This window comes from Lagopus leucura, unplaced genomic scaffold (assembly GCF_019238085.1).
Source record: "Lagopus leucura isolate 7727_CA_CO unplaced genomic scaffold, USGS_WTPT01 Super-Scaffold_73, whole genome shotgun sequence".
NCBI classification, from domain to species: Eukaryota; Metazoa; Chordata; class Aves; order Galliformes; family Phasianidae; genus Lagopus; species Lagopus leucura.
The window spans coordinates 20,082,893-20,154,981 of record NW_024962252.1 but is presented as its reverse complement, the minus strand read 5'-3'; positions in this window follow the sequence as shown (position 1 = coordinate 20,154,981).

Here is a 72,089-nt window from a genome sequence, read left to right as displayed (position 1 = left end):
AATCTCTAAGCTATTCATCTGTGCTTCCATGAAAACAGTAGAGATATTCAGGCTGGTGTAAGGGCAAGCTGTCCTCTGCAGTTGCTATCTTTCTATGCCAAGTAGAGAAAGAGTTTAGACAAATAAAGTTAGTTACTTTAGATAAATAAATTTTAGTGTCTACATTCAAGTGTTTCAATACACTGAGAATGCCACAGCATGCAGAATCTGATTTTTAGTTCATTAATTATGTTAATAAAACTCTGTACCCAAATATATCTGTGTTTGGACAGTGACAACTGTAAAAGTATTGTTTGATTAATTCCATTGAGATCCAGTGAGAGGATCTCATCTGAGGGGCAAATGCTTCTGTCCTGTCAAAGTCATGACAATATCCCTAATGGTGTCCTATTTGATAAATAAGAATTTGTCTGAGCAAGAAATTAATGTAATTAAGTAAAATCAGCATTAGTTTTGTAGACGTTAGAGGTGTAGGTGGTGTTTCCACAGCAAAATCTATCTTCTGAAATATAGTTCCCTAGTTCCCTAGAGTATCTTTAATACCTTTTAGATAAGTTGCTGATTCCTCTGTTTTCTTAGTTTTGCATTATTGTGTACATTTCTAAGAAAAAAGATTTTACGATTGAAAGACCATTAGTTTCTGCTTTTAAACTACGTCAGAAGACAGAATCTGAATGTGCTTTCACTTTCTAATTGGTTGGGATGTTTTTTCATGATTATTAATTTGGTTTCTCTAAATGTTAGGATGATGTCATAGACGTTGGATTGTGACTTCAGGCTGAAAATAAGCAGTGCTAGCAGATGGACTCTGGAAAAAAGAAGATCCTGATTTCGTGTAAATGTTCCTAATGATAAAGAACATAATATTGAGAAATACATAATATAGAAACAAAATGGCTTGTAAACAAAGCATTTTTTGGAGTCAGCTGCTCTTTAAGCAAAATAGAATAGCCTGACTCCAGAGACACATTACGTGGTTCAGAGTAATTGCTGGCTTTTTCAAGTAAGTGCATTTTATCTGATTCTGAGTCCATCAGTTCAGCTATATGGCTCAATTTTATACTCCGTATTTTGGAAAATCAGTATACAGAAACATGAACAACACATCCTCATGATATTATAAAATTTCAGATGATATGAAATAAAAGTAAAATACAAAAAATATTATCAGCACAGATATTATCCGTCAAAAGAGTGATGAGAAGAGTTCGGAGACATATAAAGTATATAACCATTTATCTAAATAAAATAATAATAATTTAAAAATCCATAACATAAATTTACTTTGTTACTCCTTGCTTTTATTTTTATTGCTTTCTTTTTATTATTTTTATTGCTTTCTTTGGAGCATTTCTTTCACAATGTTCCCAGAAAATAAACTTATGAATAGTTAGGCAAAATTGTGCTCATATGCCATTTTTAAAGTGTTTCTGCAGTGAAAATGTCCTAACTACTGAGATATACAACGTTCTTATCAGAGGCGTTACTCAATTCAATTTAAGCGTGGCATGTTAAGGAAAGATAGAATTAAAATTAATTATACCAGAGAAAGGAAACCACAGGAACAATGTATGTTACCCATGTTTTTTTATTTGTTGACATGTTTACTGGCTTAGTTTTGTCCATTGCTTTTCCCAGAGAGACAAGTTCTTTCCTAGACAATGCATAGAGTAATGTCTTTTTTTAGGATTACTGCATATTTCATTTATTAATTTTGCTCTAGTCCCAAAGAACAAGGATTCTGATTCTGCTCCAAGCCATCATATTTATAACAGTCCTTACATGTAAGACTGTACTTGAACATTAAATATTGCATTCAACTTTACCAGTTTTATCAGGGTTTCCCTCCCCATTATCATTTTTCTTTTGCTCTAGTGAGGCTGAAGGCAAGAGACATTAGTTAAGAATTGCAGCTTTCTGCTTCAGTTTGTTTGTATGAAATGAGGAGGATCAGATTTACTTCTCCATGCCTTTATCTATTCTCTTTGTGGTTTCTGGTTAAAATTGGCATTACATTTGTGCATAGCACTAAGAAACTGTTTTCAATGGAATATTTTATTACTGCCAGGAAAAAGTAATTCTAATTGGTAGAATAGTGAGTTATCATGGGTTATACTCTTATACTCTCCCTTGCCATGAAATAAAAGATTTTAAATAAACGTCTCTCAATCCTATCTTGCAGTTTTGATAGTTTTGAAGGGGCTTGAGTGACTACAAAGTGTACTGTGAAAATTACTTTAAAAATGAATCCATCTTTTCATTGCACTGTACAGTAACAGGTTACTTTTGCTATGTCTGTCTGCTAGCTATATAATAGAAATTGCTTTCTGTTGATGAGCTGCATGTAGAAACAGGCTTAAGTAGTTCTATCATTGTTCACTTAGTGATAGTCTTTATATAATTGCTATTCTATACAATCTGGTTACTTCCTTTCAAACTCTTACAAACCCCTATTGATCTTCTTTAAATCAGTTGACTGTGTTCTTAAAGAAAAACACAAACACTTGACAAACTAATGATAAATCCTGACCTCTTTCAATTGAATACTTGACCAGTCATTGTGAACGTTCAGCATACGTATAACTTCATCACTAGCAGTAATTACAATCAATAAAGTGGTAAACTTCTAATGTTGTTTGAAGGTTGGAGACTAGGCAGATTGCATAGGAGATACAAAGAAATAGAGACACCCACTCCACTTGCAGACTGGATGTTTATTTTTTACAGAAACCACTTGAATCACTTTTTTCTGTAAAAATACTCTTTCTGATATATAAACAAGAATGATTTTGCTTTGCTGATACTTCAAAACTACTACAAAACATTTATTTCATCCTAGAAGCTGAATTCTTTGTAATTCTGGTGTCACAAGGTATGATTATGAACTACTGACATCAGAACTCTTATACCTTTGTAGAAAATAATATATTTCAATAGGTTGATGTTCATTTCTTTCCTGCCCTTTCCCATTCTCCCAGCCTCTTTCTTTTCAAGGTTATTGTAAATGCTAAACAAAAACAGTGTACTTTCCACCAGAAGATATGAATGGCAAAAACTAAATCCATATAGCCATAGCAGGATGGAGATAAAATTGAAAAAGAAGAGAAAGAACTTTCTTGAATATATAAGAAAAAAAAAAATCAGCACAGAATTAGTTTCCGCATTTTTTAACTCTATAGTAGAGACGAAATGAAAAATGGATTATTATAGACTTTCTCAAAAGGGTAAGAAAGAGAACATGACTTTCAAATTTGTTTGCAGTAATTTATTTGATGTAATTAAATAGAAAATGCTTTTTTATGTTGTGGTGATTTACTTTTGTGGAAAGAGATTTGTGACGATATTTAAAGTATTACCTATAGGCATTAATATTAAGAGATTCATTTAATTTACTATAGTAAATTAAATCTATTTTTCACATATTTTTTTGAAGGAAAAAAAATATACAGTATTAACAATATTGTTAAAAAGGGATGAGGCAACATGAAATTACCCCCAGCACAGGCCATTTTTACATTAAAAACAAAGGCCACATTAAAAATTACGTATATGCCACAACTATGAGACTTTAACTTAAGGAAAGAAGGAGAATTTTACACTCAGAAGTAACCAATTAAGTATTTTTTGTATTCTGTTTCTAAGTATTTAAAAATTAGACTACCAATAATAACCAGGGACATTGTGTATTATTGTGCATTCTCTTGTAATAAAAATTTCTCTGAGCTGAATTTACATCATCTTAAATCGAATGACTCCCATTCTTTTCATTCTTATTCACAATTTCTCTTCTCTCTCATACTTGACATTAACATATATGCCTTTTTAACTTTTAGCTCTTTATTTTGTCAACACCTTTGACCATCTGCTCTTGAAATCTTTTTCACTACTCACTTTCTTTATCGGACTAATCCGCATTGTCTTCTGCTATGTGAATCATTCTGTTAGAATGCCCTTGGAGAAGATCTCTCCTTACGCTTTCCTTTTGCAAGATGAAAAGATAACGAACGTAGTTGCTTTTGTTTTGTTTGTATTATTACCAGCGGCCAAATTATATTTCCCTATACTTTTTTCTTTCATGAACAGTAGCTAATAATTTACAGCTCATACAGATCATATTGTAGGTGCAGCTGTTTTTTTTTCCTTCCACAATGTGATTTTTTTATATCAACTTTATTTCTTCTCCTCTTCCTAAAAAGATGTTTATATTTAGTAAGTGATGAAAACAATGGAACTGCAAGAACAACATCGACAAAATTATTTCTAATGGAGTGGAAAAAAGTGGATCTCCCACTAAAACCACCAAGCTTTTTTTTCGTAAAAGAATCACATACGCAGGGAAAAACAAACAAAAAACAAACTGCACACAAAAATGAAACCCAAGTCAAAACACAGCAGAACACTTATATTGCCAAAAAACCCAAGATAGTATTTGTCTTTCCTTCTTTAAAAATCATCCTTAAGCGTATCTCAGTGATATGGAAGGTATAGAGGAACTTCCAACCACACAATTTACATTTTATGAATTGTGATACATCAAGCGAAAATCATAGAACTGATGCCATAAGACGGTCAATTGGGGAACTCTCTAAGACTCAAGTTGGACTGTTAGGAAGCATTTTTTACTGTCAGCGCTGGATACACTGGGGTTAGCCCTTCCTATCATGCATGCCTTGCACATAAGTTCTTCAGTTTACATATGTTACTTGCGTTACATACGCAGTTTACTCATAGGTAGGTTTCATATTCTGTAATTGATTCCTAGCAGGACCTCCTATTTCCTTAATACTCTTTTATATAATTTCCTTTAATACTAAAAGACTCAGCAGAACTTCCTTATATTCATCCAGGGACAGAGCTCTTTCTGTTATCTTAACAAAAATTGCAAGGTAGGGATATCCATAAGTGAACACTAGCAAGTTTAACTATGTAGTTATTACTTGTAGCAGAATCATAGAATCTCTTGAGTTGGAAGGAATATTTAAAGACCATTTAGTCCAACTCCTCCATGATGAATGGAGATATCTACAGCTAGATCTACAGTTAGATACCACAGCCCCATCCAGACTGGTCTTGAATGTCCTCAAGTACTGGGCACCTGCAACCTCTTTGGGGAACTTGTTCCAATGGCTCACAATTCTTACTGTAAAAAACACCTTCTTTATTTTCAATCTAGAAAATGATTTTGGGTTTCTGCTCTGTTTGTCACTAAAATATTCAACTACATATACGGATATCATCTGTTTACTTTGCCAATCTTACCTAGTTCAAAATTTTTTAAGCAATTAGTTCTTCCATTTACCTATGTGATGTTTCTCCAAACACCACAGCTTTGCAGAAATTTTCTTTTAAAACAACCTCCATCTCCTGTGTAAATATGTAAAACACATTGATTTCATCTGGCTTGTGCTTTGGCATTTCATTTTCTGCTGAACATGACATTATAATCAGAGCTGGTGTGAACATCCAATAATAAAATGTTTGATGGAAAGGGCTCCACAGCCTTCTTATGACTTAGAACAACAAGTTTCATGCTGAATTATGCACACTAAGTGCTGAATACCAGCAGCATTCCCTGGGCCAAGTATGGGATAGAGTATTTTCTTTCTGTAGCATCTATTTCAGTGTTTCAAAACAACTGTTGTTTCTAGAGACAATGTACCTTTTTCTGCCTCCTCCATCATCAATCACAATACAGGATAGAGATTTGTCTCTTTCAAGTCTTCGTTTAAAGCAGATAAACCAGAAAAGAAAATGAAAAACTGAGCACTACAAATCAGCATAGCCTGTCATATTCTAAATGGCCATAAAGTTAAAGATTGAGCAGGGCCAAACATTGTAATGTTTTCTCTGGTCAGAAGAGGTCACCACCACTGCCTGTGGGGAGCAGTGCAAATGGCTCTCTGATCTGCACTTGGAAAGCAAGTATTCAAGACAAACTTTACCGAACCAAAGGAATCTGTGATTCATTTAATTCCTGTACCTCGGCAAGAGATAGTATTTCCAGTAGTAAATGTCATCTACATTTCAAAGTATATTCAAAATGTCTGCTATTTTTATACAGTTAATTTTCAGATCCTGCTGGAAATGACATGCTCTTGTAAAATGACTCTTCCTGCTTCTATAATGTCTGCATCAACTTTTCTCTGGTATGAATGGCAAAAGAGAATGCACACACAAGATACTGTGCATATAGCTTATGGAACAGATTTTATTATGAGAATTAGCCGTCCACTCTTTCCAAATCCATCAGAATTACACAGACTTTATTTAGAACGGAAGTGACCAACAGAGCATGTTTTAGAGTTGTGTGTAACAACCAGCTTAGAATCCTGATCCTACTGGGGGCAGTAAATCTGCCCACAGCTGTAAGGGCAGAGCAAATCTGAGACTGCCTCATGAGTCCGAATGCCAGATGGCATACATCTCAGAGTTCTGAAGGAGCTAGCTCAGGTAGTTGCTGAGCCGCTCTCCATCATATCTGAAAAGTTGTGGCTGTCAGGTGAGGTCCCGGATGACAGGAGGAAGGGTTACATCATTCCCATTTGTAAGAAAGGGAGCAAAGAAGACTCTGGGAACTATAGCCCAGTGAGTCTCACCTCTGTGCCTGGGAAAATCATGGAACAGATCCTCCTGGACGACGTGCTTGATCACATGAGGAATGAGTGTGTGGTCCAAGACAGACAGCATGGCTTCACCAGGGGAAGGTCATGCTTAACCAATCTGGTGACCTTCTATGATGGAGTGACAGCACTGGTGGACAAAGGGAAGGCAACTGATGCCGTTTTGAGCGTGCACAGGACTACATGCAGAAACAGCTTACCTGCTGTGGTTGGAATGGAGCAGAGGAGTGGGAAAAAAATAACATTATCAACAGAAGCTTGACTGCATATCCCTGCTCCTGCTCCAGTAGTCCCAAGGATGCTGAGGAAAATACAGGTTTCTGTAGTCTGGATGTTGGGGTGAATGGTACTGCAACATACGCTAACTGGCCTGTTCACAAGCAGGGTTGTGTGGATGGGGTACAGGATTGGTTGAAGGATAACCTTGGTATCATTCTTGGGGTCTGCACAGGTGTTGCTGTTGTAGAGTTGCTGGGGATGATACTGTCCATTTCACTCTGCAAGAACATACGCAGTGAAGACTACACCAAAGTGCCCAAGTCTTGAGTTTTTTGACTCCAGAACTATGGCACCACTGAGAAAGGAGCAAACAGAACATTCCTGCCTCGTACCCAGAATGTCCAACCATTGACCATTACTCCTGTGACATCCTATTTCTGATACCACTCTGCTAAGAACTATTAGAGTTACAATACAGCCTGATCTTCTGGCAATAGAGCCGTTGGGCTACCTGTACATCCTGCCTCTGGATTATTTCTTCTTCAAGAAGCAGAACTTAACTGTCTTGCATCATGAGACACCTTTTGCCACCTGCCCCACATCCTATTCATATCTCAGTTCTACAACCCATTTGGATTTGAGCAAGGCCTTTGACATGGCCCCCACCACATCCTTCTCTCCAAATTGGAGGGATGTGGATTCGATGGGTGGACCACTTGATGGATAAGAAATTGGGTGGCAAGTGGGCAGCAGGAGGCAGTCACAGAGCCAATCTGGGAGGAAGCAACAGGACTCAGGTAGCAGGCCCAGGAGAGTCCATCAGCATGCAGGAATTCCGTAGTGAGGAACCTGATGGCAGACACCTTTGTTCTTCAGCACGCTAGTAGATTGCAAAGGAAGTCCAGGAGGGAGAGAGGCAGGCTGTGAGGCTTCTCATGGCAGAAATCTCTTCTTCTTCATGAGGAATCTGTTGCCAGAAAACCTAAACCTCATGACCGTAGGTTCCCATTTTATCCTCCTTTTTAATGCCTACATGATATCCTGGGTGCTTGAGCAAGAGTCATGTGAGTACACCCTGAGATGGCCATCTTCCTTGAGATAAGTCCACACAAAAGACCACTTCACAGCCATTAAGCCGCAGCTTACCTCTCTCTCATTGCCCCTGGCCTTGTCCATCTGTGTTCCTCAGACAAAGGATTTCACAACCCTTGCCCAGGACTTGTCCATCAAAGTTCTCCAGACAAAGGATTTCTCAACACCTGCCCAGGACTTGCCTGGACTTGTTCATCTGTGTCCCCAGCAAGCTTTGTGACAATGATGTAACAGAATAATCTCTTACAGGGCACAGACAGAGGGTGGTCATCAATGTTCTATGTCCAGGTGGAGGCTGGTAGCGAGCAGTGTCCCCCAGGGGTCTGTTTTGGGACTGGTGCTCTTTAACATCTTTATCAATGATATCGAAATGGAATTGAGTGCACCCTCAGCAAGTTTGCTGATGGCACCAAGCTGAGTGGTGTGGCTGACACAGTGGAAGGAAAGGATGCCATCCAGAGGGACCTCAACAGGCTAGAAAGGTGGGCCCTGGTGAACCTGATGATGTTCAACAGAGCAAAGTGCAAGGTTTTGCACTTGGGCCAGAGGAATCCCAGGCATCCATACAAACTGGAAGGAGTGGTTCTTAAGAGCAGCCCTGCAGAGAAGGACCCGGAGGACCCATTTGTCTGATGGAGGAAAAGCTTAGCATGAGCCAGCAGTGTTCTCTTGCAGCTCAGAAAACAAATTGGTATCCTGGGCTCCATCAGAAGAGGGGTGGCCGGCAGGGACAGGGAGATGATTATCTCCATCTACTCTGCTCTTGTGAGGCCCCATCTGGAGTGCTGTGTCCAGGTCTGGAGCCCCCAGTACAAGAAAGACAGAGAGCTGTTGGAGAGCATCCAGAGGAGAGCCACAAAGATGATCAGGAGACTGGAGCACCTTCCCTATGAAGACAGGCTGAGGGAGCTGGGCTTGTTCAGCCTGGAGAAAAGAAGGCTATGGGGTGACCTCATTGCAGCCTTTCAGTACTTAAAGGGAGCCTACAAACAGGAGGGGACCCAACTCCTTGAAAGACTAGATAACAGCAGGACAAGGGGAAAGTGGTTTTAAGTTGAGGAAGGGAAGATTTAGGTTGGATGTCAGGGGGGAAAAAGTTCTTTACTGTGAGAGTGGTGAGATGCTGGAACAGGCTGCCCAGAGAGGTTGTGGATGCCCTGTCCCTGGAGGTGTTCAAGGCCAGGTTGGATGTGGCTCTGGGCAGCCTTGTCTAGTATTAAATGTGGTGTTTTGTGGCCCTGCCTGCTGGGGGTGTTGGAGATTTATGATCCTTGATGTCCCTTCCAACCCTGGCTATTCTGTGATTCTGTGAATCTGTAATTCTGCAATTCTATGATTCCGATATGCCACTACATTTTTATACTGAAAACTGAAGGAATCTAATTTTAGAAAAAAGCAAAGGTAAGGACAACAGGAATTAGATTCATCACACTGAAACTAGACAGAATTGTAATTAAAGTTGTTTTATAATTGTGAATCATTTTGGAAAATGAACACTGCATGCAGTACTTGGATGAGAAATAAGCTAAAACTGGGTGAATTTAGAGAAAATGAGACAATATAGAGAAACAAAGAAAGGAGGAATAAAAGCAGAAACTGGAGTAGAATCATTGGAATAAAATGAAATTAATTCTGCATTCTTATTCTGCTGACTAACATGTTTTGGTTCAAAGAGTTTTTGCATTTCAAGTTGCTGAAATATTTTTCACTACCAGAGACTGATATTTTTATGTTAGGTAAATCAACTTAGTTGGATAGGATAAGAATTGACTGAATCTTTACCAGTGTTTGAACATCACAAAAAACTTTAAGAACTTTCTGAAGAAGTACCGTACTTTGTTTTTAACCATTTGTTGTGGTTTAATCTGGCAGATTGCTAAGCACCCTTCCCAGTGAGACAGGGAAGAGAGAATCAGAAACCAAAAGAAAAACTAACAGGTTGAGGTACAATTGTTTACTAAGGTATTGAAAAGGAAAAGAATACTAATATATGATTACATAGAAATATATACATATATATATATACATATACATATATATATGTAAAAAACAAGTGATGCACAAGCAATTCCTCGCCACCACCCAACTGATGCCCAGCCACCCCCCCCAAGCAGTGAAAGAGAGAGAGAGATGAACCCCCTTCAAAATTCCTTCCATATGATGTCATATGGTATGGAATATCACTTTGGCTACTTTGTCATCTGTCCTTATTCTGTTCCCTCCTGGCTTTTTGGGGTCTTCATTCAGAATGGTCTTGGCTTTGTACAAAAATACTTATCATCAATTATAAACATTTATAATAATTGTTTTTCTCTTAGAACCAAAGCCTAGCATCATATCAGACACTGAAGAAAACAATTCAGAACAGCTGAAACTAAGACACCTTTATACATGTCTTTATTTTTCTGACTTTATCTACTATAAGAAACAGACACTGGGAAATAAATACAGAAGATGAGGTTTACTGATATATTTTTGTTTAAGCGTTCTTAGTAGGATTCTACATAGTTCTCTGTATCCCCTCTTTCGTCATAAACCAAATTTACCATAGAATCACAGAACTGGGTTGGAAGAGATCTTTGAGATCATCTAGTTCCAACCCCCTGCTATAGGCAGTGACACCTCCCTCTAGACCAGACTTAGTTTTCCCGAGGCTCCATTTTAGGTCAGTTCTCTTTAATGGTTTCATAAATGACTTTGATTTAGGACTAGAAGAATTCTGAATAAGTTTGCTGATGACACTAAATTGAGAGGATCTGTTACCTCCATTGAGGAGAGATCTATACCAACTAGAGAGCTGGGCAATCTCCAACCACATGCAATTTAACAAGAGCAATTGCTAAATTCTGCACCTGGAATGGGTGACGCTGGATGTATGTATTGACAGACTGGGGAATGTGATGCTTGAAGTTAGCCCTGCTGTAAGGGATTTAGTGATCTTATTTGACAAGATCTTATTTGACAGCAAGTTGAATATGAGTTAGAATACGAATTAGTGTGCTCAGGCAACTAGGAAGGCCAACCATATCCTGCGATGTATCAAACACAGCATTTCTAATGGCACAGTGGAAGTGATTGTCCTATTCAATATTGCACCGGTGTGGCTTCATCTTGAGCACTGTGTGCAGTTTTCAGTACCACAGTACTAAAAGAACATACAATTATTAGAGAGCATCAAAAGGAGGATTACAAAGACTATAGAGGGGAAGACATGTAAGGAGTAGCTGAAGTCCTTTAGTTAGATCAGCCTAGAGAAGAGACTGAGAGAAGATCTCATTGTGGCCTATGGCTTCCTCCTACGGAGAAGAAGAGGGTCATCACAGATCTCCTTTCTGGTGACAGTGACTGGGCCCATGGAGCTGAGTCAGTGTATGGCAAGGTTGGATAACAGGAAAAGGTTCTTCACTAGAAGGTTATTGGGCACTTGAATAATTTCCCAAGGCCAGTGATCATGGCACTGATTCAGAGTTCAAGAAATGTTTGGACATTTAGTCTGATTTTGGGTGGTCTTGTGTGAAGCCAATAGATATAGTTGACGATCCTTATTAGTTCCAACTCAGGGTATTCTACAGGTTCTATGATACATAGATATATAGGTATATTATTAAACAAAAAGAGCTAGGTAGTGTATACCAAGAACATATTTTCAAAAGTCAATACAATTAAAATATATTAAATCATTCATTTTTATACTACATAGGATATTAAATTTTTTTGCATGTTAGTCATATGTTGCAACTGTTCCTTTGTCTTGGTATTAGGATTTTATTTCTTTGTAACAGGAGAATTTTTGAAAACTTTAAAGCAAGCAAACAATCCTAACTAATAGAGTATAAAATGATTTGCCAGGGGTGTATTATAGTCACCTACAGGTGACTTTATATGAAAGGAATGCATATAAGACCTTTTTAAATGTTAGTTTCTTTCTCTCAGGCATATTAGATTTTAAGTATCCATCTATTTCTCAATTCTACCTCTGTGCATACACTAGCTTAAGGCTATGACTTCAATTGGCATCCAGTTTCTAAGATAACCTCAACCTTTGTTTCACCTTTAAACTAACTGTGATCTCTTTTTTCCAGCTGAAAAATCCTTCAACTGGATGTGAAGAGGATTATTAAGAACTGACAAATGATTTGATCAAATTTTAGAGACACAGTATTCTCAGGGAGTAACTGATCTCAAATGATTACATTTGCCTTGACAGATAGAATTGTACCATAAGCTGAGATTTTGTAAGTTTCACATAAACTATCTGGGCTTTTTATTACCTCCAGAAATTGAAATGAAATTTAGTTATTAACAGAAGAATTGATTTTTCTCCTTTCCTAACAGCATTCCTGTTAACTTCCTTGATATTTGGCTTGTGCATGTTTAACGTGTGCAGTTGGACAGTTACTCTGTTCAGTCTCCAGTAATATTTTTATTTCTACATGGTAGAGAGTTCTTCATTAACACTTTTGTCATATCCAAAATTAAGTAAATAAGAGTTAAATACACACTTGAAATCAATCTGAATGACTTTGAATATTCAAAACACTTCTACATCCAACATTATACATCATGACAGTCAAAGAATTGACTTGTAGATCTGTAAGCTCTTCTGCCATATAAAAATGCATATTGACTAGTAAATCTAAACAGCTCATGAAAAGAATTTGTCACTGATGTACCTTATGCTTTCACAATGTTTTTCATAATCCCAATTATTGGATTGTCACCATGCTGAATAAATTATACATGAATTCAGTTTTGGAATATATGACAAATAATTTAAACATTCAGACGCCACTCTCTCAATTTAACATGAATTAAGATAACACCCAGTGATAATTGTTCATGAATTTAAGATTAAATAAATTTCAGAGTATATCGCAGACGCAGTGAAATTATGCAATTTAACATATTTATTACCATATTTCAGTAATCTCTGTAAGTTACAATTTCTTATGATGTAATATATCACATGTCAGTGCTCCTAGAACATTTGATAAAATTAATGTTTAGTTTTGATTGGTAATGCTCGTGTGACATTTACTTAAGTCATCTTAGCTGCTCATGCTGAATTCCTTGATCTTTTCCTTTCTCATTTTCAGCCAAATCTCTAAATCAAAATTGCTTCTGTTGCATTTTACAGAGTTTCTTGGAGATGTCCAGAATGTCAATTATCCTGACCTGGTACATTGTCAGTTTTAATAGGTATAACTTCCTAACTCTCATCTCTTCTTCTTTGTAACTATAATGGCTTTTAGCTTGCCACTTGCTTCACTAGGAAAATTTATCCCAGACTGTGGATTATGACCTTCAAATTCTTTCATGCATGCACTAGCAAAGAATTCATTCAGCCTTTTGGCAATGTGAACCTCATTTGTCATTAATATCTCACTCTTGTCCTTCAACAGTACAGCTGACTCCTTGTCTACCTTCTGACCAATGCTGTAATTGCATTTTAATCCATTTAATATTTTAGTCTTCATGACCGCTAACACTGTACAACCTAGCTTGCTTTCTCAGCCTTCTTTATTTTTTGGTAGACTTACATTTTTAAAAAGAATTTTTTCCTTCAAGAATTTGAGACCACTTTTTTTGAACTATTTTTTCACAATTGGACAAATAACTTATTTAAGCAACATGTTCAGTTCTTGAAGCATTAGCCTTCATGATCTTCCTTATCTTATTCCTATCCATGATCTACCTTATTCCTATTCCTCTTGCTTTTCTCATTCTGAATTCAATTCTTAGATTTTATCCAAGGTAATACGTATTTTCAGAACAAATATAGCATCCAGTAATACAGCAAATAAAGCAAATAAAGCATCCAGTAATATCCTGGCTATTTCTCTCTTCCTTTCTATTCCAGCATAATTTCAAATTGCTACAGAAGACATTAAATAGTCAGCCTTACGTTTCTATCTTTTCTCCAAGAATGAAGTTCACATAAATTTGAAGCCAGCATGAGTTTTGTTATTAGCTTCATTGAAGGATGGTGTTACTGGAATTCATTTTTTGTTTATGAAGGTCTTTGTTTATGAATGCTGAGATCTGCATTGCTTGAAATGCAGAATTTATGATTCTGAATGTTGTATATACTTCTTCCTTATGTACTCTAGTGGCAGCAGCTAGAGAAGTGGAAGGTACAAACTTTTCGCTCAAAGAGATGAAGAGACAAGCATGACAAGGTCAAACAAGATGAGGACTCCCTAAAATACCATTTGGATTTTCTCTTGCTTCTTAACTGTCTTGTAACACAAATGTGTATATATATGCTTTTTAAAAAGACTTTTGTTACACTGTGAATTCAATCATTACTGTTTTTCATTCATTTAGGCATCAAGGAAAAGCTAAATTCTGTGAAGTAAAACTGTATCCAACACAAGCCTTTTTCTTTAAGTATGACTGTTTCGAAACTGACATTCTCTTCATCCACACTGCAGTAAAATTGAACCATTCATAATAAGTCTTATATTTCAGCTTGCCAGTTCAAAATGAAGAAAAACAAACAAACAAACAAAGAAACAAAAGCAAACAAACAAAAATTAACATTAATCTAATAATAATTAATATTTTCCAGGAAAACTTTGATCCTCATTATCTTATTATAAAAACATCTGTGAAAGAGCTTTCATTTTTAGTATTTTCTAAATAGTATTCAACATGAATATCTGAAAGTTCAATTTGTGAACCAAGCTTATTTTTTTCACATTGAACACTAACAGTAAGAAGGCTTGAGTCTTCACTGAGAAGTTAATTTTAGCAGTTACATGTCACATTATAAATAAAAGGAGAGCACAAGTCAAGATATAGGAATAAGATGTTCTAAGAGTTCAAATTAGATAGATTCAACCAGTCAGCATATTTAATGGTTCAGTCAGCAAATATGTTTCATTGAGAATTGCGGTGAGAAGAGGTAGAAATAACACTCTGTTTCTAAAACCAAGGTAGCTGTTTGCCTAAGAAGCAAAGCCCTCATCATGTCTTTTTTATCTTGCTCCGTGTACTTCACATATTAATTTCACAGTATTTCTTAACTGACTACTGAATATTTTAGGGAGAAATATGGATTAAAATGTTCATAGAACAAATAAATTTTCACTTACTCCTGCATTACAGTGGTTATATTTCTACAGAAAATTAATTGCAGTAATTGAAATCGTTAACTGGAATCAAAGTACAGAAGTATCCTATTCTGTGGACTTCTGGATAAAAGGCTCCCTTTTAAACTCCCTGACTTTGACAAGAAAATCTATTCTTACTAAATCTGTCATAAGAAAAATGGGAAAAATATTTTTTGTATTAACTTATGAAAGATATTTCAGTAAGATTTTTGCATGTTCTAATCCAAAATCTTCTTTAATAAAGTTATGGATGGGAAAACTTCTGAGAATGCAGAAATACAGACAAGTATTTTGTATGCTGACAAATGGCTGCTCAAGAATGTGGGCAAACCATAGAAATATGTGGAAATCTAAATGATAAGGTCTTTATTAGTAAATCTATCCTAGCTGGAGGAGTAAGAGAACATATTTTGGAAAGCTTCTGTTTTTGCTGTTATTGTTGTTGATGTTCCCACTACTCTCTCAATAGGTGTACTATATTTTTCTATCAGTTTTACATTTAAAACAGAAAGCATAGACAAACTTAAGTACTCAACCCCAAAATCTCTACATAAACATTTTATTTTTTTCCTTTTCTCTCTCTCAGAGAGCTTCATCACAAAATTAACTGATTGTAATAGACGCTAAGAATTTATCTGCAGTTTATTTCAGATAGCTGTGGGATTTTGTTATCTTTGAGCTGTGCATTTTTAAGTGATAAAGGGCCTGCTTATTCTTGTGGGAACTGCAGAATAATCCATGAGTGGTTAATACAAGTGAGAACCACTTCAGGATCAACCGTCGTATGATACAGAGGATTTTCTTCTGCAGTGTTAGTCTGCTAATGCATACATTCAAAATAAGTAGATTATTTTTGTTTGACTTCTGAACACAGGATGGATCAGGAGTAAAGTACTGAAACTAAAAAATATATCATTTTTATAAGAGCATAAAAAGAAATCTAGATCTTAAGGAACTGCTTAAATAGAAAACAACTTTTTGCAGAATGCTCAAAAAATACAAAGCTGACATTATCTTATTCCAAAGACCTTGATGTTTCAATAGACTTCTACAAGTCAAGAAGAGAAAACAGAATAGCTGAAGACAACTTCACTTATACAGAAGTGGTATATGTGAGCAGTACACTTTCAAGTAAACAACAAAAAGATAGCTACAAGGAGCTTATAACTAAGATAGTTTTTGACTAATCAAAGTGAGTAAGTCAGTTCAAACTCAGCAAAATCCAGGTGATTTGTTTTAAACGTAATGGGTGATTCACTGAATCTAGTGAAATATGGACAGTGTTCTGACACTGTGAATCTTACTTCACATCCTGTAGGGAAATGAAAAAAATTCTGAAGTATCAAAGTATATGGAAATTCAAATTCCACTTTACTAAACAAGAAAGCTCAAAACACAAATTCGTGGCAGAAGAAGTAGTGTGAGTCAAGAGAATGTCCAACAGGAAAGGTAATGGGAACTGCAATGTATGTCTTCTTGCAAGAATTCATGAGTGCCATGAGAGCTTGGCAAACAGGACGAAGAGGGTCTAAGTGATATCATTCAGAGGAAGTAATACACTGGAGCAATACCCAGTGTGTTTGCATAAGATTAATAGATTATCAACCTGAAATAAAATGGGATATTTGATTCAAAGTTTGACACAGATACATACATTGGTGTGGTACCAGAAACAATATTAGCAATAAATGGAATAGAGAGATTGCAAAGAAGAGCATGTGAATTAATGGGTATATAAATCCTTCATTAAGATGAAGGGGTTTAGAGGATCATAGGACCTGACAGAATGAGGAAGATATGAAAGTATTCAGAATAATGCAGGGCTAGAATAAAATAACTGCTTCTGTCTTTTATATTTTTTTTTTTCTCACCCTAAGACAAGCATTAAATGATTGAATAAATCAGACTCAAGGTATCACATAAAAAGAAGACAATGTTAGGTGCAAGAGGAACATATTGCGACACTGACATACATGCAGACTCAAAAGAATACATTCTGAAAATATATGCCTGTTGCAAATTTATACAAACACACTCTTAGTATAAAAGCACATATGCTTTTAAAGACATATGTACAAAACGCACATTGAATGCAGAAGCTGACAGAGACCAACAAATTTAACTCACATTCTGTGCATGGGATACTTAACTAGCAAATACATTTTGGATGATATGAGAAGCATATAAATTTGTGGGTATATATATTTTTTTTATACTGTGGTAAAACCAAAAGAAATGAAATGAAGAACCTTTTAAAAGTGAGGAAAAAATAAGTTAAAAATGAAAAAATTGTGAAGTGCAACAGAAAACTGAAAACTTGGGTTATGGAGTAGTTAACAAAATAAAGTGAGGAAGTCAAAGTAAAATTGCTCACTGAAAGAGATAAACAGATAATGAGTTTCCTTTACACTGAGAGCTAACCAGGGTCAGATGTGTTGGATCTGACTGAATCTTCAAGCCAGGAAAATTATTACCCACAGCTTTTCAATAGGAAAGATCTTACATTCATAAGATGAATTTGAAAAATTCAAATAAATTGATCAAGTAGAAATGGAGTTAGCAAAAACTGAATGTCAACATGTTTGAAAGTGAAGAATTTTTTTCCTTTAATTCTTGGACATGAAAGCCCCATTATCTTTTTGTGTTTGTGTCTATGTGTGCATGCGAATGAACTCTGCTATCTGAAACTGACTTCAGAATGCTATCTTATAAAAAGAGCTTTAACGACAACAACAACAACGAGATAACATTTTTCAGCACTTTTCTTGATTTACTTAGGAGTCTGTTGAGGATTGAAAATAAATTTTGTGACATTTCTTGAAAGCATAAATGAAGAGAAGTACAGACCTAAACATCGTACAGATTAAGAATGGATATCTCTTGTGTTTGGGGTCAGATAGAAACAAAAGAACCAGAGGTAAGTCAAGGTATTCAGCATATATCTGTACTAGCAAACTAAATAGTGCCAAGCTCCAGATTGCCCCTTTTATGTTGGAGCTCCATGTCTTCTCTGATTAGTTGTTAGAGTGGTCCTGTCCCTGGACTTGGCAGCTTGCACCCCTTTAAGACCCATGGGCATAAATCAGGAGTCTGCCTAGGGACAAATGCAAACAGGTATTTTTGATGTGGAGCACAGTGGCTATCAGAGTGTGAGCAAATTTCCTGTGCAATTTCCCCTAATAATTTTTTTTTTTTTTTTTTTGCATTTTTAAGAACCTAGATATGACAGATCCTGTGTAATGCTGTATTATATTACTGCATTATAGATCACATTATTAAGATTATATTAATAATAATGCATTAAAATACATTATGTATATCGCCACATAAGTGAACCCATTGTCCTTTGATAGGGTAAGGCCATTAAGAGAAGAAGAGGGGAGAGACCTTTATCACAGAAAGGACAAGGTTGGTTCAGTGAAAGCTATATATGTGCCTATATTAAAGTAAAAGGAATGTATGCTAGTTTTATTTAACATTGAATGTTATTTTATTTTATTTTATTTTCAGAATAGATAAGCATTTGATTGTTCTTGTAACAGTCATATAGCATTCAAAACAAACATCATATCTGACAAACAAAGGACAGAAGTTTATGTAGATTTGGATATGGCATTCCATACAAAGATCTGCAGGAGAATACTTTCCTCTGGCAAACATGGAGAAAACAGTCACTGGATGTTTCTGCAGCCCTGATAGTGCATTTTATTATTCTTGCAATGCTTACTTAGACATAAAATACAATTGTCTTAATTTGAGTGACTTTGTGTGGTAAACCAATCTTTTTTAACCATTCCCATTCTAACCGTTATATGCTACCAAGAAAGTAAGTTGCTGACAATCACACTAAAAGCGTTAGCTACTTTAAAATAAATGCAAATGTCTTCTCCACAAAAGTCAGGCTATAAAAATTAAACAATTTCTGCACAGTTCACTATCTGAATCTAAAAAGCATTTAGAAAAGGAATATGGTTAAATGACTCATGGTTATCACATTTACAATTGTATTACCTTCTTCAATATACATTTTTTTCTTGTCTCCACAGTGATTAATCAGACCCCACTCAATTCCCTTCAACCGTCTTCTTCCTTCACATGAGCCAAATACACTTACCTGCCTAGGTGTTGCACCATGCCTATGCACTGCAGCTGTAGAATTATCTTTGTTTTTAATGTGTAATTTCTTCTGCAGTCAAGTGGAATAATTAGCTGCTTTTATTCGACAGATGAAGCTTGTCTCATCTTCACTGCGTTAAAATGCAGTTCTCTCTAGCTGAAAATGCATTCCTGACTGATTGCTGGGTGCTTCATTGTTCCATAGCTCTACAGGAGCCCATAACATGAATACTTCTCACTTCACTAAATATAAGGGATTGGATTTGATATTTTATTTATTTATTTTTGTTGTTAATATTCTAGAGATCTTAAAAACTGCAAATCAATAAATATATTTCTATTGAAATTGTCAGGATTATAAGGTTTGGTTTAGCTTTGTTTGTGCCTCTCTCTAACATTTTTTTCTTATTTTCAAGAGTTACATTATGGTACTTGTAGTTTGAAAAGTATGTCAATTAAAAAAATAATTCAGTTTAAATCAATTGCATGTATCATTGGGTTAAAATAATCTAGAACTGATAAAAGAATATGAGTTTATATAGAGCACAAAGGAAGTTGTGGAAAATCTATTACATTATAATTAATTTTCATACAGGAAATGTTACTGAAATTGAAAGTCCAAATCAATCAAGACTTGATAAACCCATGTCGAGTCGTATCTGAATCTACTTTGTTTCAAGAAAAGAAGGGGTTTTGGTGATTTACTGTAACTGAATGAAATTTATGATCTGGAAATATAAAAAGATGAAACAAGTGTCTGAGTTTCAACATCATCATACTGATGGCATATATGATAGATAGTCAAACAACTGTACTGGGACAGATTCTCACTAACAAACTCCTAAATACTATCTTTGCAGTGACACAATACCATGAAGTTAGTAAACTGAATAAAGGAAGTAGTGTAATCTGTTAAATGCTATGCAATTTCACCAGACTGTAATCACAGAAAGGGAATTGAAATATAAGATGGAACAAGATCTTCCTTTACTTACTTTCAATTCCCTCCCTAAATTCCATGTTATCACTTCATAATCAGCAAAGGAAGCCAAAAATAAGGAAAACAATATAGAAACCAAATTTGACATATAGAGAAAAAAGGTGTTTTTTTTTTTTTTTTAAACTGAAGACAAAGATAGCTATTTGCAAATTCATAGACAGATTCTTATGAGAAAAAAAAAAAAACAAACAAAACTAACAAGTAAAGCTCAGAATTAATACAGTTCAGCTAAAGAGAAGTTAAGAATCTGATATTCAGTTTACCCACAATTAGTTCAACTGTTACAAAAAACATGACAAATTTCACTAAACATGAAACTCCAAAATACATTTCTGAAACAAAAGAACATCATTCTCAAATCAGTGTGAATTATGAATGGCATGAGCAGCATTTTCAAACATACCAGAATAAACTATATTTACTATAAACATATTTAACATTTAGTTAGACTGTGTTATAAATTCTGCAATTGCAGTGAAAATATTTCAACAAAGAGATGGTATGCATTAGACCATGGGAGATATTAATTAAAAGCCATCCCTTAATTGTATGGTAGAAAGTACAGACGCTACTTTCCTGAAGGCAGACAGAGGATTGTGTTTACAATTCAGCTATCGGCAGGTGCCCAGATTTTAGCTTATCTGTTATTTGCTACATGCTGAGTTTGTTGCATACAAGCTGCCATTACTAATAGTTTGGGACAGTGCCATGAAATTCAAGTACTGTATATTTCAGGTCAGAGCATAATCTAGTTAAGTGTTGTACACAATACATCCACCACTCTTCTGCTCAATAAAGCCTGTTGGTCTTCAGTTGAAATACAACATTCTTTTACTTCTATACACTCATTTTGCTGCATGGCAGAAGAGCAATTTTGCCTATGCTGTAGACACAGCTCTATTTCTTGTTTAGAACTTTTTAATTTCTAGTATGTTTGTCATTCCATTTTCAGTGTCATTCTTTATGCATACTGTCCAGGCTATAAACACTCTGCAATACACAGCTATGCGGATGGAAGAAAAAGTGTCTTTCATTTCAAATAACACACCTTGTTTAGATTAAAAAAAAAAAAAAAAAAAAAAAATCTTCTCAATGTTCAGCACCATGTCTTTTTAAACACATTTTTCATCACATCTAGTTTGGAGATTTTTATGTATAGGACTGAAAGAACAGACTATGACCGTATGGAGTATTGGGTGCTACAAATAATGTGTTTTGCTAAAAATTGCAGAATTTCTATTTGAACTTTAAGGCCAGTGAATTGTTTAACAACTGAAGAACTGATATGATTATAGTGAATTTCAGAACTGAGAGAAGGAATTTTGTATTTTATGTATTTTTCTACTTTGCAAAGAATGTGGGTTTTTTGTTGTTGTTGTTTTTGTTTTTTTTGTTGTTGTTGTTGCTTTTTGTTTTGTTATTGTTGTTGCTTTTTGTTTTGTTTTGTTTTCCAATACTATGCTGCTTCTACTCATATCTATCAAACTTGAAAACCAAGAACCCAAGGACTGGGAATAGATTCAGGTATTTTCACAGACATTTGTTTTAAGCTGTTGTATGTTCTTTTTATTTATCAGACTAGAAGCAACAATTCCTCATTTAAACTGGTAACTGGAATAATTCAGTAAAAATATATTAACATCCTTGATTAAAAGAAATGACAGCTTACAAATTGAGAATTTTTTAATTCACCAAGAACTGGACTTCTTTTCCATGAAGCTCACAAATCATACTTAAGAATTTTATTTTCTTTTACATGCAAACGTATGTCCAAATTTATCTTAAATGCATTTTAATATACTTTGTTTCTTGACACACTAACCTGTGAAATATCCACACTGCATCTTTTCACTGCCTGCAGTACACATGCATAATTTTTAAGTGCTGAATGCTATGTATCAATTGTTCACGTGTGATTACTGGTGGTACTGGAACACTTAGAACTTCTTTTTCCTTTCCTTCTCCCCTTTTTTTTTTTTTTTTTTTTTTTTTTTACTGTATACGATGGAGGACAGGCAGACGACTTAAGGGAACATTGTCAGAATGAAGACTGCTGAAGGTTGTCATTATAATTAGAGATCAATTATTACATGGATTTTTAAACATTACCAGAGTTTATTATCCAAACTTTCTAGCAATTAGTGTTGCTTGCAGTTGCAACAGAATTTATAGAATTCTTAGTTACAGTTTTCTGTCACCTGAACCCTCTGCAGATTGCACTAAATTAGTCGGAATGCAATATAACATTCAGAACCTAGACTTAAGACTTCATGTAGAAGATCACAAGGCACTCATTGAGTCCTCACAGGAGGAAGACAACGGCAGAGGAGCACAGACCCTTAAAGGATCACGGATTTTGCTGTCCCAGGGTCTAAGTCTGCTTAAGGCTTGCTTTGCTGTTTGACTTCTGGGCAGCTGGCTTCCTTACTCCGTGACAAGTATCACCACAGCTTGGTAAACGAGCACCTGATCTCCTTTATAATTCTAATGAATGCAGGGTGCGTTATCACCCCTTTGGTGACACAGCACTTTCGTCTTGGTAGTGCTAATGGCCTTACCATTATTATTAATAAGTGTCCTCAATGCCTGGCACCAGAGAAAGAAGTGAAGGAAGTGATACATTAACAGCCTGCTTACGGACTCTGCATGTCAACCTTTTAGTTTATTATGCTAACCATATTAACAGGGGTCAGGAGCAGGGTGTACTGGCCACAGGCTTGTAAACACTATTTTAAAACGGACCAGAAAATAAAGCATCATTGAGAAATGTCTGTCTGTTTGTTTGTTTCTGTTTTTACTATAACAAACTGAGAAATAACCTTTTTGTCATATTTCACCCTGTACATCTTTTATTTACATATATATTTATCGATACATAAGGATGGGCTAATGGATGTGCCATAAAACCCATTGAAGCTTTTAGAACTAAATGCTTGTTTTGGTAGCTTAGAGCACATGCCTAAAGCTGCAGGTGCTTATGTTAAGGTAGCTTATACCTACCTATATTAAAGTAGCTTAACCATATTTTTATTGTAAAAATAGAAGGTCTTGTCCATACACATACTGTGATTTTGTTTAGAAAAAGGGTCAGTAAAAACCTAAGCTGCAACACCTGAGTGAGATATTGGATTTACACTGGTGACAAGTGAACCCTGTTGACAGATAAGAATCTGATTAAAATCATTGTGTCATGATAGATAACACTGTTATGCTTAGGTCCATCTTGTCATGCACAAGTGCTACCTTTCTGCAGTATATCTGAAACCTCTTGGTGTGGTGATAAACGGCTACATTGTTTCTTGCCATTTCTGGCATTCACTTTTTCAGCATTAACCTCTTATGGTCTGGCCAATATTTAAATACTACCAGGAGTGCTTGAGGATATATTAGAAATTAATTTAGCTTTTGTCTTTGCTTGCACACGTGCAAGAAATGTTACCTTGCTTCCTAATATTTTAGACCTGGAAAATTTGTAATACTATCTGTTATACTGCAGATTTAGGAACACCTCCTTAGCTTTGGTGTGTTATCCTGAGCTGACAGCCAAATTCCCACTTACCCACTCACACAGCAATAGTGTAGACAGAAAAAAAAAAAAAAAAAAAAAAAAACAATAATAGGAAGAAATGGAAAAAAAGGGTTGAGGTAAAGACAGGAGGATCATTTAACAGTTGCTGTCATGATCAAGACAAATAAATTTAACAACAGTCTACATTAAAAAAACACCTTTCCTTCCCCCTCTTTTAGACTCAATTTTACTCCTTCACTCCAGATGTATTTACCTCTCTCCCAAGTGCAGTCGGCCTGTAACAGATATTCTCTGCTACTCCTTCCTCCTCAGACTTTTCCCTGCTTCACCATGGTCTGGTCTATGACCTGTAGGGAAATCTTTGCTTTGGCTTTCAGTGTGGTGCCTGTCCTACTTCTTCTCTTACCTTGGTGACTTCAGCACTGTTTCACACTCCTTTTTTTACCCTCTCCTCTCTAGCCTATATATATATATATATATATATATAGCCTTTTCTTAAATACAGTCCCTGGAGGTTCTTCCATCTTGGCTGCTGAGCATGTAGCCTCACCTCACAGAGGAGCTGTCAGCATGACACCAGCACCCAGTACACAGATATACACACTTACATCATGAAATTCCTTGTAGAATTATTTTTTTTATATATATTATTATTATTTTGGGGAGGGGATTCATTGCAATCAATTAGCTTGGCTCCGTAGCTGCCTTTGTAGGCTTTTCCATGATGACAGTCTTTCAAAATTTTTAAGTGTCAAGACACTTAAAATAATATTAATGCATAGTTTCCATGTATCATCAAAAATAAAGCACAAGGTAATAAAAAGTGTCTTCTGTGTTATCATTTTACAGCTAGGTATAAAAGGGTATGCTGATAAAAATACCTGGTGATGTAGGAAATTACTGACAGGAGAGATACCAGACTTTATCTTCTTCACAATGTTCAATTTATGTGTTCTAAGCAATAGCTCAAAATTATCACTTAAATTTATTCTCATCAATGCTTCCCGCATAAATATCTCCACTCTGAACCCATAGGAGTAAGACACAGAAAGCATAGTACAACGTGGCAGAAGCATTTTATTTATTTATTTATTTATTTTTAAACAAAACAGTTCATTTTTAACTCGTTCTTCTAGATCACATCACATTGCATTTCAACAAAACTAAACGAAACCTGTTTTTCATCTTCAATAAAAGTGCTGCACAGACTGATCACTAAAAAGCTGGATCAAAATTTCGTGTTCCTCTAAAGCATTTTATTAGACTCATTAAAATAACACATCCCAATAAATTCAGGGTAAGACTGCAGGCTGATCACTGATAACTTCCTTCTGGACTTCACAACTTAAAGCCATTAAGGTGTCATAACTTACAGAGCATGCTTGGGGAGCTCTGGATCCTCCTGTAGTAGATGCCACGGGGAACTAAATCAGCAGCTGCTACTTTTTCATCTTCATGCTTGGCTGCTGTCAAAACAATCCCTACATAAAATGGGATGTTCCAGCCAGGTGGCCATTAGACCATCTCATAGGCACTCTAAAGTCAGAAGTTAGAGCATTCAATTAAGATAACATTCCATGTTTTATAACTAATGTTTTTGAATCCTTTTTTGACTTTTTTAAGTACAGTGAAATTGAATAAGTATGCTAAATATATATATAATATAAAGTATGCTAATTATATATACAGTATATAATATATATTCACTGACATTTCAAAAAGTTTTAAAGACAACAAACATGATTTTTAAGTACTTGCTGCCTTTAAAACAATTATTTTTCTCAGCCTGAAGATTAACTAGTGTCAACTTAGTTCTATTTTCTCTTCACCTAGTCTGGGACCATGTATATAAACACATTTCTCCCCATTTTTATAACTGTACAATAATTGGAGACTCATGAAAGTCTCCACATGAAATTGTCAAAAACTTTAATATGTGATTGATTTAAAAGGTTCACTCATTCTTATTTCTCTCCTATTAGACATCATAAGTCAGTGAGATTTTGAGAGAGACTTTGCATCAAGACATTATGTGAAATGCTAGTTGCTGGTTTGTTCTTTAAAGAACCTGAGAAATGTACAAAATCCACGAAGTCACATGTTCCAGTTTTGGTTGGGATAGGATGCAGCAAGTCTATGGCCCTCTGCTGGGATATTAGTACTATGAAGCAGTGGAAGGTGGTGGAAGAAGAAAAAGTAGTCCACCTTTTCCAATAACTAGTAATTGTATAAGAAGAATACAACGTCTATCCAAACATGTACTCACTTTGCTGCTTACTCTTTGAGGGTGAGAAGGTAGTGGATCCTGGATCCAGTCACTCGTGCATAGCTTGCACCTGAGCTCCCTGGTTAGCCACACCTCTTCACCTGATGCTCAACCATTTGTTCAGGCCATGACCTGGCAATTCCCATGCAGATAGTATCAATTTTCTCCAGAGTACTTAGTATGGTGCATTATTAGCAGGTGGTATGAGAAGCTAAAAAGTAATTGACTTACCATAAGCATTGTTTAGCAACAACTAAAATGTTGGTATTTTATCAAAATTGCTCTTCTCCTAGCTTTAAAATCCAAAAGACAACATCATGTCAGCCACTATGCAGAAAATTGTTGCAACCAAAACCTGGATTTCAGTGAGTCTTCTCAGATTTGAATGCAACACTGATTAGTGCAATAGCAAGATTTATGCCTATTAAGAAACATTAAATGTAATCACATGTTCAACTACAATGCTATAAAAAATAATACCAGAATTCAAATTTTGAGTTTTCAGATGCTCATTCAAGAACAGTAATAAAGTTGAGTATTAGTTTTTTAGAACATCTTCTGATATATACCTCAACAAATGCTGACAGCTTGTTAGTTAAAATAAAAATTTAATGACTAATTTAGAAATTGAAATAGTAATTTACAATTTGAAAGTTTATTTGCCTGAGAAAATGCAGGTAGAATTTTTTTCTCTCTCACATAAGAGTTGAAATATATTTTAGTGCACTGGATTTCAAACTTGCTTTTATTAGCTTTTAATATGTTCACTTCCTCACTTGCTATCCTCTACATACAAATACAGAAGAACTAATTTTTTTTCTTTTTTCTTTTTCTTTTTATTTAGTGTTGAATATTATCAGTCACTCCACCCTAGGTTATTTTTCTGACTTCCTTCTTCAGTATGTAGGTTTTGTACCAAATATTAATATCAGCTATGCAGGAAGTTAAACTTATCAGTTAACCAAAATGAGCCACACAAACTGTACGAAAAGAATTATTTACTTACAAAACATCTCTGAATATAGTACTTATTTTTGTATATTTTCTAACCACATAGAAATATCTTTGCTTGATGACAAGTAGGATGAAAAGCTTGATTTCTAAATACATTTTTGTTTAAGTATAAAAAATGCTGTAGAAATTCAGTTGCTGTGTATACAGTCATAAATTGTTTTCTGCTCACCTTTCCCTAGGAAAATACTTCAGAATAACAACAGACAATATGTTATTTCTATCTGTTTTTTCTCATTTATTTATTTATTTGTTTGTTTTTCTATATAGAAACAATATCAACAAAGAAGTCAGCAGAAAATGAAACCCTGCAGCTACTAAGACTGATTGTTTCAATACTTCTGTTTTTAGCAGTTGCTGTGTTCATGAATATAGCTTGGAATTTTCTAATGCTTCATGCGACCACCTGGTTTATAATAACTACATGTATCTTCACTAGTATTTCAGTAGGTATTTGATTGGCAAGTCAAATTTCTACTCTAAAACCAGACTGTACAATAAAACCAGTGAGCTTACATGAACAATTTATATATCAGTCAAACTCTTTCTCAACCTTTTTTTTTTTCCATCCAGGAGAGATCAAGTCAATACTGATATTGGCATCTAAAATGGAATTCACTAATACATGTAGTTAACTGGGTCATGCTCCAACTCTGTATATTTTTCTTCACTGTGCCAGCAATAAGACTTCCAATAAGAGGGTAAGATGGACTTTTACCTTCATCTGCATTATACTGCTCACTTTAGACACAGTTGTGTTCCAAACTTGCTCCTAGATCTACTTGTATATTTAACATGAATATGTAATTGGCCTTACACTATTCTTTCCTGGACTTGTCTATATATTGTGGTAGGAAAGTAACTCCTGTCAGATTAGTTGAGACTCTCCAGGACAAGGAGGCAAATGAAAGTACATTTCCATTTCTTGATCATGCAAAAATTATGCTAAAATTCACGAGCCCAGCTCTACCAATAGACTGCATTTTCATGGAAAATTTGGGATGTGTCCCCTAAATAAGTGAATTCTGTCTCTACATCGGGAAACAGTTTTAGATTCTGAATTACTCAATATTCAAAGTGTATAGGAAACAAAATTTCTGATATACTTCTCCTTTCAGCATGAATATTGAGCAGCTAAAGTATTTTGTTGTTAATCCAACATGCATCCAGAAAACCACTGAGATACAATGATAATCTAATCTTTAACTGCAGTATTTACTCCACACACACAAAAAAAAAAAAAGCACACAAAAAAAAAAAGCACACAAATCTGAATCCATTTTTCATTGATATTTTGCTAGTCTGTATTCCTTGAATTTCTTTGTACCCTGTTATATTTAATAGGGAGATTTGCATTAAGACACAGAATCTATTTGTGGAATTGTTTTTGCATTTGCTTTTGGTTATCCTATTTGAAGTAACCCTTATTTGGAAGGAATTATTTTACTGAGAAATAACAGCCTGGTCAGAAGTGAGAAATTGCTACTTTATTTGTCAAATAACTAGCTGAAACAGGTGACTTGTTGGGAATAAAGATTCTGTCCTTATGTGAATGGGTTTAGCAATTACGTGAATGGATTTAGCAATTAAAGAAGAGAGAGCAGGAAAAATGTTTTGCATTGTATAGTTCAGAGAATGATTTTAAGTATGTTTTGTAAAATTCAATAAGCCATGCAACAACCTTATTCATATCACATAATTATGCCCTTTTGGAAAGAGTAACAACATAACGTTAAATATTTAATTTTAAAAGAGTCATATTAACATATGTAGGAGTGCTGTTTCTGTGTATGGAGCATATACTGCAGAAATATGGTATCATTTAACAGTAAGATTTGACTCTGTCCTGACAACATCACTTATGCAACTCGATCTCTGACAGCCAACTCTTTCTATTCAGAAAAATGCCTGAAATAGAAGAAACCTGCTTTAGGATTGCCCTAAATTTCATTCTTTTAGGCTCAGCAACTGAAATAGTCACCTACATTCCCTATAGTAAATGTAGGGATTGAAGCATCTCATTATGGGATTCATAGGAGACTGCATCATGTAAACAAAGAAAAGCTGTGGGAATAAATACATCTTAAATCCCCTACTCAGTGCATTCATTTATTTTTAAGTGACACTTTGAAAATCTGTTCCCACTTAGATGTCTAGAATAACACCTTCTCTATAACCAGAGAAGCAACTCTGTCTAATCATCAGACACTTACCTTTCAAAAGTTCTCATTTTTCCCTGCCTCAGAATCATGAAAAAGCATTGCTCCAGAGACATGTAGGAGGATTTCCATATATAGCTCAGTGCACTAAGGTTGTAATTTATTTCTCCTTCTCTAAGAATGACATAAAAAATGCAACCTACATTTCTAAAGTGGTCTGGGAGTATCTCCAGGGAGAGTAAAATACAACCAAGAGAAAAAAAGTAATGAAAAAAAGCCAGGGCAGTAACAGAGAACAAGGTAAATGAAAGTAGAGCCAGACAAACTGGACAGAGTAGAAAAATGGGGATACAAGTAGAAGTTTAAAATGGATAAAACAGCAGAAGTTGAAGGAGTAATATTCATAGTTGAGAATTTACAAAGATTCACAAATTCATGAAAACAGTATTGGGTTTGCTTACCCACTGCTTAGAAAGAAGTCTGAAAGCTTCTCTACAATTCTTACAGTTTCTGAGTAGTAACAGGCTATGCATCAGGTCTGTACTTAACTGCATTTTTGGTGTAAACGATCTCATTACCTTCTTGTAAACCTGCTCCCAAATGGATCCATAAAGCCATGTATAGACAATCCTTCCAATCCTCTTAATATCTTAGTTTCACAATATGCTTTCAGGAATATTCTCAAAACAGCAGCTGATAGAAATAACATTAATATTTTTTAAAGGGGACATAGTCAACTGTCACACAACGGATACAATATACATCCCTAATCCCAAGTCGCTTCAGTGACACATGAACTACCAGATACTTTAAAACTCTACATAAAAAATGCAAATCATTCTCACAAATGAATATCATTCAAGTACGAAGGTAAGAAGTTAGCAGTAGCAGACTGATAGATAATCATAATCCTAAAATGTAAACGTTGACTATAACTTGATGACCAATAGAAAAGACACATGTTATAATGCATTCATGAGAAAAGTGAGATTGGAGAATGGTTGTCTAGGACTTTAAATCAATTGCTGTAAATGCTGGTTGTATGTTTCTTTGTTGTTGTTGTTCTAAAGTTATTTGTTTTAAAATATTCCTTGTGTTTTACAACATGACATTAATATTTTCACCTGATGTAGCTCAAAAATGTCAAAACAGGTTAAAAGCATTTATCATTAATACAAAGTTTAAGTAAAAGTTTAAGAAAAAGTAAACTGGAGATCCTGGAGTCATGTAATAAAGAAATACAGAGCAGTTGACATTATAAGTAGGCTTGAAGTAAGCACTTTACAATGTCTTTGCAACAAAGAGTTTATAAGTGCATATATACTCTTGTTCCATTTTTTTATTATTTTTTTTTTCATTTCTGTGTGCATGTGTGTGTAAATCTTCTATTTTTGACAGTGAAAGACTAACTTGGTCTGATAGTTCTACACCGATGGTGCCTACTGATGAACATATATGGATAAGTGCTTTCATTTAAACATACTGTACATTATTTCACATTGGTTTAAAACTATTTCTTGGAAACTTGCATCAGAAAAGGGGTGGCCAGCAGGGACAGGGAGGTGATTGTAGATTGGATATCAGGGGGAAGTTCTTCACAGAGAGAGTGGTTAGTTGCTGGAACAGGCTGCCCAGAGAGGTTGTGGATCCCTGGAGCACCATCCCTGGGCCAGGTTGGATGGTGCCCTGGGCAGCCTTGTCTATTATTAAATGTGGTGGTTTGTGACCCTGCCTGTTGTGGGAGGGGTGGGAGATTCATGATCTTTGAGGTCCCTTCCAACCCTGGTCATTCTGTGATTCTGTGAAACTCAGTGCTAGATTTTAAAGCAGATAAGAAAATATATATATATATATATATCTAGAATAGCCATGCTGAAGCCGAGTCTTACATTACGTTGATCGAAATATCTTATTATTCAATCCGCGTGCATGGTGCCATAAAAGAGAGACCAGCATTCTCAAAATATCTGTGTCTCATTTGTACTGGGAGACTGAAACTGGACACAGTAAGGAACATAGTAAGTAAATTTCTACTGGTGAAGATTCTTTTAGAAATAAGTTTTTAAAAGCTAGTACATAAGATCTTCATTTTAAAAAGTAGAAAGGTGAGAAGATGCTACAAGCGAGATTCTGATAATAATAAGGGGGAAAAATGCAATTAATAAATGCTCTCTCTGTGTAGTGCTTGTTTTTCATTAAGACGTTAAAGAAATTGACGAGTAAGGAAGTGTTTGCTCAGGTCATTACCAGGTGGAATGGAAGCATGTAAAGGAAAAAAGAGTTGAAACAAAAAGATTACAAGGAGATACATCAGAAAAGGTAGTAACAGTAAGAAAGCAAACTGGAAGAACAGTAACCGGAAATAAAACAGAATGAGCTTTTAACAATATCAGTGAAGTAACAAGTAGGAGTAAGTGCTGAGAAAGAAGATAAAAATATTGTTAAAAAGAGCAGAAATAAATGAAGTGTGAAGTACGTAAATGAAATTGTGCAGTAGAAATAAAGTCTGGAGTAACTTTCTCCAGGGAAAGGAGAAATAAGCCAGAAAAAATAATCATAGAATCATAGAATCACAGAATGTGTTGGATTAAAAAGGACCACAGTGATCATCGAATTTCAACCCCCCTACTATGTGCAGGGTCACCAGCCACTAAACCAGGCTGTCCAGACCCACATCCAGCCTGGCCTTGAGTTCTTCCAGGGATGGGGCATCCACAACCTCCTTGGGCAACCTGTTCACCACCCTCTGCATGAAAAACTTCCTCCTAATATCTAACCTAAACCTCCCCTGCCTCAGTTTAAAACCATTCCCCCTTGTCCTATCACTATCCACCCTCATAAACAGCTGTTCTCCCTCCTGTTTATATGCTCCCTTCAAGTACTGGAAGGCCACAGTGAGGTCTCCCCGGAGCCTACTCTTATCCAAGCTAAACAAGTCCGGTTCCCTCAACCTTTCTTCATAGGAGAGGTGCTTTAGCCCTCTGATCATCTTAATGGCCCTCCTCTGAACCCACTCCAAGAGCTCCACATCCTTCCTGTACTGAGAAGTACAAGAGTCAACCAGAGATCTTTAAACATGGTTGAAATTCTCACCAATCCTGATTTTCTTAGGATAGTGCTGCAGATACTTGGTTCCAGACTTAGGTAGTCCAGTGTGTAATTTTATTTCTTCAACCTAAACCAGAGGAAACTGGAAGCTTCCTCACACAGTTATTCTTAATTTGTCTTATGAAGCAATAAGGACAAAGAATGTAGATAAGACATGCTGTCTGATTGCAATAGGAGAGGGAAGAATGAAAGGAGTGACTATCAAACAGAAGATTTTAAAGTGAATTTAGCGATACAATCACTGATAGTATAGTTAAATGTATGTGGATTTACATTAACAGCAGACTCAGTTCTTTATTTCTGTCTCCCAATATATTGTCCAATCATTATCATTATTTATTGTTTATAATCATCTCTCTTATCCATTTGAGCAGCAGCAACACTTTGTGGGAGTAACTCTTCACAGTGTTCATTTAGATCTCTTTCTTTAATGGGAATCCATTTAATTAGTTTCTGCCTTATTAGTATTGCCTTGGCTAGGTGCTGTACATAACGGTGCTGTTCCTTAGTTGGAAGTGCACAAGAATGCACTTTAGTCAAGTAAACAAATCTGAGGACCCTGTTCACCTTGACTTTTCTGCTGTTGTGGTACTTCAGTCATAAAACTAAATTTAATTCAAATTAAACTGCCCTCAATTACAGTAAATGGGGAGGTAAATGATGCTTTTGTAAAACAGAATATCCATTACCATGAAAAAATTATAGATGACCTACTTTGTACCAGAGTGTGGAATAACTGCCAAAGCTGCATAAAGAATTGGATTTTTTTAGTTATGCTCAATTTTGAAAAACAGAATGTGCAAGCTTTATCTTAATGAAACCGGCAAAGAAGCTTCATCAAGAGAAAAATGCAGCTAAGTCAGGTCCTTCTCACCAAGATGCACTTCTAACTTCTCAGAGTAAACAAGATTAATCTAGGACAGAAACAATAGCAAACAAGATAATAAAAAATAAATAATGCAGCCTTATTATAATAAATTCACTATTGTTAAGCCCATCACAGAACTGTAATTCCACATCAGGTTAATTGCACTAAGATACTTGCTTGTTGTAAGTTCTTTAAAGTCTTGTAATTACAAAACCTCGGTTTCTGGTTCATTGGTATGGTATGAGCTGACATTTACAACTACTCTTTTCTAAACATCAGTTTAAAAGGTTTAAATTATTAAGCTTTTTCCTGTTAACACTTCTGACTGGCAACTCTAGAGAGATTTGAAGAAGTCACAACTTGATAATCCCCTTAGCTATGAGAGTAAAGATGCTTTTTATCATACGTTTCCCAACAGAATCAATTACCAATGACAATTTTTCTCTGAGAAAAATATAAAAAGCAACCTCAAGTGCCAGCAACATTTTAAGAGAAAAATCTAGATTATTGCTTGTCCCTGTCATATTCCCTTTACATTTAATGAAAGAACATACAATCCATCAGGAAAGGAAAGAACATGGTGTTTATCGTTAATAGGTGGTGATACTTTTATATGTCAAGCATCCCAGCCATGTTAATCTTTTACAATTCTGGTGACAACTGTTCAAATTTTAACATCAGAGCAAATGAAAGAAGTGAAAAGAATAAAAGGTTTGTAATGCCATTTGCCATATTGGTGAAATAAATTTGTCTGTTGATCAATAGTTTTCTTTGTACTGCACAATTTCTCATAGAAGTCCACATCAAAATTGTCTTAACTATATTAGAAAGAGCTCACAGTTGATCATCACTTGAATAAATATTTTGGGTGATATCTTGAGTCATAATAACAGCCTAGTAAAACATGTAGATAACTACATATGACATGATATCATTTTGAAAATGAATTTACTTCAAGATATTTAGGATTTTAGATCACATTAGAATATTTTATTCTAACACTGTAATTAAATATACCACTGATTCTGACATGCTACTAAAAATATTAAGGAATCCTTACCCTAACCACTAAAATACCTAAGGTTATGTTTATGATTATTTCACTGTTCTATTTGCATATATGTAGTAAGTGCAGATGTTTGAAGAAAATGCTACACAGTAGTATAAATTCTTAAGTGTTTTGAGAAAGCAAGGGCCTAGTGGTGACAAAAATCAGAAATTGATACTGATCTGTAAGTTTCAATAATTTTTTTTTCAATAGATTTATTTATGAAGTTAATTTTTAAAAATATTTTCAAATTATATATTTTGCAAATCTGTAAGGAAATTTTCAATATCTTACAAAAGAAGGGCATATATATTTTGCGAAGGCAGATACAGATAAAAATAGATACACATACACAGCCGTGCATGCAAATGATAGGATGAAAGCAAAACTAGCCATGAACCAAACGAAAAATAGTACAGACACAATAAAATATTTCGAAGTGCACTAGAAATACAAGCCTGAAGTTGCCATTTTCTCTATTTTTCTTGTGAAGATTATCATGTGTATGCTAGAACAGTGTTAATGGGTAAGATTTATGTCTAATATTTCTGATAGTGCTCAGAAATAAATGTCTATGAGATTTATAATATTTATTCTAAGTACAATAAAGTGAGACAGGAATACAATGATATTTCCTTCATCTTATCTTCCAGTGTCCAGTTATCTGTGCTATTAAAATAGAGTATAATTCCATATCCAGTCTAACAGTACACAGATCTATATATCTTGCAGTTTGCCATTACACTTTTCCAGTCTGCATGGATAAAGTCACCCTGCTGGATCAGGGCCTGTGAGCATGATGTCTCCTTAATTTATCTACTCCATAGTCCACACAGATAACTTTTCAAAAAAATTTAATGTACTGTTCAGATTTAGAATATCTTAATTTTTTTTGCATATTGTCTAAATCATTGATATTCAAGAGACTGCAGATAGTAATGTTTTATATGGCTGGACCCAATATATTTTTTGTTGGTGACTTGAAAAATAGTAAGAAACAAATAATGAAATGGAATATGTCCATTAAAAGGCCCATCTAGACTCTGGTAAAGAACCTTTTCCTACTAACTAACCTGATAGTTTCTTGACGCAGCTTCATGCCATTCCCTAAGATCCTATTACTGTCCCAGAGAGAGGAGAGCAACACTTAGTTAATATTCCTCTGTTAACAGATCACCTTCTCATAAATGCATTTAATTCTGAAATATAGTGACAATGTCATAATATATCCATACACCTAAAATTATGCTTAACTATTTGTCACTTCCTCCCTTCCTTCCTCCCTTCCTTCTTTCTGAAAAACAAAGACTTACCAGCACTGGAGAGAGTACTAACTCTATTAAAACCACAATCACATTTTTTTCTCAGCACAATCTATTTTACTTTTTGTTTTGTTTAAAATTTGCAAACAAAATGAAGCTCTAATTTATCTAAGAACAAAATATTTACCATGCAAACAACTGCCTCGCAAACATGTATAATCCTAGCAGGAACTGTATGGTATTTGTATAAGAAAACTAGCTCCCTAGGCAGGAAGACTCACAAGCAATACAAGACTTATAATAATAAAAAATTAAACAAGCAACAACACCTACAACAGACAGAAAACTACAAAATACAACAGGGTCAATTAGCAAATGATAGCATCAGTGTACAAGAAGAACTTTTATAACACATCAGTGTAACAAGCAGTTCAGTAGGTATATACAGTTAATCCATAAGATTTAATACTAATTAGAATACATTAATGAGTTCCGTACGTGAGAAGTCAGATATAGATACTGTGTTTCAGTATGTACATGCAGGGTACAAATATTCCAAAGAAGCTGCTAATTTACCAACCTTTGTAGAGTCGAGATTTTCAGAGTAGTATTCACAAAAGATGGTATATTGAGCAGAAAGCTAGCTAAAGTAATATTTTAGGCATGGTTTATCCCAAAATTCATCAGGATTAATGCATTTTCCACATTTGGCTCAAGGTATTTGGCTTCCTCAACTTAAGGGTTAATCAACCTTAAGGAACTATAACTGTTTTGTAAGATAAGATACCTATTCCAAAATTGGAGAAATAAATCCTTTGAAATGGGTCTAGATACAAAACATCTCTTCTATTTTATCAAGTTTTAAAGTATACATGTGATGTAGAAGTCCTTCACTCACAGGGTGTCTTGATCTTACACTTAGACCATGACAGCGTCCTAAGCTACAGGCTACTCTGAGGCATTCCTTTCACCTATTTTTTCTCCATATCTTCAGTAAAAATTTCTTGGTGAGAAAAGTTCAGATTCGCTTGCAGGCACGTGACTTTATAAGGATTATGTATATGGTATTCTGGAGTTATCATTTATGCAACATTAAGAACATTTAGTAATACTCAGTGCATGATATAGTCTAATCTGTTGTGTACTGCTAGACACAGCCATGAGAGTTCACCTTTATGATTTAAAGAGCACCAACTCTTCAAAAGAGGCTAAGGGAATTTGTTACTTGCCAATTCTGGAAGGATCTGGTCATGCAAGGTGCATTCAAATTATTAGCAAGGGAATATGAAATATGAACTAAGGACCTTAACTGAACCATCAAATAAGCACTTCAAGGACAAGAAAATGACAAGGTCAAACAAGCAAAGTACTAAATATGATGTAAGTTTCCAGACCTGCCACATAAACACAGTTTTTGAGAGCACTTGGTAGTTTTCAATGAATAAAAATAAAGAGAAGATAGTTAAGGGAAATTGCTAGAACTTCTACAGTCTGTGAAAAAGATTGTAATTGATAAAAGCATAAGAAAAACAAGACACTTTGAAAGAATCAGAGGAAGATGAAAAGGCAAATACTTCCAGAGAGCCATCCTAACAGCTCTTAATAAGCACTCATATTGTTTTATCCTTCAAAACTGGTTGCTAATGTAAATTAAGAGTTGGTTTATTGTAATCACTGCATTCAAACTTGAATAATAAATGCTCAATTATAAGAAAATTTTTTCCCCATGCATGATAAGGATGAGGATAATCTGGTTTTCTTTTCTCTCTGTTAGTGTGACATATGTGGCCCAACAGATAAGTCGGCAAGGAATGGTGCCTTCATTGCCATGCACAAACATTGTCACCTTTTCAGTGGTTAGCTCCTTCTAACCACACCCCTGAAAAAAGACTTGCTTGTCCCACTTATGCTTGTCTTTACAATCATGAGCAGAGGTACTGTGGCACAGTGACACCCACCATTCCTCCCCCTAGATAATTTGCAGTTCTCTCTTAGAGGCTTATCACCAGAAAGGCCTCAGAAGCAAGCTCTGAGACAAAAAAGAAAACCAATTTTGTCTTTCACACCTGTTCCAATGCCTGACCATTCTTTTGGAGAAGATTTTTTTCCTAATATTCAACCTGAACCTCCCCTAGTACAAGTTAAGGCCACTCCATTTCGTCCTATTGGTAGTTACCTTGAAAAAGGGGGTGAACTCCACCTCACCACAACCTCCTTTAAGGTAGTTTTAGAGATCAATAACGCCTCCCCTGTGCTTTCTTTTGTACAAACTAAACAACATTTTTTTCAGCTGCTCCTCATAATATTTGTGCTCCAAACCCTTCACCAGCTTAACTGCCCTTTTTTGGGCATAATCCAGGGCCTCAATATCTTAATTCTAATGAGGGGCCCAAAACGGAATGCAGTATTTGAGGTGCAGCCTCACCAGAGAAGAGGACAGGGGGACAACCTTCTTCAACAAGACTGCTGACTACAGTAGGTCTGATACAAGTCTTAGCCATCTGGGCACACTGCTGGCTCGTGTTCAGCTGAGTGACACCCAACACAGAATCACAGAATGGCCAGGGTTGGAAGGGACATCAAGGATCATGAAGCTCCAACACCCCCAACAGGCAGGGCCACAAACCTCCTCATTTAACACTAGACAAAGCTGCCCAGGGCCCCATCCAACCTGGCCTTTAACACCTCCACAGACAGGGCATCCACAACCTCTCTGGGCAGCCTGTTCCAGCACCTCACCACTTTTTCACAGTAAAGAACTTCCTCCTGACATCCAACCTAAATCTCCCCTCCCTCAACTTAAAACCACTTTCCCCTTGTCCTGCTGTTATCTACCCTTTCAAAGAGTTGATTCCCCTCCTGTTTATAGGCTCCCTTTAAGTACTGAAAGGCTGCAATGAGGTCACCCCACAGCCTTCTTCAGGCTGAACAAGCCCAGCTCCCTCAGCCTGTGTTCATAGGGAAGGTGCTCCAGTCCCCTGATCATCTCTGTGGCTCTCCTCTGGATGCTCTCCAACAGCTCACTGTCTTTCTTGTACTGGGGGCTCCAGACCTGGACACAGTACTCCAGACGGTCCTCACAAGAGCAGAGTAGAGGGGGATAATCATCTCCCTGTCCCTGCCGGCCACCCCTCTTCTGATGGAGCCCAGGATACCAATTTGTTTTCCGAGCTGCAAGAGAACACTGCTGGCTCATGCTAAGCTTTTTGTCTATCAGAACCCCCAGGTCCTTCTCTGCAGAGCTGCTCTTAAGAACCACTCCTTCCAGTTTGTATGGATGCCTGGGATTCCTCTGGCCCAAGTGCAAAACCTTGCACTTTGCTCTGTTGAACGTCATCAGGTTCACCAGGGCCCACCTTTCTAGCCTGTTGAGGTCCCTCTGGATGGCATCCTTTCCTTCCACTGTGTCAGCCACACCACTCAGCTTGGTGCCATCAGCAAACTTGCTGAGGGTGCACTCAATTCCATTTCGATATCATTGATAAAGATGTTAAAGAGCACCAGTCCCAAGACAGACCTCTGGGGGACACTGCTCGCTACCAGCCTCCACCTGGGCACAGAACCATTGATGACCACCCTCTGCCTGTGGCCTTTCTATCAATTTCTTATCCATCGAGTGGTCCACCCATCAAATCCACATCCCTCCAATTTGGAGATAAGCATGTTATGGGGGACTATGTCGAAGACCTTGCTCAAGTTCCAGGTAAATTGCATTGGTTGTCTTTCCCTTGTCCATCAATGCCATCCACACTCTCAGATCCACTTCCTCCACACAGCTTTCCTGTCATTCTGTCCCAAGGCTGTAGCATTGCATGGTGCTGTAGAAACCAAATTCCTGGACCTGGCACTTGGTCCTGTTAAAGCACGTACAACTGGACTCAGCCTGTCAATCCAGCCTATACAGATCCCTTTATAGGCCTTGCTACCCTCAGAAAGATGAACAGCTCATTTCAGCTTGAGGTCTGCTGCAAGCTTACTGAAGGTACACTCAATTCCCTCATCCACATCACCTATAAAGATAAACAACTTTACTGTTCCCAATACTGACCACCTGGGGAACACCTCTAGTGATCAGTTGTCAGTTGGATTAAACTCCACCTCTCTCTGGGCCCTGGTGTCTAGCCAGATATTTACCTAGTAAAGTGTACATTTGCTCAAGCTATGGACTGACAGCTTCTTCAGGAGAATACTGTGGGATATAGACTGAAAGCTTCACTAAAGTCAAGATGAACTACATCCACAGCCTTTCTCTCATCTAAGAACTTGGTCTAAATAAAAAGCTTTCAAACATATTTTTGTTGAAGGCAATAATGAAACATTTCTAAAGTTACATTCAAGAGCCCCTAAGATATAAATTGCATTCCAGTCATCTCTTTTTCACCACAGTTAAGCATTAAAAATATATGTGATTAATGTATATTCTCTTCTGGCAGCATTCATGTGCCCATATCAAATTTGAGAAATTTAGGGTGTTTTTCTTGCAGTGAATTGTCTTAAACTAAATGAGATACATCTGAGCCCAAACTTGATCAACTACCTTAGACAGTACTTCTTAGATCACATGCAGCTTCACATGCAGTATTTTTTCCTAGTTAGAAGAGGAATCTTTGCAAAGAGACTGAGTAATTTGCAGTGATGCTTCACTAAGAACTAATTACTACATTTCACTAATGTTATTAATAGGTATTTTGAAAGATTAGGAACAGAAGATGGGAAAGAAGATTCTGATGAAAATTGCTGGTAAAATTAAAGGGAATCATAATGGTTTTGACTAAAGTTTGTTTTATTTCAGTGATGATATTTCAGAAATAAAAATCATTATTATTAATGAAATCAATTGACTTTAAGATCTCATCTCCTAGGAATTCATAAAAGTAAAGACTCATAAATGCAGAAGGAATGACCAACAGTCTAATTTTAAGGCTCTGATTTTGTTAATTTAATAACTACTTATTTTCTCTGTCCATGATCTGAGGGTTTTTAGGATACTGCTAGAATGCTCATCTTCTCTTTGAGATGAAAAATTCTGAAAACATCAGGAAGTTCAAGAAAGATCATCCAGTGTAATGCTGTTATTTCACAGCAACTAACTGCATATCCTCTTGACAGTAAGATGTAAATGAAGAAAAATATAAGCTGTCTAAAGAAGCCGCTTCGCTAGCTGAAACCTCCTGCCTAGAATGCTGCAGAAATATTTTCTTGATCATTTGTGCTCAATAACAGCAAGCTATGGCCAGAACACAGTCCAGAAGTTATGCATACTTGTTTTTGATGACTGGTTATTTTCATTTCAGATATAAGTTTAAGAATATGCATCCACATGCACATACGGACATAAATACTTTGTTCAATGTATATTTTAGCCGCTGAACAATTTTATGCAACTTCATTAAATTGTGAATTAAAATCCATAGTACTAATACTATACAAAAATCTTTGGAATATATATCAAGACTGACATTAGAAAGCACATCAATCTCTAAAGTAATTTTCGTGCCTGAATTTCAGAAAGGAAGTGATGCTTCTGAATAGCTCTTCAGCTATGTTCCTTTGTATTTTTGTTAATAAAGAGGGATCTTATTAGAGAGAGATTCAAGATAGTACAAACAAGTTGTTGAGTTCAATGTACCGTATGCTATAGTTGTTTATTATGTCCTTATTGACATTTTCTGCACGTGGGAATATTATCCTCTCAAATTCATTATGCTTCAGTTAACATGTACTGTGTTAATTGGCATGTGACACTTTCAAAATCTGTTCCCAGGCAATATTCTTAAATAGTTCCTTTTCATATGAGCAAATGTATTCAGTGGGCCTGACATTTAAAAGAATGTAACAATACAGTTCTTCTCTTCCCCGGCATTTTATTTTAAAAATCACGTTAGTTTGAATTTATTTCATCTTTTCTTAAACTATGATTGTTTCTAGATCATTGTGATATCATTCATGTCATATCTAATTATTTATTATTAAAAATATGATTTTTTAAGTGTAACTTTTGCAAAATAACCAAATAATCCAAAGCAACTTGTTCCACTTAGAGATATCGACTAGAATCATAAAGTAGTAAAAGACAGGAGGAGTGTGCACACAGTGTTCTGCAGAAACAATGTGATTTCATATATTTAAAAAATGACATCTCAATTACAGTGCTACAAGTACAGACTGCAGAAAATGAGTAGGATATATCTGAAGATCCTAGGATGAAAACGATAATAGCTCTGTCATAAGCAAAGACAGTAACAGCTTTATCACCAGCTCCCTCTAGAGAAGGATAGAATGAAGAGTTCAAGAATCATCTCATATAAATAAGGCATCAAAATGATTTTCCAAGTTGGAGCATAATCATGCAGGAATGCTTGTATTTTTAATGCACACTGATAGACATCTCTGAAAGATGGCATAGATCTCAGATGAATTGAATCATCTTGTTAGACAGCACCATATTTTTGCCAGTATTTGGAAGCCAAAGCCTACTCGTCTTCATGCTTAAGACTAATAGGATTTTCTGAGGCCTAAAATATTAGATATGTATGTCTCTTAAAGAAACAATAGATGCAAAGATCAGAATAACATTTGATAGAGCAAATTCAAGGCTACAAATCACTTCTTTTCAACAGACTCCACCATTAGCTACGTATTTTTACCAATTGTGAACAAAAGCCAGCATACTGCAGCCATAAAACTGCCTGGCTATATAGAATGTGGCTGTTTTGCATGTTGCTTCATTTTGCTTTTCTTCATACACACTTCCATGTCAGATGCTATTTTGTGAGTTTGCCCCTCTACTGCCATCTGTTACATGGAAACAAAACGTAATGGAATATTGGTGAGAAGGTTCAACCTCTACTGTCATACCACCAACATACACCTCTAATGTCATGGGCCAACATTATAAAATTGAAGACATTACCTTTGGAGCAGCTCTCATTATCAGATTTTTTAGTCTTGTAATCACTAATTGTAACATTTGGGGTTTCTTTTGGAGGGTTAGTTTTTGTTGTTAGTGGTTTTTTGTTTGGTTGGTTTTTGTGTTGCTGTTTTTCATTTTTTTGGTGTGTGTGTCTGTTTCCTGATCTAAAAGAGAGAAATGGCAACAAACCTGCAATCTACCTACATTTGTTATGAGCTCTATTAACATGTCTGCTCTTTGACTACTTTTTCTCTGTTGCTAACATGTCATATTGTGGTACAAGTTGATACATGGTTTATCTTTCTTGAGCTCTATGAGTTCTTGTTGTATCTTATGCTCAGAAATATTATTTTTGCCTTTTTCAGAATAAAAACAGAAACCATAAAATAATCAGAGTATACCAAATACAGAATGTCGCTGTTACTAGTAAAGCCTATTTGTTTCATATTACTAAGGAATCATAGAATCTTTTGAGTTGGAAGGGACATTCAAAAGTCATCTAGTCCAAATCCCCTGCAATGAACAGGGACATCTGCAGCTAGATCAGGTTGCTCAGAGCCTGACCCAGTCTGACCTTGAATGACTCTAGGGACAGGGAATCTACCTCTCTGGAGAAAATTGTACATCTTTTATCTGTTTTAGAGATATGAATCAGACATTTTTTTCAAGAAATTATAAATTTATTCCAATCAAATTGTTATTTACATCTGTGGTAAACAGGATAGACTTACTTTCTCACAAGGAAAAATAAGTATTTCCAATACTTAGTGAAAAATTCTTCTCAAAATTCTTGTTTGAGTTAGCACTGCACTGCGCCCTTCCCTTGTTCTTGTTTTGCCTGAGACAATGCTAATAGCACACCACTGGTTTGTTTTTTTCTGAACAATGTGTGTGTGCTCATGGCTGGTCCAGGCCACTTGGCAGGAAATTGCAGCTACCATGATGGCATGGAGCAGGGGGAAGGACACAGTGTGAGCTACACAGGGCTGCACGTAGCTCACAGCACATGGGTTGGACACCAATGGACTAGATCAATGGTCCACATCCAGTTGTATGGCATTCATAAGGCTAAATGATAAGTGCTATAGCTGGGTCACAGCAACTCAATGAAGAGATACATCCTCAAAAAGGAGTAGGTAAGAAGTTGCCTGACTGCAAAGAATCTGGAAATGCTGACTGACAATTTGATAAATAAGAACCAGCAGTGTATTCAGATGGCAAGAAGCATTGTGGATTGCATCAGAAATAGTCTGATAAACAGTACTAAGGAAGAGATTGTCCCTCTCTATTCAGCACTGGGAAAACTGCACCTCAAATATTGTGTTCAGTTTTTGGGCTCCTCTCTACAAGATATTGAGTTGTTGCAAAGTGCTCAGGGAAAAGCAGTGAAGCTGATAAAGGATTAGAAAACAGAACCTATGAGGAGCAGATGAGGGAACTGGGCTGGAAAAAGAGGAGACCTTGTCAGTCTCTACAAGTTTTTGAGGTTGTAGAGTGGAGGCTGTCAGTCTTTTCTCAGGTGATGAATGATAGGACGTGAAAAAAACAGTCAAAGTTGCACAAGAGAGTTTTAGATTAGATTGTCAGGATGACTTTTTTTCAGAGTAGGATTAATTAGCCATTGAACAGATTGCCTGGGGAAGTGATAGAGTCATCATCTATTGAGATATTTAAAAGATAAGTGGATGTAGAACTTAGGGACAGAGTTTAATTGTGGACTTGGTAGTGCTACATGATAGGTGGTTTTGATCTTTTACAGTCTTAATAATTCTATGGTTCTGCTATGTCATAAATATTGAAATAAGCATGAAAAGAACAGAGACTGTGAAAGTTTAACTTCCCACCCCATACAAATACAATGCTATCAGTCTACAGAAATCCCCAAAGTGCAAATATTCTCTAGGTAGTCACATTTTCTTCAGTTAATTCAACTTTTATATTTCAAATTTCTTATACTGTATATTCTAAAACTAATTTTCCCTCATTTGCATTATGCTTCATATCCAAGAGAGTTGCAACCAAGTCTATAAATTGCCTTTTAGTGGAAGTTAATGGTACCGTCACCATGAGAAATTTGAACACTTCAACTTTAAAACAGTTATAATGAAGGGAGAGTTTTGTCACTCCATTTTTGAGCAAGGTGTTTTACATTACAAAAGAAAAACCAAGGAGAATTTCCATTCTTTACTTGATACAGCAGGGAATGTGACCACTGAGGATAAGGAGAAGGCACAGGTCCTCAAAGCCTTTTTCACATCTGCCTTTAATAGGCAGATTAGTTATCCTCAGGGCACTTTACACTCTGATCTGGAAGTCTTGGATGCTACACAGAACGCACCCTTGGTGATTCAGAGGAAAGGGATCTGGAGGTTTTGGTTGATGCTCGGCTGAACATGAGCTGACTGTTCCCAGGTGGCCAAGAGGGCCAGTGACATCCTGGACTGCATTAAAAATAGCGTGGCCAGCAGGAGCAGGGAGGTGATCATCCCCTGTACTCAGCACTGGTGAGGCCGCACTTCGAGTATTGTGTTCAGTTTTGGGCCTCTTACTACAAGACATTGAGACAGTGGAGCATGTCCAGAGAAAGGCAACAAATCTGGTGAGGGGTCTGGAGCACAAGTCTTATGAGGAGTGGCTGAGAGAGCTGGGATTGTTCAGTCAGGAGAAGAGGAGGCTCAGGGGAGACCATATTGCACTCCACAGCTTCCTGAAGAGAGGTTGTGGTGAGGAGGGGTTTGGCCTCTTCTCCCAGGCAACAAACAAGACGCTAGGAAATGGCCACGAGTTGTGCTGGAGGAGATTTAGATTAGGCATAAGGAAGAATTATTTCCCTCAGGAGTGGTCAGGCACTGGAATGGGTGCCCAGGGAGATGGTGGAATCGCTATCCCTGGCAGTGTTCAAGAGGCGTCTGGATGAGGAACTACAAGATATGATTTAGTAGCTTGTGGTAGCAGTTGTAATGTGAGGATGGTTGGACTAGATGTTCTTGTACGTCCTTTCCAACCTTGTGATTCTATGATTCTATCAACAGCAATGAAGTTACTCAAGTGAAAAAAAAAACAACACTAAAAAATCTGCACAAAATGTTAGCCTTAAAATTAGCTATTATTTTCTGAGAAGGAGGTCTTAGAATTACCAAGGATAGTTAACTGGAAAAATTAATTCAGTGGTCAAAAGCGGACTAAAAATGAAACAATAACCATGAAAAGGAAATACATGGAAAAACAACAACAACAGAAATAAATAAATAAATAAATAAAAACCAACAAACAAAATACTGGAGAATCATCATTCGGTAACTGCATGATGCACCCACATCTCGAATATCAGGTTCTAAATTTCTCTTCATCAAGTTTTTTATTAAGATGAGTAATAAGATGAGATTAAATACAATTGTTTTGTGCTTTTTTTCTGTTGATATTTAATTTAGGCACTAAAAGGCTTAATATAAACAGATCTAAAGAAATCAGTGATTGGTTTATAGTAAAGCATTAGAATACACTGCTACAGGATATTATACTTGCCAGTAGAAGGCACAAGTTCAGAAACTGATCATAAACATTTCAGAACATACTTGTGCTAATGATACAATCTGCAAGTCAGAAAAATCTTTAGAAAAAAATGGTACAAAATGAAAGAAGAAATTTGAATAATACCCAATGAGACACTTGTGGTATGTATATAAACTTCACTTAGTGGTACTGAATATTGTCATGTTCAAGCATAGAAGGCCTTTTATTCATTTTAAATCACATTTTCATCATATGTTTCAATCAAACTCTGTCTCTTTATCAAACTGGAAAATATCATTGATAATGATAATTGATTTAAAAAAAAGAAAAAAAACAACAACTGGGCAGCAGTTACTTTATATCTTTTAAAAAAAATCATGTGTGTACCTGCATACCTCCGTATGTATGTAGGTACCTATATAGGTATCTGTTTATCTATCTGTCTATCTGTCTATTTCATACTCAGATAGGACAAGGCAAAACAGTCTGAAACTACTTCCATTTAAATGAATGGGAATTCTGAAGGAAGCATTAGCAGAAGTGGATTTATATGCACTCCTCTGTATGAGAATGCACAGTGCTTTAAGCACAAAAGTTCCAAATAACATTACATACTGCTAATCTCTCAAAAATACATAGTTAGTATGGACACTACACGCTTCTATACTTATTCTTAACATCATAACCTTACTGTCATTCAAAAATTAATACAAACCAGTGCATGCAAGCAACAAAAGAGTCCCCAGATATTACTAACAAAATGCTAACACAATGGACTTCTGTTCTGAGAGACAAAAAGCTTACGCACTGACCCTTGTTCTCCTTAAAATAATATAGCTTTTTAATATTTTAATGACATATTTAATGTAATTAATACTGATAGAAACAGTGAACACATAATTACTTAGTGAGAAAATGTTTTAATTTGAAGGCAGCATGTGTTTGCAGATTGTTGCATACCTCCTACCTTCGTGTGTCATCTGAAAATCCCTCATCTCAGCAGGGTTAGAGTATGAAATAAGTAATTTGCTAGGAGTTGAGGTGAGTTTTCCAAGTACTTTCTTCCAGATTTGCCTACCTGCAAGCATTATATCTACTAGTTTAGAACTTCAAAATCTGTTCAGAATTCTTTCTTCTCCCACAAGAATTTCTGCTATTTAAATGGAAATAGATGCTAACATTGAGTGATTTATGATAATCTGTTCTAAATTTTTGGTTGCTGGCTTGTGGCAATAATGTTTCAACTAATATACACAATAGTATATTTTCATCCACAGTACTTTGCCTAAGCCCAGAAGATATTTGTAACATACCTTAATATTAACAGTTGTACTGATTTTTTTTTTATTTTTCACAATGGAAATTTGGAACACAGTGATTCTGGAATCAAGGTTTCTTATTCAAATGTATAACTAACATCTTCTACATTTATAAAATCAGTAAAATAATCGGATGAAACTTCCATGGAGAACATCTGGCAGCCAAGATGATTCCTTTCATTGTTGTTCATATCAATTACGGTTTTTGCACTTGAGATCACACAGGCCCTAATTCAGCCAGCTTCCTGAGTAAGTGGCTAATTTTAGATAGACAAACAGTCTTCAGCAAAGTAACTCAAGTGTTTACACATACACACCTGCCGAAATACCTTGCTGAACTGGAAACCTAATACAGCTATTGTAGAAGAGGAAGAATACACGAAGCAAGCAAAAATAGGACATAATAACAAAAAAAAAAATTTTAAATTTATATCTATTGACATGCTATTGCTAAAACTTTATTCCCAAGGGTTGCAAAGCAGGGTATATCATTGCCTAGTCCATGAAATATTACCCTGAGCTCCCTCTACTTGCTGATTCCAGCTATACTTGTCGAGGTCGGAAGGCTTTTCAGCTAGGAACATCCAATATTTATACATGCTTTAAATCTTCCATAACAACAGTTTAAGAATTTTGTTGTGTATCAGCTCCTACAGTTTAACAGTTAAACACTTTTCCAAAGACTGAAATTACTGTTCAGTCCCACTGTAAAGAAAGAGATTGTATATATATCCTGTCATGCACCAGGCATTACTCTGCTGGTTGGTCAAGGAAAGGGATCCTTCTACTCTGCTCTGTGATAGTGCAACCTCACCTTGGGCATTGCATTCAGTTTTGGGCACCACAATACCAGAACAAAAAACTATTAGAGTGTCCAAAGGAGAGCTACGTATATGGTGAAGGGTCTATGTATGAAGACATAAAAGGAGCAGCTGAGGTACCTTGGTTTGCTCAACCTAGAGAGGAGGAGGCTGAGGGAAGGCCTCATGGTGGCCTACAGCTCCTCACAGAGCAGAGGTGCAGCACTGAGATCTTCTGTCTGGCGATAGTGGCAGGACCTGAGGAAACAGCATGGAACAATGGCAGGGGAGAGTCAGGTTGGATATTAGGAAAAGGTTCTTCATCAGATGATGGTTGAGCCCTGGACCAATTTCCCCAAGGCATGTGGTCAGCTGCCAGAATTCAAGGATTTGGACAACACTTTCAGATAGAGTTGGATTTTTGGGTAGTCCTGTGTGGAATCAGCAGTTGGACTCAACAATCATAGAATCATACAATCACAGAGTCATAGAATCATAGAATCATAGAATCACAGAATCATAGAATGGCCTGGGTTGAGAAGGACCACAGTGATAATCTAGTTTCAAGCCTCCTGCTGTATGCAGGGTTTCCAGCCACTAGACCAGGCTGCCCAGAACCACATCCAGCCTGGCCTTGAATGCCCCCAGGGATGAGGCATCCACAACCTCCTTGGGCAACCTGTTCCAGTGCATCACCACCCTCTGTGTGAAAAACTTCCTCCTTATGTCTAACCTAAACCTCTTCTGTGTTAGTCTTTTGTAGGTCCCTTCAAATGTAGGATATTCTGTTCTAGTCTGTTCTGTTTTGTTCTATTCTATTCTGTTATTTTCTGCTCTGTTATTCTGTTCAATTCTGCTCTGAATACAACAGGTAGAATTCCCTCTGTTTTCATCCACATATATTCTTTGTAGTTATACACCCACATGTGAAAGGAGATTAGGAAAAACAAAACAAAACAAAACAAAACAAAAAAAAACCAGAAAGAAAACAGAAGACAGTGGTAAGACTATTTAAAGACAAGGAGTGCTATCAGATCAGAGAATCTCTGTTAATGGGCAAGCCTTGAAGAGAATAATGCTTCCTCAAAATATTTCACAGCTAATAATCAAGGACAATACTAATCATTTAGGCAAAGTTGCTATTGGCATCTTCTTTATAAGTAACAAAATCACCAATTTAGTATAAAGGATCATGAAGTTAGTTTTGTCTATTAATGCAACACAGTTAAACTAAATAGCATGATTCTGTTGGATAAGTAGTATCCCCAAATGAAAGGTACCAGTGTCCACATCTTTGCTATACAATACAAATTTTCTTTGGAATGCACTGTATAGGTCTGTTAACACAGAAATTTTTCATGTTGCCTTTCTATATCTGGCTGTTGTGTTGATGACATGTTCTAGAGTTACAGCTTGTTTCTCTCAGAATTTTGAACTTTACTCATAAGATATTTTTCTATGGTAATACCTGAAGAAATATATCTGATGAGCACTATAAAACTGTAACATAATCAAACTTATTTAAAAACAAAACAAAGAAGACAAATAAACAAAAAATAAAAAGTATGAATACTTAGTTACTAGTGGGAGACAATGTTTAAAAAAAAAAAAAAAAGAACCATGTTTGATTTCTCATCACTGATTGAGAACTGAGTTCAGAAAAACAGCCTGAAAAACAAAATTCATAGCTCAGTTGAATGTTAAAAAATAACACCAACTCTGTATAAATGCTTATTCAATAATTTTGTTAAACTTACTTCTTCCTTCCTCAGGAAATATGATCTCCCTTTTTTCTTATGTAGAGACTAATAACATTTCTTTATTTCCCATTTAAAATGTCCCTAGTTTTGCAAATACTACTTAAATTTTCACTCACTATTTAACTGATGAATAAAATCATGCTAAAGCTAACTATATTTTTTCTCAGCATGTTGCTAATCTGGAAGCTTGCCATTTCTTTTTTAAGACCCGAACAAAAAATATATTCCTGAAGGCTTATTTCCAATCCTACCAATCTGTCAGCTATTACCTCTCCCAAAAAAACTTTCTCTTGAAGCATAAAGATGCAGAAGACTTTAACTTAGCAGTAACTATCATAGTAAACAAGGAAAATATTGAAACATGTACCTAGGATAATCACCTGCACTGAATGAGACATATTATAAAATTACTTTAAATTAGATTGCAAAAGAAAGATAAACAGTAAATGAATAAATAGACCATACAGTCAACATCACTGAAGGAATTAGGTGCAGATTTGCTGAGTCAAGTGCAAAATCCTTGTCAAAGGAATCTCAGGACATTTGATATAAGCATTAAGAGGATACTGTAATGATGTCACTAATGGAGTTTAGTTTGCTTCAGTACTAGAGATAGAGTGTTCCAGAGTACTCAAAGGAATTTGCTGTCAACAGTTTTTGAAAACAGCAAACCTCTTGGCAAAATCCTTTCTTCTTTTTTTTTTCTTTTTTCCCCATTTCATCACCATCACTTTGTAAAGACAAAACAGGGAATTTATTTCATCTTAACTTACTGATCAATGAATAGTGACTCAGGCAGGGTCACTAAGGGTATTATTAACTTCCCTTTAATATTTCAGGTCACATTTCTTTTACAAGATCTGATAATGTCTTTGTTGTCCTTACTCTGCTCCTGCTAAACAATTTACTTTTTTGCTTTTGTTTGATTTGAGAAGTTTCTATACCTTGATAGTATCAATTTCTGTAAAATAAAGTATGTTAGCAACAGAATTATTGTTTAGGTAAGAGGTATTCTACTGGTGACCATTAATCTAATTATTATGATTGATAATATAACTGCAAAAGTTTATACATTGATCTGTGGGAGGAATTCTAACTTCTCTTTCTGAGAACTTACATCAGTGAATGATAAGTGTGGATATGAAAGAATGGAAGTGTACTCAATTGAAACATGTTGACTTTTTTTTTTTTTTTTTTTTTTTTTTGTTATTTTTAACTTAGTAAACTGCTTGTGGAAGAGATCTGTATTTACCCTGATCTTTAATCTCCCCTTTAAAATGCTAGCAATATGTATTTCTGATTATACACTCAGAGGCGCAAAACTCTGAGGTGCTGGAACAGGCTGCCTAGAGAGGTTGTGGATGCCCTGTCCCTGGAGGTGCTCAAGGCCAGGTTGGATGGGGCCCTGGGCAGCCTGGTCTAGTATTAAATGTGGAGGTTGATGTCTCTGCCTTTTATGAGGGCACTGGAGATTCGTGATCCTTTCCAACCCAGGCCATTCTATGATTGTGTGATTCTATGATCTTCTTACATGATAGTGATAGGACATAGGGGAATGACTTTAAACTAAAAGAGGGTAGGTTCAGATGTTAGGAAATAATTCTTTACCCAGAGAGTTGTGAGGCATGGAACAGACTACTGAGACATTTTTCTTTCCCAACACTTTCCTCTTCCTACTCAGTCTACAGCAGAGAGAGTCACAAAACTTTAATCAAACCAGAACATCCTGTTGTAGCTTTTCATACTGCATTTTAAGTAAAAATAGCCTGAATAAAATTACTACTTTCATTTTTAATAGACCAAATCACAGTTTTAGTGTATTATCTATAATGCATAACAATAATTTGTAGTGAGGACTTTGTAGTAATTTGGTGAGTTATGTAGGGATTTTCAATATTTACCAGTACTTAGGACTGGAAGGAGAACTGATGACGTGTACCATCCGTAGCCCCCAAAAGAACAACCTATTGTACCTAGTAGGTTTTGGACATATGTTTTTAAAGACCCCATTACAGAGAGCTTATTTTCCTGATTAAAAATGTTAGAACCACAGAACACTCCTCTGTATACCTTAGAAGTTTAAGAGGAAATCAGCCTGATGCATTTTTGAGTAATTACCACATGAATTATCACTTCCACTGTTCTTTCTGAATCTCATTTTAGTAGAAATTTTTACCATCTGATTTCAAATAATTGATTAATATTTAGCTTGTGTACATCATACAAAGTTATTATTTTTAAATTTTTATTAATAAAAATTCAGAAGTTGCAACAAGATAGGCACTGCTTCAATATAAAGCTTTGCTTTCACTGAATTTTTATTACAAATTGGCTTGTAGGTTCTTTTTTCTGTGTCACACCATACACTCACAGGGAAGTACATCTATTTCCCTTCAATATCATGAAGCATTCAGAAGTTCCTGGGTATTAGGGAGGCTCTCTCTTACCAGTGAGATTTTTATGATGCTAGTGCACAGTGCATCCAGAGAACAGAATTTTTTAAAATTGCATTATCTTAATCAAAGCTTGTAAAACTTTATTGCTACATTTCTTTTAAATGTAATATTTGCAATAAATATATATATTAAACATATTGGATGGTGTGTACTTAAAGATCACACAAGATTTAAATGGCTTTACTTGCAATGACCCACAAAAAAACTCCAATCAGCCCAATGAACTGTGAGTAAATATTGCCTTTAAGTGCATTTCAACGTAACATTTCATAAACGTTTAATATAAAGCACTAAACTATGCTATTACCTAATGACACTAATGATGTAAAGTAAAAGATAAAATTATTCCTAGGTGAAATTCAAGACTCTCTTGTACATTAGTTTTAAAAAAAAACAAACGTGTACATTACACTGCTGAACTGAGGTACTTATAATAGCAGACTGCAGAAGTGCATCATGTCCTAAGTTATATTCTAACATCATAACTGATCTCCTTTCCATTGAAAATACTCAAATCCAATGCTATCATCATCTGAGGTAATGTGAACCACTGATAAGATGGGAAATAAAAATAAAAGACATCCTATTAAAAAAAATCAAAGAAAACAGAAGGAATGTAAACTAAGATTAATTTTCAAATTTGATTTAAATTTTACTATGATTGAACATAAGACCTGGGAATTGCCAATGCAAAATGATACTGGAAGTCAGAATTGACAACATGTTTCAGGTAAATCTTCAATATGAATTTGGAATACACAGTTAATGAAGCATCACACCACAGAAAGAAGACTTTCTGTCCTACTGCACTTCGTGTTCTGAACTTGAAGTCTCGGTCAGACTTAAATTCGTCTATGTTGACAATAACTAAGAAGCAGTCACTCAGATGCCTTCCAAAGTCTGCAGAAAAGTCTGCGCAAACTTGAAGCTCATTTCCTTCCTGTGGAATTGTCAAAATTCGATTTTTTAATTTATTTACCTGCTTATCTTTTTCAATCTTTTAAAGTAAATGTTTGTGTAATGAATTAAAGGAAAGAATTGATAACAAGTTTCTGTACTTTCTGTCTTCTGAAATTAAGCTTCAGTCAAGAGCTGTGCAGGCTGACCAGAGCTTTTATTCCTAGCATATTTCTGGTGATCCTAGCTGACATGGTAACAGTAGCAGGACGGAGATATCCTGCTTATGTTTTCACTACTCCTTCAACTGGCCTTGGAAGAAAGAACATGTGAAAGATGACAAGATCAGCATTGGTACCACTGTGAGGAGACGTTCTGGAAAATTAGGAAGCCAGAAGTGCTGGGAGAAATGGAGGTAGAAAAGATGCCAACTAAGCCAATTTTATGGCAAGTTATTCATTAAGTAACAGAATAAAGATTGAGTAAAACTTTAGTTACTATTTATTTCCTTCTGGAACTAAAAGAATTTATTTGCATGATCAGTCACTGTACAATCCACAGATCTTTTTTGCATTCTCATAGTATTCCTTAGATTCACCTCCATACTGCAGAAGAAATTTTGAAGAAGAGCATTATGTAGTCCATGAGTAAAACAGTTAGAATCATGAAAAGGCTGCTCTGAAAGTAATGCCTCCTATTTTTTATGTTGGATCACCAGAGGTAGATGGTGGTGTGGCAGTTGAGGTTGAACCTTCCTGCCAATATCTCATTACATTTTGTTGCCGTATGTCAGATGGCAGCAGAGAGACACTGCAAAATGGCCTTTGACATAAAGTGCATAAAATGCAAAGGTGTGTCATTGAATTCCTCCATGTGGAAAAAAATTGTACCGATTGACATACAACAACACTTGTGAACTTCTATCGATATCAAAGAGTGGACACGAGCACACTGAGATGGTGGGTGGTACATTTTAGAAGTAGTGATTGAAATGAATTTACCTTGACTGGTTTCATTTTTACAAGCACAGTATGCAGGCTTTTGTTCATCACTGGCACTGGGGTGACTATGATGAAAACCAGTGTGCTCTACCTGAGAATTTGCTCTATCAAATAATGTTATTGTGCTCTTTGTATCTGCTGTATTTTCAGTGGAAATAAATGGCATTATTTTTGGAGCTACCTATGTAGAACCATGGAATGTCTTGACTTTCAAGAGACCTTAAAGATCATTTAGTTCCAACTCCACAGCCATAGGTAGGGCTGTCAGCCACTACTTCAGGCTGCTCATGGCCCCATGCAACCTGCCCTTGAATGCCTCTGGGGATGGGATGTTCACAGCATTTCTGGGTAACATGTTCTAGTGTTTTATCACCTTCTGAGTAAAAAAAAAAAGTATAGAAACAGAATATCTTGAGTGGAAAGAAACCATTAAGTATCACTGGTCCAACTCCTGGCTCCACATCAGACATTCCTCCTAATTTCTAATTTAAATCTACCCTCTTTTTGTTTAAAATCATTTCCCCTTTTCCTGTCATTATGTAGTATGTGTGAAGTCAATCTCTCTTCTGCTTTTAAATTCAATTTTACTATTGAAAGGCCTTTTTGGGAACCCAGCTGCCTCAGTCTTTCTTCATAGAAGTGGGTTTTCTTTTTTCCTTTTTTTTTTTTTTTTTTTTTCCCTGAAATTATTTTCCTGAAATTATTAATAAGTTATTGATGAGTACAGCTGGAACCCTTCTTGCCTTTCAAATACGTAACATACTGAAGTGCTCAATTAGTTTTTATTTGGTGTTATAGAAAAATTAACAATACCTAATTCAACATTAAGATTAGTTAATACTAATAGAATTAAGGACTTAAAGGGAAGACAGTAGTTGTATTTCTACTAGCTGGCAACAGAAACCAATCTGAAGGAAACACAGGATGATCTAGAAATTTCACGTGAGCTACTAGAGATTCAGAATCATCATTAGAGAAATTGATGAATAATAGTTCTTGAAAAGGATTTTTTTTTGTTATGTTAATTGCTTTTATTTAGACATATTAAAACTTAAATTATGTCATACTCACTTATTTCTCTTTGAGAAATTTCATAAATAGTCTTCCTTCCTCTGATATTCGTATTTTCCTAGTTCAGTCTACAGGAGTCTGTAATGCAGATTACAGTGTCCTGTTAGCTGTAACTTAAACTCAGAGCAGTAATGGGTATTGCATAATGCTTCAGGGGATGGTTGTGCTTTAGTCTGTTTTGTGTAATATGAACCATTTACCAGTAACCTGAGATGTCCAAAGTTTTATAAGGTTATATGACGATGACAGATGTTCCTTACATCTCCACTCAGTGTGTGAACTCCTTGCACAGAAATATTTTACATGGAAAATCATTCATGTAAATTAATTTATAAAAAATACAAAACTTATTGTAAAGAGTAAGCTCTTTGGCCTGGACTAAATATAAATGGGTATTCAAGATACTTTTAAGACAATGGGTAATTCTTTTTGGTACATGTCAGGTAATTACAATTTAAATTTTCCTGCATCAACTGAATTTACAAGGACAAGCTGATATGAAATACACTAACATGGGTTTCCTGTGATAATATTCTTGATAATATAATTTCTTATAAAATTGCGATTTTAAAACTGATCTACTAATTCATGGAATAAGATTGTGGGTCCTAGGAAGTGTCCTGTTTAACAACATTACCAACAATCAGAAAAACGTAAAATCATAGAATCACAGAATGTCTTGGGTTAGAAGGGACCTCAAAGATCATCTAGGTCCAATAGTGTACTGCAGTACTGATCATAAAGACATAAAAATTTGGTGAGCAACAGTCAACATATGCAGGTTTGTCACCCCAGATACAGAGACTATATAGGGATGGGTCAACTGAACATGGTAATTAATTGTAAGGATGAGCACCAAGTCCTGCATTGGGAAAGGCAGTTCCACAGCAGTGATACAGACTGGGGACTGCCTGGCTGGTGAGCAGCACATAAAATTTCCAACTCATAGATTATTCTTGTAATAACACTGTAACACAGAGGTCATTTTCCTAATTCAAGAGCCTGAAAGGCAGTGATCAAATATTTTAAACAGAAATTTAGGATTAGCCCTTATGAAGCTTTTCTTCACATGCAGAGGACAATATCTATTATTAGAATGAAAAAAGGTACTTGTCTATTCATATTATGCAAGTTCGAGAAATGAATGGATGTTGCTATTTTAATCTCCTATCCTGAGTAGCTTTTAGTCTATTTGTAGACTTTTCCTAGTAATTCGATACCTTCAAAATTTAAACAAGGGAATGCTCAAATTGGGTACATACGTACTTATTACATACACTTGCCTTTACTGTAATTACAGGAAGATGAGTATTTTCATCATTATTCTTACAGGAAAAAATAATTTATCAGTGTATAAATTTGGATTAAACTTTCAGGAAAGTTTGGAGAGCATAAAGATTTTCTCCACTTTTTCCATGGTGAAAAATTTTCCAATGTATTTGGAATACAAATATTTCAAGCATGAGGTTGCTCTCCAGCTCAGCCAGGAACAGAGACAGTCGTGTAAAGAGTCTGTATGATTGGAACTAGGAAGAATGGTATTTCTGAATGTTTTCTGTGGAAGATCTACAAGTAGACATCTACTTCACTGAGTAATGTGAAGATAAAAGAACAAACCTCAAATTATGAATATTTAAAATCATGCACCTACTATGTTTTACTTTTGAAAGTGTGAGTTTGATTCTGTGAATGCTAATCGACAGATTTAATTGCATCCACTTTAATAATTGTGGTATCAGTTGTTATTGCTATCTACTCATGGATACTTGCTCATTTACTTGTTGCTAGGGGTTTAGGAGTTGGATTTTTTTTTTTTTTTTCAAACAATGCAACATCCATAGTCACGAGGGATGCATGTACATCTTCAGGATCTTATTTTTATACTGGATTTAAATTTTTTTGTGATAAACTTGGGCTCTTTCTTTCCCCCATATCTCTTTTGTTTGTTTGTTTGCTTGTTTGTTTGTTTCCTTTTTTGCAGATTGATAGCAAGCAAATACACAACCTGAATTAAATACAGGTATTTTGTGGAGCTGAGTTAAATTTTTCAGATTAGAATTTTTAGTTAAAAACACAAATGCAATTTCTATTTAATTTTTTTTTTTTCATTTTTAATGTTTATTGTTTAAGTTTTGAATTATTTTTCATTCATTCCTTTCTTTGTTTATTTTTATAGAAACACTGTATAATATAATGAAAAGCAGTATATGTATCATTACTACTGTATTTTTTTCACTTTTTGCTTTGCCAAATGCAGTTAATAAATCTCCAAACAAAAAGATTATCTGTCACGCAGTTCTAATATGTAACTCTTGAAAAGAGAATTAATATTTGAAAAAACTAAAGTATGGGTGTTAAAATAGCTGGGAAAATTCTTAAGGAATTTTACAAATAAAAATATTTTTACAGTATCTGTTTTATCAGGGGATTTTTCAGATTATTGCTGGTAAAAGTTAACAAAACCTGTTCCATGTATTTAAAAAAATAATAATAGCATTGCCAACCTTCATTAAAAAAATCCTACTTTTATCAGTAAGCTGATATACCTTAAAATGCAATAACATTTCCAAACAGTTGCAGGGTAGACCTGCAATTCACAGTGGATAAAATTTTATTATGTGTAGGGGAGATCAGAAGACAAAACAGACAACAGTGGAAAAACAGCTGTTTAATAATCTAAACTCATTCTGGAAAATAGCTTTTTTTGCCTTGTCTTTCAGGTTTTCTGGCATTTCTAGTTTTTTGGGGGGCTTGTTGCTGCTATTTTATTATGAAATTTTATTGCACTGTCTTCACTTTTTATACTGTAGTATTTCCTAAATAAATCAAAACATGTAAACATTATTCATATGTACAGCCTTGTTGAGTGTAAGATAGAGATTAGTCATACATAAATTTACTCTTGTACAAAAGTAATATCACAGTATGCATCTCAAATATCAGAATGAGTTACATTCTTACAAATTTTGTAAAACAGATGGCATCTTTTTGTATAATTTATACAGTAAATTAATTAAATCGTTATTTCTTTAATAGTATGAAAAAGAAAGGAACAATGACACTGAATTTAAAACCTTATTTAAGTTTCTTAATTTATTTGCTGAGAAATTCATATACATCATAATTAAAGATGGACTCCTTTTTAAACAGTTATTCAGTGAACAGAAGGCTGTTTATGAATATCTAGAATGTTGAAGTCAGCACCTAAATAGATCTTCTCAGAATTTTACTACATAGAAAATTATAGAATTTTGTATCATGACCGTTACTGCTCCCTTTCCGACTAACAGTAAACTAAGGTTTATATTCTTATCTCTTGCTACCTCTGCTGCTTAGCAGTGTATCACAGGCCACTGGCCTCATTTATTCCAGGCACTCTCAGCAAGGTATGATGTATGTGTGAGCAGTGAGACCAATTAACTGAATTGTTCTACCACTTCTGGAACTGGCATAAGCATGAATTTGATTGAATCTAAAAAACTCAGTTTTTGAGAAAATTGAATTTCTACACAGACAGAAGAAAGAAATTGAGTGTCGGTGATCAGAACCGAACGTCTGGAGGAAGTAACAAAGATAAAGCGGAAGTTGGATAGAAAGAAAAACTGAAGGTTTGTTTTTGTGGTGAAAGAGGTCTGCAAAGGCTGCAGTCAGGGAAGGCACAGTCCCAGACCTGTGGGCACGCACCAGAACCCTTCATGCAGGTGCACACCATGGCAACACAACTGCTTATTGCCCTCTGCTTGCAGGGTGAGGTGCATGGGAGCAGGAATAGTCACATCACAATATTTTATGTGAATGCTGACATTTACTTCAGACGATACTGATACTAGGTATCTACTACTCTAAAGAGAACTATACTGCTTCCAGATAGTTGAGTTCTAAAAGACCCTTTTTCCCCAGGAACATTGTATCAGAGCAACTAAACATTCACTGAAATATATACTGACTTTCACAAATAAAATTGAAAGTGCTACCTTTGACTAAGTTTATTGCTTTTATTACGAGTTAAATATAAAGACTTTTTGTCTCTTCGGGGGAAAAAAATGTACTGATGATCTTATTTGTCATGTAAATAGTATTTATCAAAGCATCAAAAAGCTTCAAAGCTGAGACTGATTCTTTCAGCCTGGTAGTTAGGTTCAGTTTCTTACATAGCAAGAAAATGTACAAGTCATCCAGACAAAAGTCTCAAACACAAGAAAAAAAAATCTTTGTTTCAAATAGTTTTCATGTGTAGTACTAATTATTTGTCTTGGATTAATTCTAAACTAATTACCTACATATAATCCAATCTTTCTATGGCAAATCTGCAAGACATCTTTCACAGAATTGTAGAGGTTGGAAGGGTCCTCCAGAGATCATCGAGTCCAACCCCCCTGCCAAAGCAGGTTCCCTACAGCAGGTCGCACAGGTAGGCATCCAGGCAGATCTTGAACATCTCCAGAGAAGGAGACTCCACCACCTCCCTGGGCAGCCTGTTCCAGTGACTCCGTCACCCTCACTGTAAAGAAGTTCCTGCGCACATTTGTGCGGAACTTCCTATGCTGCAGTTTCTGGCCATTTCCCCTTGTCCTGTCTCCACTCACCACTGAAGAGTCCGGCCTCGCCATTCTGCCCCCCACACCTTAGATATTTATAGACCTGGATCAGGTCCCCTCTCAATCTCCTTTTCTCAAGGCTGAACAGACCCAGTTCACTCAGCCTTTCCTCATAGGGGAGATGCTCCAGGCCCTTCACCATCTTCGTGGCCCTCCGCTGGACTCTTTCCAAGAGATCCCTGTCTTTTTTGTACTGGGGAGCCCAGAACTGGACGCAGTACTCCAGATGAGGTCTTACCAGGGCAGAGTAGAGGGGGAGGATCACCTCCCTCGACCTGCTGGCCACGCTCTTTTTAATGCAGCCCAGAATGCCATTGGCCTTTTTGGCCACAAGGGCACACTGCTGGCTCATGGCCAACCTGTCGTCCACCAGGACACCCAGGTCCCTTTCCGCAGAGCTCCCCTCCAGCAGGTCATCCCCCAACCTGTACTGGTGCATGCAATTATTCCTCCCCAGATGCAAGACTCTACACTTGCTTTTGTTAAACCTTATCTTGTTTCTTACTGCCCAGCTCTACAGACTGTCCAGTTCTCGTTGAATGTCAGCACAGCTTTCAGGTGTGTCAGCCAATCCTCCCAGTCCTCTTTATATGTTCCTGTAAAGTTTTCATGTATAACTTGGGTCCCTTCAGAAATCATATCATAGACAAAGACAATTTAATATGGCAAAGAAACATACACTTATATTTTACTGCAGAGTGTAGCTGCAACAGAAGATGAACAAGGGTATTATTTTTAATTAGCTCTAATTCATAAAATCATAAAGCTTTTAGAAAAGACATGGAAGGCAAATACTGTCTCTAACGTTTTAAATATTTAATCCATATTTATTTCCAACAAATTTAAGTGAAATGTCCCAGAACGCACTGTAATATTCCTTGTAAACAGTGTGATTTTGTTATACAATGGCCAATCACCAACTGTGTGAAGTTTAAAGAAAGCAAGTACCAGAATCTGAATCTGTGACAAAGCAATCCTGGTTATAAGTACAGATAGGGTGATTAGAAGTTGGCGAGCAGCCCTGTAGAAAGAGATCACAGAAATGTGGAATGATTATGTTTGAAAAGGACTACTTGGGATCATCTAGTCCAACTCCTGTGCTTCAAGCAGCAGCATTTAGAATACACTGTCCAACATCACTTACATACAGGTTTTTAATATCTCCAGAGAAGGAGACTTCACAACCTCTCTGGGCAATCTGTTCCAGTGTTTCAGGATCTGGGGAGTTCTGATCAGCATCAAGTTGAGTATGAGTCAGTGATGTGCTTTGGCAGACAAAAGGGCCAACCACAGCCCAAGATGAAACAGGCACAGAAATGGCATCTAGTTAAGAGAAGGGATTATCTCCATCTGCTCCTCAATAGTGTGATTTTACCTCTTGCACTGTGTTAAGTTTGGGGTGCCACAGTATAAGAAAGATATTTAAAAAGGAGAATAACAAAGACAGTGAAGAGTCTAGGTGTGAATACATACAAGAAGCATCTGAAGTCCCTGTTTAGCCCAGAGAAGATAAGGCTGAGAAAAGGCCTTGTGGTGGCTTACAGCTCATCACAAGATGAGCAGAGGGGGCAGCACTGAGCTCTGCTCTCTAGTGTCAGCAAAGCCAGAGGGAATGGCATGATACTGCATTAGGGAAGGATGAGGTTGGGGATTTGGAAAAAATTTTTCACTAGGGGCTGATGAGGCACTGGAATGGGCTCTCTAGGGCAGTGATCATGGGACCAACTGACGGAGTCCAGGAAGTATTTGGACAATGTTCTCAAACAGATTTTGATTTTTGGGTGATGCTGAGTGGAGCCAGGGATTGAACTTGATCTTTGTAGGTGTCGTCCAGCTTGGGATATTCTCTGATCCTATGATCCAGGATACTGCAGGGGAATCACCACTTCAGCACAAAAAGCACCTCCTCCCACACTTTCTGAGTGGCTGAGGGAGCTAGGATTGTTTAGTCTGGAGAAGAGGAGGCTCAGGGGAGACCTCATTACACTTTATAACTTCCTGAAGGGAGGTTGTGATGAAAAATGGTCTGGCCTCTTCTCCCAGGCAAACCTGAGGAAACGGCCAGAAGTTATACAAGAGGAGGTTTAGGTTGAACATTAGGAGAAACTTTTTCTCTCAGAGGGTGGTCAGGCACTGGAATGGCTGCCCAGGGAGGTGGTGGAGTCGCCGTCCCTGGTAGTGTTCAAGAGGCGCCTGGATGAGGAGCTACGAGATATGGTTTAGTAGCTTGTGGTACTGGGAATGGGGGGTGGTTGGACTAGATGATCTTGCAGGTCGTTTCCAACCTTGTGATTCTATGATTCTATGATTCTCTTACCTCACTGTTTGCAGACCATTTTTCTCATATTTCCACCCTTCACTCATGCATATCTTCTCTGCAGTGCTTTTTAACTCTTTTCTTAAAAACATTTTCACAAAGGTGCCACAGTCTCAGCTGTGGAACCCAGCCATGCCCCATGGTGGTGATACTGGATCAGAATGGAACCAGCTGTGTGCAGCACAGGGCAACCCTGGTCTCAACTCACAGCAGAGCCAGCAGCTCCCCACTGAGAACACTGTGACATCTGGTGCACATGGGAAACTGGAATTCCAGGTTGACTACAGCTAGCAAAACTCTATAGATTCATATTAGCAAAAATAATATGTGTACCAAAAAAGCCCTCGGAGATGGCAGATCATTTAAAGTGTAAAAGAATGGCACAATAACTAATAACTATATATATGACTAATAACTATACAATATACTATATAACAATAACTAATGTTTACAATGTGTGCTTCTACAAAGCTTATTCTCCTGAGTCAGATCTGGAAAAGCAAACAAAAAAAAACAACCGACAAAAAAAACTAAAGTACAGTAAAACATACCCCAAACACTTCATCTGTCCCTTCCTTACCAACACAATAATGAATTGAAGTATATTTTGTAAGTCAGATTTTAGCGAACTCTACTGTTCTCTTTTTTTTTTTTTTCACTAAAGAAGTTTTATTGATTACAAAATCTACATTCTACCTTGGAAATGAGTAAAGAAAAGGAAAATAAACTGGTATTTTCTTTTTGTAATATCCAACAATATCAGGAGGTAAAGGAAAAAGTGCTGTTAAGTATAAAAAGTGTTTTTCAAGTACTCTGTAGGATTTGAAGTATTCTGTATGTTTAGGATGATTTCCTGTATTACACTTGTAAGCCAACATTGAACCATTTTTTAATGTTTTACATCTGTACATATTCAAGTTAATTTGTATCTGTATCTTTTCAGAATACAATACTCAGGAAATTTCATAAATACTGACAGTATGAACAGTAATATGTATGACATTTTGGAAAAAAAAATCAAGTTAGGATTTGACCTCACTATAGCTGAATAAAATAGAGGAGAATCTATCTTAGCAGAGAATTGATGCATTCTCATGATGAAAAAAGGAACTCTGCTGTTGCAGGTGATATTTGCTGAGGTCAAAGGGACACATAAGACATGAAGTTATAAGGATTTCATGATAACTGAGCAATAAACAAACAATAATGAGCAGGCTGCAACTACCCCTTCTCTGGTGACCTTCTCACCTTCCCACTACCTGAAAAAACCTAAGGTAAATCAATGGCCAGTCCAAAATCTGCACTTAGAAATGTGGATTTATTGACCACATTTCTTCATTGCCTTTATGATAAGCTGCAACCATATTTTCTGAATTTGATGCCACAATATACCAATAGGATCTGAGTATTAATGAAAGTGGTATACTCTAACTAGCTCTCTAGCCAATTCAAATATTTATGGAGCTTGCTGCTGATCTAGCAATGTGCCCAAGGCCTTCCACACTGTTCCACACTGCACAGCAAAATTCATCCTCTGAGGGCAGCAGAGACAGAAAGTCTGAATTTCCAAATCTCTGGCACAGGCAAGGTAGATGTGATGGCAGACAGCCTTCTTGTCTCTCCAACTGCCTTGTGAAGATTGAGTCTGAATTCAGATGATTGATGAGGAGTTTCCTCTGTATTCAGAAATGAATTTTCAACAGAGTTGGAAAATGTTTTGGTTGGAACCACTCCACATTCCAAAATTTGCTGAAATGATGGGTTTGCAAAGGATGTATTTTTCTAAAGATCCTGAGGCATAGATTGAGACTCTGTTCCCATATTATGCTATTGTTCAGAGAAATGAGTTCAGACTGCCATAGCAGCATCATGCTGCACTCAAATTAATCTGTTTCTTAGCCTCATGAATTATCTTGAGCTTAACAGAGCTATGCTGCATCCAGTCCCCAAGCTAGTTCAGTCAATGCAAGGTAATATCTCTGCATAACATTGACATCCTCTAAGGGCTTAAAGGTGCAAATCCATTCAAAATCACTGGGAAATTTGTCACAAAACCATGTAGACATTTTAAAAATGCAGCTTTTGCTTATTTTATTCTGCTGTTCAAAATGACTATAAGGAGCTCCTGATCTATCTGCATTTACCCACAATTTGTAGACAAAATATTGTCTCTGCCCTTCTAATGGAAAAAAATTTCAGCAGTGTCAGTTAAATACAACATGAACAGCAAATAAAAGTTTCTTTTGTGAGCACTCTGACTCATGAGACAAGTAAGATTAATGGCTGAGATATGTCAAACAAATGAAGTAGAAAATATTTGCAGTCTACTTTATTGCTTATATACGAATTATTACTCTGATGCAATTAGCAGTAATGCACCCACCTTCTACAGGCAGAGAACTTGAGCTAGGAATTTACTGGGCTTCATTTTCTTTCTTACTCAGTGTCATTATTACTATTATTATTATTTTCTCTAATTGCTTCTTCTTTATTTTCCTCCCCCAGAAAATAAATTTAGAATTATTATTTGATGTGGAAATACTGCAACTTATTGCAAATATCAAAACATTATTTCACAGTGAGATCTACAGCAATTTCACAGTACTTACACCTTCAGATTATAAATGTGACAATTCATTACTATCAGGTGGAAGAATTTTTTAACGGCAAGGATGAGGAAGCACTGTAACAGGTTGCCTGAGCGATCATGGAGTCTCCTCCTATGGAGATATTCAAGACTCAGCTGGATTCTTACCTGTTCTACCTGTGCTTTAGCAGGGGCATTGGACTCTATGATCTCTTGAGGTTCTTTCCAACCCTTGCTGGACTTATTCTGTGATTCCATGATTAATCTGATTGAGTTTTCTGGAAGCTCATTATAACACTGATTCACAAGAGTTTTCTATTTAAAAGAAACTCAGACAATATTTACTTGGCATATTTAATGAAATAAAATTTACACATGTTCAGAGGATGTTGAATGAGTAAGTAAGAAGAAAAATTTGGAAAATATTTTATTTTTTGCCTGTGCAGTTAGTCACTTAAGAAAAAGGCGGTGTAATGAGCGTCAGGTAGTATGACAAAAGATTTTTGTAATACTTTGGATCTATCAGAAATACGTTTAGTACATAACAGAGGATATTTAAAACAAAAGGCTTAGTTTGCACTAAGTTGAGAGAGTCGCTTTATTAGATGTGCCATATTCTGAGACAGACTTTGGGAACAAGATTTCAGAAAATAATGAATTTGAATATAAGTGTATTAGTTGTCCTTTACTTTTTTCCATCCTAAGTGTTTTTTTTGGCCAAAAAGATGTTGAGAGAGTGGTAAAACTACTCTCTCAAACTTATGCCTTGGGATGGATTATTATGTGGGTCGTCCTGCAAGTAATACCTCCTAGTTTTTTTCCATGGAAACTACAATAGATACAAAGAGCACAATAAGCTATTTGATAGAGGAAATTCTCAGCTACAAGATACTATTTTCCAATATAATCATCACTAGTCATTATGCATTTTCACCAGTGATGAACCAGAGCCTTCATGTCATGGTCATAAAAGTCAGTATCAACAGAGATGAACAATTATCAATCTCACCACTGCTTAAACACATCACCCACCAACTCCCTGTGCTCACAGGCACTGCTTGGTCTCCATAAATGTAAAACAAGCATCAGTGAATGTCAGTGTGTGCAATTTTTTAAAATTCAGTTACAAAATTCCATGTCAGATACTATTTTGTCAGACTGCCCCTCTGCTATCATCTGTGACACAGCAAGAAAATGTAACACAATATTGGTGGGAAGGTACAATCTCTACTGCCATACTACCAACATCTACCTACCTCCGACTGTGAGCCAACATAACAAAATAGGAGGCATTACTTTTGGAGCATCCTCAGTAGTATTTCTTATGCAGTAGCACATTTGAGCTCCAAATCCAAATACTGCCTCCTCTTCTCCAGATATATTGGCCAATAAGGTATTATTTGAATTCATTTAGGAGTGATGTCAGAACAGATACATCATATGGAAAACACTGTTGGTATGCCTGATTTAGAATTAAAATAAGTTTAGAATTTTAATACTCTTCTTGAAAAATATATGATAATCTTTCTATTATATGAAAACTGCTGTAGCCTTTTTTTTTTTTTTTTTCAAAAGACAAAACATAATGGAATACTTCATGTACAGGACTACATGTTCTGAAGGGCTTTAGAACAAAATATCAACAGCAGAAGATACTCATTTTGGATAGCAGATTTATTCAAGACTACAATTCAAATAATAATATCATCATACTTCCCTTATAGTTGATATTTCTTATATTTTACTTAAACATTGCTCCAGTGAAACCAGAGCTCTAAGCATAAAAGATTGCCTTGAATTTGTTGACCAAATTCAATTTGTAGATTCTTGGGACTACTGCTTAGCTGTCACCTTTTTCTGAAGACTTTGAGATATGCAGCTATCTCTTCTTTAGTCAAGTGCCAAACTTTCTCAGTGCTACAATTTGTCTTGATATGGCACAAGGACTTCAGTCTTTACAATGATAGAAAGCTCGTGATCTAGCTTATATTGAAACTTTGCTGATTTACACAGACTAGTCATGATCTCCATTTAAAATAATATCTTGCTAACTGTAACTAAATCAGGATATGATCAACTTGCCTAAATTAAACTTAGATGAGACCGAAGTTTAATTTTGTCTAATGTATGAAGAGATTACAAGCCCTTACATGAGTATAAAAGCACCCTATCTCTCTCAATGTAGGCTGTAGTGTAGTGTAATGATGGAAAAATAAATTTTTAAAGAGAGTGCTTTGGATCATCAGCAAGGTCTATTCTATGAATCAGATCCTTGTTGTGGGGTTCTCAATATTCCTGAGTAAAATGTAGTTAATTTATTTCTAAATAACATTAATTTAAATTAGTTAATTAGTAGTAATCAAAACACACTTCCAGGTATTGTATGTACTAGTGGACAGTTTATTTGAGCTCCTTTTTGGTTGCCTTTTTTTGAATTCCATACTCGTACAGGCAGGGATCTCATAGAATGCATAATCAATTTACATTTATAATATAAATAATTATTATAAATGTAAAAATAAACGTAAAAATATAAAAATATATTTAAGACAGGATGGTAAATTTTCTTTCTGAGACAAATGCTGAAATTCTGAGATGCTCAGAGTGTTGATACAGATCTTTTATATTTTTATTACTTAAAATGCATTCAGGAAGTCCGCAAATGCTTGATATTCTGCTGCACTGAATAAAAATGTCAGCTGACTATGAAAAGGATGGAATTTTAAACTCTATGAGAAGTAGCAGAATCTTGCATATATAAATCTGAACGTTCACAGTCTTTTCTATTTAGTCTGGGAAACTTTCTTTTCCTTAACTTTTAGGTGATGTTACCAGCAAGCATGCTCAAATCTGTAGAAATTCAAAGTATTGGAGTTTGATCTCCAGTTTCACCTTGAGATATATTTTCTCTGATTAAAGAGTTTAATTCCATAATAAGTAATGGAAATTTTAAATACAATGTAAACAATTTTCTGTTTGGTTTCTGTTGTTGTTGTTTTTATTTCTTTGTTTGCTTTTAAGGAATTCTGAATAGCACTCAGAGTAATAAAAAATGAAGTTCTCTACTTAAATAATTCAGTATGGAGTTGAAAATTTCTGCTACCTACTGACATTTAAACAACACTGACTTCTCTCCATGAAATCAACTGTTGACAGTGGGCTTAATTAAATACAGAAGAGGTGCTATATTTGTATCTTTTTAAAATCTGTTGTATATATTAATTATAAATTAGAGACACAGATCTGAACTAAAGGATATGAATCTTTAAAAAGTTACAAATAATTGAAAATGGGGGGAGTCCTTCAGGACTTAATCTTTCTTTAAAAGGCCTGTTTCTCTTTTGATTTTTGGAAAGATGAATTCTCAGACTCATAGGAATATTCTTTAAAATGCAGGTTTGTGACAGTTCTGCTCAGACCTATCTGACAAGATCTGTTCTTATCTATATGGATTATTATCAGAAATATTTTAATAAATGGTTCATGTGGTACTTGGGGAATTTATCCCAAATCATGCTGAAAAATAAAGTCTCAGCTGTCAAGAATTTGCTGGCTTTATTTTTAATAAGTAATTTTCCTAGCCATATTTTTCAAGTACTGTTCAGAAAGATAGCTGAATCTAGCACTTTTATGTTAAAATTTTCTCCCCAAAATAATTTAAAAATGCTCTTTTTCTCATTACTTTCACAAGCACATGCACAAACCTGAACACATAGAGGTGTTCATACTAGAAATCAAGCTACCTAACAAAGAAATATTGATATTTTAAGTGAATGAGGTAGCTTTTTCATACTCCACTGTAGCTTAAAGATCTTGATCCTATAACCAATTTTAAGCGTATAGTAGCAATTTCTGCACAACACTGGACTGAAGTTAATCATGTAGTATATAAAAAAGGCTGCCTATTTGGGCATAGTCACATAGTGTTAATTTAAAATAGCATGAACAAAATACCACACACAGTCACCAGTGCCAGGTTTCTGTTTTTAACAGAATGATTAATTAAACTTTAATAAGGTGTATGAAATTAAATAGCATTTCTTGAGTTGAAACTCAATTTTGAGTTTTTTGAGTTTTGAATTTTAAGTGTGTCATGGTTTTGTAATTTTTTCTATCCGTATTTCACATCATAACATCATGCAAAGGATGGGTAATTAAGGAGTTAATGCTCCACCTCACAGCCAGAGAGAAAGATACGTCATAGAAGCTACGAGATCTGGTCCCGACTTTTGCTCACAAAAGAGTTTTGAAGAAGACTGGCACTGCATCCAGCAATATTAGCAGGATAAACAACTTTGGTTAAGGAAATCAGCAACAGCATAAAATTCAACAAAGGAAAATGCTGGGTTATGAACCTGGAAAGGAGCAATGGTGCAAGTACAGATGGGAAAATAGTGGTGGGGGAGCAGCTGGGCAGAAAGAGTTGTGGAGATCCTGGTGACAGAAGGCTCAGCTTAAGTCAGTAGTGTGCAGTGGCAGACAAGAGATCAAACCACACTTTGGAATGAACTACATAACCAGTGTGTCAAAAGGTGACCTTCCTTCTGTATTCAGCACCAGGTGCAACCTTACCTTGAATTCTGCATACAATGTAACTCCACAATACCAAGAGCATTTTAAGATATTTGAAAGAGTCCACAGAAAGGCAACAAAGCTAGTTAGAAGAATGAGAAAGCATACCCTGTGAGGAGAGGCTGAGGACACTTGGGTTGTCCAATCTGGAGAAGAGAAGGCTGAGAGATGGTCTCATTGGTCTCTGCAATTTCCTGCAGAGGGAATTGCAGAAGGAAGTGCCAGTCTCTTCCAGTAACCAGTGACAGGACAAGCAGTAATGGCAGAAAGCTGCGCTGGAAAGGGATCAGACTGGATATTAGGAAAAGTTTATTTACTGTGAGAGTGCTCAAACATTGAAACAGGATTTCTCGCAAGGTGGTTGATGCTTCATGCCTGTCGGTATTGGAGAGATATTTGGACAATGCCCTGATTAATGTCCTTTAACTTTTGACTAATTCTGAAATGGTCACACAGTTGAATTTGATGATCTTTGAAGGTCCCTTCCAACTGAGTTATTCTATTCTAATTGCTTGCATAAAATAAGTAATAACAATAATAATAAAAGAAAGAAAGTATTATTTCATTTTTAAGGAGTTATTTATCTGGTTATGTGAAAACATACATTTTTAGTCAGTGCACTTTATGAACAACCTTTTTAAAGTTCCCCACTCATTTCATGAAATGGATTACGCTCTTCCCTCAGGGCTGAACGTGTTTTAGATTTGCTGATATTCTGCCTTTAACTTTGCAGCCAAAGTCAACATTGTTTCAATGGTAATGTATTTCTATTGAAAAAAAAAAAAAAAAATTGCTATAAATGGTTAGTTTTTGGACTGGTTTTATGCAATCCACTCTTTTTGTAATTGTTTCTATAGGCAATGTAGTTATAGGCAAGTTGTTAGTATTTATGTTTAAAGTACACAGGTTGGATCTAAGGAATGTTTCTGCCAGGATAAATGATAGCCTGGAGAAAAAGGCAATAGAAGGAATCCTTATTTCTAAAAATCAAATAAAAATGGAGAAGTAAAATGCTGTACAAAGAGCCATAAGGCATCTGCAGTTGGCACTCACTATGAAATTAAAGGATTTTGTGCGTACATGTACATGTTCATCTTGGCTTATGGAAGGAGAGTTTTAGAAGGAGAAATGTAAGAAAATAATATTAGAGCATAACTGTTAAAGGTAATTAATTTGTTGAAATCTATGCAATTAACTTTTTCAGTAACATCCTAGACCAAATGGTCTTATAGGTCGTTTCCAACCTTATGATTCTATGATTCTAAGAGACTGGCCTTAGACCTAGATTTTTGGTAGGATATTGAAAAGACACATACATTGTTTGCGTCCTTGTATATGTGTTCGTATTTTGTTGTTTCTTTGTTTCGTTTTCTGGATTTGTTATGGTTACTTATGTTTTAAAAAATAAATATGTCAAAAAAAGATATAAAATTTTTTTTTAGTTTTTCTAGGAAGGTTTTACTAGTTATTAGCTTTTGATACTAAGTTATTAGTTTTTGATACTAACTTTAAATTGTTTTTTGTTATCCCAAAAAAGGACCAAGAACTCTTGGTTAACTCTGACCAGGAACTACCATTAACAAATGCATTTCCAGAGTTAATATTTCCCCAAAATACATTTGTTTTAAAAATATAACATTATATATTTAATCACCCTTGGCAAAAATAAGAGTTGAGTGACATAATTCTAAGAAATTAAATTAGATTTCTAGTTTCAGGACTTATTGACAAGGAAATGACCAATCTGTTTTCCATAAATTCTACCTCTGTGTGAAGATTTAAGTTATAGTCATGAACCTATGATGGAAACACAAATATAAAAAGTATTTATTTGCGTCTAACTCTATCTTTCCCCCTTGAGGACTTACATGACTTCCAATTTGCTGGGAGTTGACAAAATCCATTGAAATAAGCCATATACTTCTATAAAGAGTTTTGTTTGGAATTGTCATTAGCAGCAATTTTTATCACACCATGAACCTCTGTCTCTATAAATATACTATGTCTATTTTCCAGAATAAAATACTTTCAATGCCCTTAATGACATTAGCCTCAGCATATAAGCAGTTGTAACTTTCAGAGTTTAAATGTGAATTCATTACATAATGAAATGTCATATTTGAATGAGACAAAGTAATGTTCCGAATTAATAAGGTTAAATGTCAAAAAGATTGGAGAATGGTCATTGAAATCTGTGATCAAAACACCACATGAGAAATTTAGCTCAAGATAGAGTCAAGAAGTTATTTATGTGAAAATGAAATAATGTGAGTCCTTTAAAGAACAAGAATACATGATCCAACAGCTATAATACATCATCACTAATTGAGTAGCTACAAATATTCAGACCTCAATATTACTATCATGTCTAAAAATAATATAAATAAAAAATATTGAAACAAAAATGGTCATTAATAAAGGAGCCACAACTTCAAGCTCTTGAAGTTCATGAAATATCTTCTGTTGAAAAACCTAAGGGTTACATTAGCAGAAACCTGACCTAATTCACTGTTACTAACCTTGCATAATTTAGTGGGAGTTAGATTTAGCCCTGAAAGGCATTCAAGCACTAATGCTGTTTCTAAACTGTTGTGTTTCAGTTTTCAATGTACAGTATGTATTCCTGGACTCTATAAGAAGAAGGGTGGCAAGCAGGGACAGGGAGGTGATTGTCCCCATCTGCTCTGCTTTTGTGAGGCCCCATCTGGAATACTGTGTCCAGGTCTGGAACCCCCAGTACAGGAAAGACAGAGAGCTGTTGGAGAGGGTCCAGAGGAAACCCACAAAAATGATCAGGGGACTGGAGCACCTCCCCTTCAAAGACAGGCTGAGGGAGCTGGGCTTGTTCAGCCTGGAGAAAAGAAGGCTGCGG